This window comes from Quercus suber, unplaced genomic scaffold (assembly GCF_002906115.3).
Source record: "Quercus suber isolate HL8 unplaced genomic scaffold, Cork oak 2.0 scaffold_51, whole genome shotgun sequence".
Lineage (NCBI taxonomy): Eukaryota > Viridiplantae > Streptophyta > Magnoliopsida > Fagales > Fagaceae > Quercus > Quercus suber.
Genome location: NW_027069516.1, coordinates 566,894 through 638,336, shown reverse-complemented (window position 1 = coordinate 638,336; position 71,443 = coordinate 566,894). Strand labels below are relative to the sequence as shown.

At 37.0% G+C, this 71,443-nt stretch overlaps 7 protein-coding genes across 8 annotated transcripts in view; 3 read left to right on the top strand and 4 right to left on the bottom strand.

The window, feature by feature from the left end:
• Positions 1 to 4,918, top strand: part of LOC111999521 (probable flavin-containing monooxygenase 1) — a 5,279-nt gene extending 361 nt beyond the window's left edge. Inside the window, exons 1-5 of the mRNA XM_024031648.2 lie at positions 1 to 119; positions 654 to 894; positions 1,982 to 2,160; positions 3,407 to 3,756; positions 4,526 to 4,918. The exon at positions 1 to 119 is cut by the window's left edge and continues 361 nt beyond it. Of these exons, the coding sequence (XP_023887416.1) occupies positions 1 to 119; positions 654 to 894; positions 1,982 to 2,160; positions 3,407 to 3,756; positions 4,526 to 4,874 (1,238 nt within the window). The 3' untranslated portion in view covers positions 4,875 to 4,918. The remainder of the gene's footprint in view (positions 120 to 653; positions 895 to 1,981; positions 2,161 to 3,406; positions 3,757 to 4,525) is intronic.
• Positions 4,919 to 5,720: 802 nt separating this feature from the next.
• On the bottom strand, positions 5,721 to 9,746 carry LOC111999520 (uncharacterized). The gene is made up of 2 exons (XM_024031647.2): positions 8,264 to 9,746; positions 5,721 to 6,007 (listed from the first exon to the last, which is right to left on the bottom strand). Exons 1-2 carry the CDS (start codon positions 9,541 to 9,543, stop codon positions 5,959 to 5,961), a joined length of 1,329 nt encoding a protein of 442 aa, XP_023887415.1. The 5' UTR covers positions 9,544 to 9,746; the 3' UTR covers positions 5,721 to 5,958.
• A 26,117-nt stretch (positions 9,747 to 35,863) lies between these two features.
• Positions 35,864 to 36,433, top strand: LOC111993855 (uncharacterized). The gene has a single exon (XM_024025674.1). The coding sequence runs from the start codon at positions 35,864 to 35,866 to the stop codon at positions 36,431 to 36,433; it is 570 nt and encodes a 189-aa protein (XP_023881442.1).
• Positions 36,434 to 38,192: 1,759 nt separating this feature from the next.
• On the top strand, positions 38,193 to 39,824 carry LOC111988600 (uncharacterized). The gene has a single exon (XM_065771954.1). It carries the CDS (start codon positions 38,193 to 38,195, stop codon positions 39,822 to 39,824), a length of 1,632 nt encoding a protein of 543 aa, XP_065628026.1.
• Positions 39,825 to 49,978: 10,154 nt separating this feature from the next.
• On the bottom strand, positions 49,979 to 55,061 carry LOC111993864 (uncharacterized). The gene is made up of 9 exons (XM_024025683.2): positions 54,610 to 55,061; positions 54,309 to 54,512; positions 54,165 to 54,222; positions 53,848 to 53,910; positions 52,796 to 52,871; positions 51,766 to 51,881; positions 51,321 to 51,410; positions 51,104 to 51,235; positions 49,979 to 50,446 (listed from the first exon to the last, which is right to left on the bottom strand). The coding sequence occupies exons 1-9, from the start codon at positions 54,981 to 54,983 to the stop codon at positions 50,312 to 50,314; spliced, it is 1,248 nt and encodes a 415-aa protein (XP_023881451.1). The 5' UTR covers positions 54,984 to 55,061; the 3' UTR covers positions 49,979 to 50,311.
• A 3,369-nt stretch (positions 55,062 to 58,430) lies between these two features.
• Positions 58,431 to 60,354, bottom strand: LOC111993870 (E3 ubiquitin-protein ligase AIP2). The gene is made up of 5 exons (XM_024025695.2): positions 60,103 to 60,354; positions 59,791 to 60,004; positions 59,469 to 59,686; positions 58,931 to 59,146; positions 58,431 to 58,762 (listed from the first exon to the last, which is right to left on the bottom strand). The coding sequence occupies exons 1-5, from the start codon at positions 60,259 to 60,261 to the stop codon at positions 58,613 to 58,615; spliced, it is 957 nt and encodes a 318-aa protein (XP_023881463.1). The 5' UTR covers positions 60,262 to 60,354; the 3' UTR covers positions 58,431 to 58,612.
• A 2,132-nt stretch (positions 60,355 to 62,486) lies between these two features.
• LOC111993868 (F-box only protein 13) lies at positions 62,487 to 65,060 on the bottom strand. Of its 2 annotated transcripts, none has more exons than XM_024025691.2 (2): positions 64,804 to 65,060; positions 62,487 to 63,968 (listed from the first exon to the last, which is right to left on the bottom strand). In XM_024025691.2, exon 2 carries the CDS (start codon positions 63,942 to 63,944, stop codon positions 62,715 to 62,717), a length of 1,230 nt encoding a protein of 409 aa, XP_023881459.1. In that variant the 5' UTR covers positions 63,945 to 63,968; positions 64,804 to 65,060; the 3' UTR covers positions 62,487 to 62,714. The 2 variants fall into 2 exon arrangements, with proteins under 2 accessions (XP_023881459.1, XP_023881458.1); XM_024025690.2 differs by having other exon boundaries at positions 64,808 to 65,060.
• Between the last annotated feature and the right edge of the window lie 6,383 nt (positions 65,061 to 71,443).

Genomic DNA, 71,443 nt, shown 5'->3' with positions numbered 1-71,443 from the left:
GTACTGATAACATTCAGCACAAATTGAGTTCCAAAACATCCACAGAGTACGGGAATCTGCTGAAAGGCCATCCTGTTTGGGAGGTTGCCATAGAAAATAACCAATCCCAAACTGTTCAGGTTATTCATTTCTCTCTTATTAATTGATTTTAAGGAGTTTCTTAATTATGTCAGACTTTATCTTGTTTTTATTATTTTCACGTAAAGAGTCTTATAAGTCAGTTGTCACATTTTAGTGTTTCCAACTTAGATATGATTCAGCACCCTAATTATGGGATTATCCAAAAAAAAAACATTTGAAATAAAAGAATAAAAAATCTTAGTTCTTCTACTTTAATATCTTTTAAAAGCCAATTACCAAGAGGCAGGCATGCTTGTGTGGCTTTGTGTCACTGTTCGGTAATTGCATGCCACTGAAAGGATCTTAATTTACTCCATATAAGTTTTAAGACCTTGATAGTTTATCCAAAACAAAATAAAATAAGACCAAGAATCGCATGCACTGAAACTCCCTGAATATATCAATTATTATATTCTCTATCCTCCAAGGTTTGCTTCTAGGAAATTATATAATAAATTAATGGCGCACTTAGATTATTTTCTAATTATTTATTTTTTGCTGATTAATCGAACATTTTGGAACAAATTAAACAGTGGTATGCTTTCGAGTTTCTTGTGGTATGCATCGGAAAATATGGAGACGTACCAAAAATGCCAAGTTTTCCACCAAACAAAGGCCAAGAAGTATTTCAAGGCAAGGTCTTACATTCACTGGATTACTCTAAACTTGACAAAGAAACCTCTCGTGCACTTCTCAAAGGAAAGAAGGTGGCAATTGTTGGCTACAAAAAATCAGCTATTGATTTAGCCGTCGAGTGCGCAGAGGCAAACCAAGGTATATATAATTATATATACTACATATAATCGGACAATGATACTGTTACGCTCGTTTTTTTTTCTTGAACACTCGTTTTTTATCCTAAATGTGATCTTATAAGATCAATATAGGATCCAAGATCCATGGTGCTATCCATATTAGGTGCTACTAGATTCCTAGTGTTTTCCTTTCTTCTTTTTTCTTTCTTCTTCTTTCTTTTTATTTTTATTTTTTATTTTATTTTATTTATTTTTATTTTCCTGTTTTGGGGTCAGAGACTCCGAGTTCTACTAGGACATAGGTGGGTACAGTTAGGACGGTCAACTTAGGCCAAGGGTCTAGTTGACATAGGCAGGCCGGGGCACAGTGTGATATTTGAAGTCTTTTTTCATTCATTAATCATATATACACAACCTCTTCCTTTTTTCTTTTTTTTTTCTTTTTTTTTTTTAATTATTAAGAGATTGAGTGTTTAATTTCTATTTTATTTTTATAATTATTAAGAAATCGAGTGTGAGTGACGAAGAAAAAATGATTGGTCGATCACTAAATTATGTATTCTCAATTTTTAATCTTGCGCACTCTAAATTATGAGTCAGCAACACTAGACAATGTGAGGATAAGTTTAAGTTCAAATAAGATTAATCAAGACACTAATCAGTTTTTAGTGTAGACCATCGAATCTCTTATACAATCATTAAAAATTTTACCAGTTGAGATAATTGAAACTCATAAGTTCACGTTTTGCTAAGTAAATAAAAAATATTAAAAAAATGTAAAAAATTATTTACCACCAACTTTTGGGGCTAAATTGCTAATAAAGTTTCAAATATTTGGATTGGACATCAATACGTATATGATATATTTACACGCATTTTTAAGAAATTTCATTGAAAGTGCTATGAAGTAGAATTGCCAAGAACGTCGCAGAGAACAGAATAGTCAGATATGCTTCTTTTTTCTTTTTTCTTTTCTCTCTTATATATTACACCCCTATTATATATGTCTTTGGCTAATAAAAATTGCAAGCCAGATGAAATTATTGGTTTGCCTTTTTGTAGAAAAATGGCTTTGAAAATTGACATTTTTTGCCCTACTTTTAAAGGACCTGATGGGCAATCATGCACGATGGTGATAAGGACTTTGCACTGGACCGTTCCGTCTTACAGGATTTGGGGATTGCCATTTTTCTTGTTTTATTCAACAAGGTCCTCTCAGTTTCTACACGAAAGGCCAAATCAAAATTTGTTCAGGACCTTGTTCTTAGCTCTTTTATCTCCAATGGTAAATTCATCATATTCCTTTATTTTCTTTTGTTCAGTAGATGAATAAAAAATATAAGTTCAGGAAAAAAAATGATAAGATGAATATATGGAATATGGATATGAAAATTGCTAAAACTTCTACCAATTTTACTATTAAAATATTACAAATTGATGTGATAATAAATATGATTGGTGTCATTTCAAAAACATAATAAAAAATATCTTTTTTTTGTTGTTTTTTAAGTGATTGGGGCACAATAGTATGTAAGACACTACGCATAAAGACACTGCCCATTTTATTACAAAATTCTTTTAATTAAAAAATAGATTTTATTACAAGAGACTTACAATTTACATGACAATGAATACAATTGAAACTATTTAAAAAATATCTATATTTTATAATATATATAATATATAAACCAGAAAAAGTTGACTTTTTGTTGATCTCTTAATATTGAGCCACATAGATTCTAGAGACTTCACAAATTTTCCACATTATTATTATTATTATTATTATTATATATTAATTGACTTTAAATTCTACAAAGATTCCTTATAAAACGTTTTATATTTAGATCTTCCATAATAATACAGCCATGACATATTTTCTTTAAGCGGTAAAATAAAGAATCACTTTTTCTAAGTTCTTCTAAGTTCTGTATATGACTATTTTATACCATATGTAACAATTTTTATTACAACTTGCTGAAGTGGTCTGCTATAAATGATAAACAATCACTTGTACATGGACTTATAACTTTTTCTTTATTATTCATAGTCATCTGTATCAAAATTATGATAAAAGTTGTGTCTCTAAGCCCTCATAAATAATTATATAGAGGAACACAGTCATATAAATACATACTAATAACTAATATAATTATGAAATATTATATTTAAAAAAATAAAAGAAAGAGAAAATATTATATTTTGTAGAACTTTTCCATGCAATGCACGAGTTATTTAAACAAATGACTAGTGATTAATAACACTTAAAGTTTATAAGATTTATGTTGTAAAATTTTATAAACTTCCCCATATACTAAAATTTGTAATTCACTTCTCTATACTTATTAGTCCCAAACCCAATTAAATATAGGGAAAAAAAATATTTGCTTTCGTTGTTACTATGAACTCCTCCCAAAACCATTTGCACCATAATCATAATTATTATTATTATTAGTAGTAGTAGTAGTAGTAGACTATGTGCCATCATATTGTATAATTTGACACTCAGATAAGTGATTCTTTTCTCCAAACAGCAAAGAGCAATTTCCAAGTTCATAGAGTCGTACTTGGTGTGGAAGCTTCCCTTAGTGAAGTATGGACTGAAACCAGATCATCCATTTGTGGAGGACTATGCTTCCTGCCAGATGGCTATCTTGCCAGAGAATTTCTTTGCTGAGGCAGACAAGGGAAAGATAGAGTTTAAAAAGACATCAAAATGGTGGTTTTGGAATGGGGGAATTGAATTTGAAGACAACACAAGATTGGAGGCTGATGTTGTGCTTCTTGCTACTGGTTATGATGGGAAGAAGAAACTTCAAGCTGTACTTCCTGAGCCTTTTAGGAGTCTCATAGTGGACGACTCCGGGATCATGCCACTTTACAGGTATTTAAACTAAAATAAACATAAGTAATTATTAGTACTTTTAGAGTATGAAATTTTTTCGACTCCCGTGAATACATTAAGAAGAATGATAGAGAGTATACTACGTTAACGTTGCTCTACATTGAAAGTATTAAATAATTTTTCATTATTTATGTATTCTTTTGGCAGGGTATGAAACCAACATCATGTCCAATTATCTAACAATTAATTAAGACCGAATAAATTATAATATAGCCTTAGCCCTGTGAAAGCATGCTGTGTATTGAGTGTGGCTTCTAATGGTCCAGTCATAGATCCAAATTAAATTATAAGTGTATATAACACACACGTCCACATATATATTTAATGTGCATGATTGTGCAGACCTTGGCACGTCCATGCATATGAAGTAAAGAATAAGTTTAACCAACTTAAATTATATGTTTACTAAGGAATTAATTTCCTTTAACTAAAACATTGGCTTTAGTTAGCTTAACTCATAAAGTTTTGTTATTGAATGAAATTTTAAATTCAAATTCCGCCTACATTTAAAAAAAAAAAATTAATTGATATTTTTGAGTGATGATAAAAGAAATTATCATAAAGCGAATGATATAGAATTAAATTCTGTCATATTTATATAAATAAAATTAAAAAAAAAAAATCCTTTTATTGAAAACAAGACAAAGACATGTAACTCATTAATTTCATATTGATCAAGATTATATGTGACTTGGATTTAAATTGTAATTTCGAAGGAATGACCTAATTAAATGATTGTCATGAACAGAAGCACAATTCATCCCTTAATCCCCAACATGGCGTTTGTGGGGTATATTGAGAGTGTCTCAAATCTGCACACAGCGGAGTTACGGTGCACCTGGCTGGCTAGATTGGCTGATAATGTATTCAAGCTTCCTAGTGTTGAGAAAATGCTGACACAAGTAACAGAAGAGATGCAAGTCATGAAGAGGACAACCAGATTCTACAAGCGACACTGCATTTCCACTTTCAGTATCAACCACAGTGATGAGATTTGTGAAGAGATGGGATGGAATGCTTGGAGGAAGAAGAATTGGCTTTCGGAAGCTTTTAGCCCTTACAACAGTCAAGACTACATTGATGAAGAAGAAAATTAAATTAAACCTAGTAGTTGATTTAAATGGGGTGAGCTAGCTAGCTAGTGCATAAATTATATTTGCTCTCCCATCAAAAAAAAAAAAAAAAAAAAATTGAGATGTTTTCCTCCCCCACTTACGTATTGATAAGATAAGGTTTCCTATTATTTCGAAACATTTATATATTGTATTTTAGTTGTTATTTGATCTATAATAAATGAACTACTTATTAAAACATCCTTGTATATTCTTGAGAATTGGGTGCCCCTCAATTTGTGAGTAGTTAGGCATTCTTAATATTTTTGTGCCTAATAATTTTGCCTTTGTTATTTTAGGATCTCATGCATGATAGTCAAATATTAGCGTATAAGGTAGAATTTAAGAGAGAGAGAGAGAGAGAGAGAGATAAAATTGGTAAGAGAGTTTCTTTGGAACTGGCCGGCCTTGCCCAGGAAAGAAAGCTTGAGAAAAGATATATACTTGCATCAAACACTGTTGCAATACCCTGTGGCAGTTTTATAATAAGCGTTGGACACGTTGATACAATTCTATTTTTTTTGTTATCACTGCCGATTATAAAAGCCTTAACCAACCAACTTGTTCCTATTGACCACAGTCTTACACTCTTACTTGGACCGCAGGATTGATAGAACTTCAATGTAATGTTCTGGAATGTTTCTACTCTTCCAAGATTAAACAAAATACAGCATAATCTTTGTATGATTCAGTATATATTAAGGTACAAATTATGAAGTGGAGGATTTTGCCACTTCTCCACAAAGCTATATAAACTTCCAGTATTCCTCTAAAGCTAGTGCGAAGTGCATTAATTCACTCTCATATACTACATTAAAGAAGCACGGTCCGGAAATTCAAGATTGAGGAATAAGAATTGAGTATAAAGGAGAAAAGCATACTCCTTTCTTTCTTACATACATTATTTTCTATGGCCATCTACCATACTCTTTTAAGTCTTAACTCTTTGAGATCTTTGCAAGCCTTATTTATCAAAGATAGAAAACAAAGTTTCTAGGACTACCAAAAATTTAATGGAGCAAAAATATAGAGCCAAAAATTTGATCAACAAAAAACAATCAATCCTTTGTCATGATAACCAGTCCCCGTCCATGCATTCGATTTCTCCAATGTCCATGCTGTGTATTAAAGAATCACAAAGTGAAAATAAAATAAAAATTAGTACACCTCAAAATTTTCCGACAACTGAAAAGGGACATAGAATAAAAATTAGTTTAATTGTCCTTTCGATTACACAACAAGCAAAATAGGAATAGAATAAAAAATAAAAATAAAGTTGTATATAATTTCATGTGGCCGGTTCAAACTGAGGCAACCTTTTACAGGAGAGTCAATAATTATCTGACATGACCCTAGCAGCCTAGGGTGTGTGTGTGTGTGTGTGTATATATATATATATAAAGTCAAATACCTTACCAACTAAGGAAGTAACCCAACCTGATCTCATCAGCTCCATGATATTGGAATTTTGTTAGGAAGACAACTTTTGTAGTACAATTTTGACACGATAGATTGTGAATATTTGTCTATTACTTTTAATTATACTTGTTAACTTTTTTCTATTATTTACAATTTATTATATCATAGTTGTTATAATAGATATAACACAAAAGTTGTATCTACTTTTCTCATTGCATTCAACTGGTGCATAAGAACATTTCCATAAGCTTTTTTATAAAAAATGTCATTTTAACATACCAGAAGTCTATTTTATTATTTTAGTATATCATTTTACAATATATAATTTATCACATGTTCTAATCTTCTATCTCATATATTAAAATAATATATACATCACATTAAAATATAATTAAAAAAAACTCCAAATAGTAATATATACTACACAGCCCACCACCATCATTGCCCATAGCACACCACCACCACTACCCATAGTAGCCTACCCCTACAACCACCGCAATCCACCACCGCCGACAACCATAACCAAAACCCAAAATCAACCAACCAACCCACTACCACTAACCACCATAGCTAAAATCCAAAATCAATCAAACCATCAAAATCAGCCCACACCCACCGTCATAACCCAACAATATTAGCCCATTACAACCCATGAAACTCAACCTACATCCACCAAAAAAAAAAAAAAAAAAAAATAACCCATGAAACTCAACCTACATCCACCAAAAAAAAAAAAAAAAAAAACAGGGCGATCTGAGAGTGTGAGGTGGACGGCAATCTGCCCATCACAACCCATGAAAATCAGCCCACCCACCACCATAACCCACCAACATTAGCCCATTACAACCCATGAAACTCAACCCACATCAACCAAAAAAAAAAAAACCAAGGCGATTTGAGAGTGTGAGATGGAGCGCTGTATGGTGGACAATGATCTACCCATCCGAACCCACCCATCAAACCACAGCCAAAAAAGAAAAAAGAAAAAAAATATAGCTAGAGAGAGATTGGCGTGGAAGTGATGTGTCAGCATGGAAGTGATGCATCAGTGTTGGCATGGAATTGATGCATCGGCATTAGCGTGGAAGAGAAGTGATGGTGAGAGAAGAAAATATGAGAGGATGAGAGAGCTATGATCGGTGTTTGAGAAGAAAAGAGAGGAAGAGACTGACATAGAGATGAGAGGGAAAAGAATAAAAAAATCATTAAAATTTTACAACATCTATCCGTACGCTTCCATATTTGAGAGTGTACTGTTCATCAATGTCAAATTTTTTTACATTTAGAACATCTCGTGAGACATTTTTTGGGTATTTGGTGTGCCAAATGCCAAATAATTGATGTTTGGCACACTTGATAGTAATGCTCCAAGGGTTCAAGTCATCTCTTTTTCCAAAAAAGAAAAAGGCTCAAAGGTTCAAAATATTAATGAGGAAAAAACAACGATGAAAGGACTGATAGAAACTAAAGTACATCCCTCTTTCATTTTACAGGAACAAACATGATTTTAATAATTTTGGTGTCAGCAGATTTTTCCAAAAGAGAAAAAGACCTAACTATGGTGAAAAGAGGCATGGAACACAGCCAAAAAAAAAAAAAAAAAATTAGCACAAGGTAAGAGAAGAAGAAAAGAATTTTCCCTTTCAAGTGTTTGGTTTGCGAGGAGGAAAGATAAATGAAAAAAAAAAACATTTTCTTCTCTCTATTTCCTCCCAAATTGTGAAAAACAAAATAGTAGGCCAAACAGGAAAATTAATACCTCAAAAAAATGGTGGACTAATGAGGAAAATGAATCCCTGAAGAAAACGGTGTACCTCTTTCTTTTCCTTTCCTCCATCCTAATTCCCCTAAACCAAACAAAGGGATTCATTTCTTTTCTCTCACCTCTTCCCTTTCCCTTCTTCCTTAAACCAAACATAGTGTAAATTAAAGTCTCAAAAATATAGGATTCTTACCAAGGCAAAGCAGGATATTGTAAGTAGTCCTTTGTGCAGTCATCATTGAAATGTTGTTGCAAGCAGTTTTCATTTGCATTCAACCAAGATGGGAATTCCATGACTTCATCAAATGGATGGCACCCTTCAAAATCAGCTCCTTCAGCCTTAACTTCAGCTGGACCCTCAATTTCCATGGTCTTCAAGAACTTAAACCACCATGCTGATGTGACCAAATTCATTGTGTCATTCCATTCCATCTGATGCTGCTCACCTATCGATCTAATCTCCGCCATCTCTTCATCATCCATGGCTGCATGTAAGTCTCCTGATCCACTACTGCCACCAGCTGTGCCACTGGAAGACTCAATAACATGATCTGCTAGTGCAGGAGTAGTCACAACTGAATTGGGTACTTCCTGATCAGTAGCTAAAGAAAGAGTTGGGGATGAGGATGATGATTGAGATGGAGATGATGAGGATGAGCACAGTGAAGGGTTGTGATAAAGACTGGTGTCTAAGTTGTTAAAATCATGAAGATTGAGATTTAGGCCTAAGGGCTGGTTTGGAAGTGTGAAATTGAGATTTTCAGCAACAGGTGGAGCTGCAAATGGAGAAGGAGTGGACCAAGTGAAAGGATATGATCCTGGAGAATGAGAAAAAGATGATGAGTAGGAAAGATGGTCTACATAATTAGAAAAATTGGGGGTGCTTGATGGGTATATTCTAGGATTTCTCCTAGATTTGATCCTTTCTTGTTCAAAACATGGGTGCAAGTGGGGTGGTTGAGACTGCACTGAGAACAATTGTTGCTGTTGTTGTTGTTGATGATGTTCTTGTTGGGTTTGTTGTTGCATTTGCTGTTGTTGTTGTTGTTCACTGGCTTGTTTCATAGCTGCCCTGTGAAATTTAAGAGCAGTAACAATCTCTCTCCTAGCCTCAGCCATGTTTAGAAGCCTCTCTTGGTATGGTCTACTGGTGTGGAGTCTCCTCCTAACTTGTTTTTTGTGTTGTTGAGGTTGTGGAGGTTCTTGCTGTGCTTGTTGCTGGGATTGATCACTGAAACAAGCTTCACCGAATGATGTTAAATTTTGGCCACCAGGTAAACCTTCAGCAACAACAGCACTAGTTTCTGGGTCTTTGGAATTCATGGGGTCTTTGGTTCTTGAGGAGGTAAGTTGTTTCACTAAGCTACGGATGTAAGCACCAGAGAGACGAGGTTCCTCTTTGAGCTTACTATTAAGCTTATGATCTATTTCCATTCCTTGCCTAGTTTCTGATTTTGAAGATCGACTCCTCATGATTTTTATCTCTCTAGAAAGTGTCTCAACTTAGGTGATGAGGTGTATTGGGAGAATCATGGGTATTCATTTTTCCTTATATTCTTAAAGACAATAGTGAAAGTACACAATGCAGAGGTAGTAGAGGCTGATCCGGAGGAGCCTCATTGATGAGAAGGCGTTATAAATATCTGGGGACAGTCTTGGGTTTCAAACTCTTTTGGATTTTTCTCTGTTTTGGCAAACACATTTGTTTCCTTTTTATTACCTACTTTATAAGGGGTTGGTTAGGAGGTTTGGCCCTTTCTATTCATCTTTTTTCATTCAACCATAATTACACAGCTTTTGCTTCTCACTCTTTATCGATACTAGTCTCTTCCTCACCGCAACTACGCAGCATTACGTGTTCGGCCATTTGCAATGCAACATCACACTAATCATACACTATGAGCATGACTCTGCATATAGTGGAAACATAACACCCTCTTTCTGTCTTCATGAATGAAAAATTGAGAACAGATTCACTTAGCTAGCATTGGAATTGGGCATTTGAACTTTGTACATCATTATTGGAAACATAAAAAATGCCCATTAAAAAAAATTACAAGATACTTCGTAGTAATAAGTTGTTAATAATAGATGATACAATAAGGTCAATGATAGAATAAAATGAAAATATAACCATGTAAGAACTTAATTGTTGTAAAAATGGGTATACTCCTACAATTACACCCATTTTTCTTAGTGAGCAATCTACAGTGCCGTGTACGATTAGGACACTACTTTATAACATGGCTGTTTATCTAAAAAGACATAATTTAAGACAAAACAAATATATATTAAATTTTTTTTAAAGATAATCCAAAATATCTATATGACCTCCAAATGAGCCAGCAGACATTATTACCAATCATTGCATGCAAGCATGATAACTTGAGCAGTAGGGGTTTTTTTTTTTTTTTTTGGGAAGAAGTAACACAATTTCCTAAAAAATATATAAGATGAAAATCTTTTTCCTACACTATTCAAATTATTCAGCAAGAAGGTTCCAAGAAAAAAAACAGATTATCAATTCTAACATTTAAAGAAAATATAAGATGGTAAAATTTTAATTGAAGGGTTAAATATAGAATATAATTTAGATTAGAAATAAATGTATATATATACACACACATACATATATAAATTGTGAGATTTCAAAATTTTATGAGAAAAAATATTATGAGGTCAACTAAAAGTCAAACGTTTTTTGTTTATATATACTATAGATTTCTTGCATGATGCACAAGTACATTATAAATTTATATAATAAAAAAAATTTGTAAAAATTTATCTTAATAGTTCATGTATAATAATCATTAGGTAGTATTATATTTGAGAATAAATTATTTTGCATGTCATTAAAAAAATTTATCAAAATTATATTATGATTAACATATGTCTATACACAAACATATTGTTTTAATGAACTTACAAATATTTAATTATTTTGATTTACTTAACTACATAATTATTTTCTATATTTTTTTTTATTGCATGTAATCATTTGCTTTTTTGTGTTACTGATTTTAGTTTCAATTGTTAATAAAGCAACTAAACTTGAGCATAAATTCCATATTCCAAATTAATTGTTTTTTAAAAAATAAATCTTTAAAAAAATCATATAAATTAACAAGATCCTTGTGTAGCAATGGAATTAATTTCATGAAAAAACCCAAATTTGAATCCTCTTTTCCAACTTTTCTTGTGAGAAAAAAGAAAAAGAAAAAGAAAAAAATCATAAAATTTTCATTTTATTATATGAATAATTAGTGCACCACCTACAAAAGATAATATTTAAAAATGGATGCATGCGCCTTACTAAACATATGACAATAAATTAATATTATCATTTTTTTAAATAAAAAAGAATTAAAAAAATGAATAAAATTTTTACTAAGGTAGAAGACTAAATCAAGAGTATTTTATTTCATTCTCAAATAATGTGTCATATGGCAAAACCTTAGGCTATTGCAGCTTGGAATGAAATGTGTGAACAAAATTATTAGTTAGGTAGTTGTGAAAAACAATTGTATCTAGTATGAAATATAATATATATATATTTCTAATAGGATGTCCAAAATTTTTATTAAAATTTAAATACTAAGGAAATAAAATTATTTATTATTTAATATAAATAAATATTAAAATTAAATCATTCATTAAAATATTTGCGTAGGTGGATGGTTAAATGATGTTTTTTTTTTTAAATGCACCACATGCATGGTAGAACCTTATTTTCTCACACATGAAGTTCCTATTTTAAAATATAATATTAAAAAATAAATTTATTCATTGTTGAACAGAAATAAATAATTAAATGAATCAATTCATTAAAACATTTACTAAAGTGGAAGATTAAATGAATCAATTCATTAAAAATTTAGTTTATCAAATTTGTTCCATGATGATTTCTTTTTATTATCAAACTGAAAAATTATAGAATGCTTTGGGACTACAATAAATGCATACTCTTATCTCTCACATAAATACTTTATCCCACCATGAATTTAATCAGTAAAACTCACTATTACGTGGGAGGGGGGAGTATATGCATTTATTGTATTTTAAAAATATTTCATAACTATCCTATCAAAGCAATATATCAATTTATTTTGGTGTAAATGAGATTCAAACTTAATTGGAGTTTAGAGGACTGAAATGAAAAACTCACTATTAGTAAAAATCACTATTATGTGGGAGGGGAGAGTATATGCATTTATTGTATTTTAAAAATATTTCATAACTATCCTATCAAAGCAATATATCAATTTATTTTGGTGTAAAAGAGATCTAAACTTAATTGGAATTTAGAGGACTGAAATGAACGAAAGTAAAGTTAAAGAACTGAAATGAAATATGAAAAAAGTTATAGGATCAGTTTTGCATTTTAATTGATTTTGATTTTGGTGTAAGATTGAGTTTGCATTAAGTTAGAGGGTCAGATTTCATTTAAGTCTTTTAACTTTACTTTTGTTCATTTCAGTCTTCTAAGTTTCAAATTTATTTAATTAAGGTTTGTGGGGCCCGTGGGCCCGATAGCCTCGGCCCATCGGGTATTAGGCCCAAGGTCAACGCCGAGGAGGACTGACCAGCCAAGGCTAAGTTAGACAAAGCCTCTTTTGTGACCCACGCCGAGGACCTGTTCGTCCTCGGCATTCTAAGGATAATCTTTGGAAGGGGACAAGCTCAGAGCAAGCTGTCACATTCGCACTTAATGCATTCACCTAACCCCTCTGGCTGCATTAATGGGGATATAACCCCTTAGCAGGGCAACGTTGGTCAGAGTGAACCACTTGAGTACTGATAAGGCCTCTGATGGGACAGACAGCCAGAAGAGAGGCAAATGGATGATCAACAGATGGAATAAGGAGATAGACAGATGAAAACTATATAAGAAAAGCAAGTAAAGTAAAAGAAGGGGGGAAAAAAGAAAGAAGAAAAGGGTCTCCTCGGCCACGGGCCGAGGAGCATCCCCCCATTTTTAAAGAAACTCTTAGTATTTTTTATAAAAGAAAGTTCATGCATGGTGATCGACGGCTAGCACCTAAACCTTTAACCCACTCTCTATAAATTTATTGTTTGGGCTTGATTGGGCTGAAAACCCATTCGTACAAAGGGTCAATCCAAATTGAGTCTCTACAAGGTTTTTTTGTTAACTTTTGTTAATATTTTATCAATTGAACTACCTATAATTGGAACCCAACCTATAAAACAAAATTTTAGTAAACAAAATGTATATGAGAGAACCACCCAAGATCAAATCTATTAACTAAAATTCAAGAAAACAAAGAATTCCAACAGATTCCAAAAAGAGGATAAAGAAGTACAATCATAAAGAGACCTCACAAAAATGAAAATTTTCTTCTCCCCCAATAGTGAATTTAGTGATTCTAAAGTAGTATGAGCATCTATCTCTTTGAACATATGTTTATATGTTTATGTATACAAATTAAAGGATATATGCGTGTGTATAGTTAACAAAATGAATCCATCTACTTCATTAATTTCAAAAGAGATTCTTTTTAATAATAAGTGAGACATTGAAGATTTAAACCCAAATTCTTCTTCACAAAAGAAGTTAGTAGTGTCACTCATGACTCAACCGCAGGACTTGGACATGGGATCTCTCTCTCTCTCTCTCTATATATATATATACATTTATTTATTTATTTCAATATTTGGATTTTTTTGGTTTACTAGTTATTTATTATGGAGAATGTTAACCTCTTATTACTCATACCAGGGGCATTTTAGGTACAGTGATTGATGGGTATCCTGAAATCTTGCGGCAAGTACTATGGACCAGGCTTTGCAAAAACGTCAGCAAAAGCCTATAGTGCCTGACAAAAGAATCTCCATTACTGTTGTAAACTTCCCCCTTTTTCTTAATTATTTTTTTGAGAAAAGAGAAAACCCCAATTTCTCTGTTTGAACAAATTGTTCATCATGATTTAAGTCTGTTTATGAAACAGAGAACTTGGACTTTTTGTAAAGGAATTCCATGGCATGTTAAAGAGAGAAATGCTCCATGTCGTGCATGCCCTCGTTTTCCACCATATATCATTATAATTATTTTCTTTCTTTGTTGCCTCTTTCTCTCAACATTTTAACCTCACTTCTGTACTTAAATGGAGGTTATAGAGGCACGACTTCTGTATCATTTAGCAGAGTTTTCAGGCAGCAATAGCAGCGAAAATAAGCCAAGAAAAAAGTGTTTTATATCTTATTCTTTAGTTATAAGCGAATCAGCTTCTACATCTTATAAGTTGGGAACAGAAAATTATATATATGTTTGAAGAACTAATATTAAATTTGTTATTTCCATATTTGCATTCTGACACTGATTCAGTGATTCTTCTTAATTATGACGGTGTAGTGTACACAGGCAGCAAAGTTCAGCATTTGAATCCCAAAATAATTCAGAATCAATCTACACAAAATAATAATAATAATAATAATAATAATAATAATAATAATAATAATAATAGATATGTGTTCAAGTTACACCTTGTGTAACTCCTTAAGAGTTATACATTTTTTGTACCGTAAATTTTTAATAGATCCAACGATTGAAAAAATAGCATTAAATGATTAAAGATTTCCATCTTATTTACCTAATTAATAACTTATTTTCTCTATCCTCATTTATTACTTTCCATAGGCCTCATTGGATATTGTTTAACTATGTCCCTTTCTTCCTTAAAAAAAAAAAAAAAAACTTTTGCAAGCTTAGTAACGAAAATTATTTTTATTATAGAACACAGTTTTGACACTCTGCCACATTCTCTCATTGACTAACACTCTACAAAATCTGATACTTTCTTTACATAAACACTCTACTTGTCCTGCTCCCTTCTTTATTTTATTTTTTGTCTTAAATATATTTGAGTTTTGTCATGTGTTTTTGCTATAATGCATTGAAACTGGAAACCACAAGGCTCTTGTTCATTTTGTGAATTATTTAGGGGCAGTTCTGGCAGGCACAATGTATTTATAGAATCACAAATTATATATCTTTAAATCTTTCTCAAGGGATACACTTTTCAAGTAACAAGCCTCTCTGGGTTGCCTAAATATTTACCGCCACGTACCAGTCAGTAATTAGTCACATTGGTGTTTTGGGCTACTCAATAAAACCACACTTTTTCTTTCTTTTGTGAACCTGAGGGGAAGAGGAGTCCATTCTTCACTGAAATCAAAAGTGGAATTCATACCCACCTGAAAATCCTCCAACAAATGCACCACCACTAGGGAAGCCTCCTTCAAAAGTAAATGTAAATGGCTGTCCCCCACCAAAGTTGAAACCACCCCCACCCTGTCCTCTTCAATGTCTTCTCCTCTATCATATCTCGTTCATTTTTTTTCATTGCTGAGAACCTCATATGCGGCAGGCCGGCACCCAAGGATTTTGAGAGAAGAAAAATTTAAACTTTTTTAGTCTTTGTTTTTTGCCTAGATTCATATACATCCAGCAATTTTAGGAAGAAAGGGACACAGTTAAACAACATTCAATGAGGTCTGTACGCACCCGATACCGAAACCCGTCTGACTGGGCCTCAAGTTGGGCTCACAACTTACTTGTATAGTGGGTTTGGATTTCCAACACTGGGTCGTTCTTCTCGCTGAGACCTAAGGCCCTTTCTTTTCTTTCCTCGTGGGTCTGAGTCACCTTCTATTTTTACTCACTCTGTTCTTATACTCTCCATACTGCGCACCATTTTTTTTTCCAACCCCCTTCTTCTCCAAACTTCCTGCATTTATAGGCCATAGTTTAGTGGAGAGGTCATAATTACTTGCCAACGAGTGCGACCGGCGGTCCACTATTATCGATCGTAAGTGGGTGGGTGGTCAGGTAGGAGTGGGAAATTTTGAGGGTGGCGTTGGAACTTGGTTCCTGCCTCCACGATAGTCCTCGGGAGCGGCGGCTCTCCGGGGCGAGGCCGGGTAGGTACAGTGCAGGTCTTCCCGTGAGTCAAATATCTACTCCATGGAAAGGTGTAGCCGAGAAACGATGAAGAAGCAAGGCTCGGGCTTGCCGTACGCGTGGCCCGGGGGTGGGCTGCCGGGTATAAAGGGATTGGCCTCATGGGCCATATACCCAGGCCAGGGCCCAAGGCCCAATGTAGGATATGACGCGGGGGCCGTACAAGGTCTATGGAAAATAATAAATGGGGATAGAGAAAAAAATATTATTAATTAGGAAAATGAGGTGGAGAATAATAATTATTTAATGCTATTTTTTCAACCGTTGGATTTATTAGAAATCTACGGTACAAAAAATGTGTAACTTCTTAAGGGTTACACCAGGTGTAACTTGAACCTATTTCATAATAATAATAATAACAAACAAAAAACAAAAAACAAAAAAACAAAAAACAAAAAAACAAAACAAAAAATAAATGAAAAATAAATTCCTAAATGTTATTCAACTTTAGCAAAAATATCGGTTAAAAGTATGAAGAGGATAAGATGCGGCCACTGCTGGTTCAGGTTGATAAATTTTTTTTATTTTTTATTACTTTTAAAAAAGAGTTGATAAATTTATACTCTTTTAAGGAAAGAAAGTCTAACCTAAGAGCATAAATGTCAATGAAAAAAAAAACTATAATACTACTAATTATTACCATATATATTGTAGTTATTACATATCTTAAATACTTATAACATGAAAATAGAAAAGAACAGAGGAGAAAAAAACTATGCGAAGCTTGCTTATGATGGCAATCATCTTTAAATGTCAGTCTCTATCATCACTTGGTTATGACAATATTTTTCACGAGTACATTAAATATATTGAGTTTGATTATCACTTTATTCATCATTATCTTCAGTATAACAACCTCAATTTGTAGGTTGTCTCCTCTAAAGATCAACTTGTTGATTAGATCACTAAATCTCATTCACTTTTTCGCCTTTTTGCAATCTCATTTTCTGATTTTCAACCTCAAATTGTCTTTTTGTACGTCCCAACAAGTTTAAGGGGGATATTATCATATTTATTATATTTATTACAAGATTATTACCTGTGATGAACCTATTTCTATATCTAAATTATAGCTTAAATCAAGTCTTTTTTTTTTTCTTTTTGAGAAGAAAAATTGCAAATCAAGACTTTTTTTTTTTTGAAGAATAAAAAGAATCAAGACATATTAATTAACCTTGATTTAAGACATATATAATCAAGACTTTTAATGCTCAAAAGTTTCTATTGTAACTCTTTGGCGTATTTTGTATACGTATACCCATGTTTTATGTACACACAATTGATATTGAATATATAGAGGTTTTATATTTTGGGTCCGGATAATAGGTATCTTTAAGACATTTGTTAATGGATAAATATATATAAAAAAATTAATACAATTTTTATGAAAAATATAAAAAAATTGTCAAAATTTAAAAAAAAAAAGTATAAATATGTTCTAAACTAATGATCTTAAAGTATTTGTTAACATTTTCCTTTATTTTTTCTAATATATTCTTTCCTTTTTCATTAATAACATGTCTTATGCTGAAAATTGAGCAACTGCAAACATTTAAAGGTTTAGACTTTAGACCATCGATCAAATAACTGTCAAGTAGCTTAACTATAAAAAGAGAATGGCTTTATTAGCACAATGCTACTAGTAGCCCACCATCATTGTCGCGGTCCTATTGGAACAATTTCTTGGCCAAGCGGCAAGTTCAACTTGCCACTTAAAGTCAGAAAAAACAAATCATTATTCATATATTACAATGGGTCATATTAACGAGTGCTGTAAGGTATTGGTTAACAATTCAATTAAAAAAAAATTTATGGAAAAAGAAAAAAAAAAGTAATTAATGTTTTGACAGCTTTTTTCATTTTCAATAAAAATGATATCAAATTTTTTTTTAAATGGATTCTTAACTAATGTCCCAACGGCACTTGTTAACATTTCTCTATTACAATTTACAAATGCATAAAGCATCAACCATACAATTATTATTTGTTTCTTTTTTTGAGAAGTTGTTGATAAGAAAACTTGATTTTGAAAAAAGAAAAGGATTATAAACATGGTTTAGATTCCCTTAAAAAAATAAACATATTTTAGTGATATAGTTACATGTGTAATTTATTCGTCGAGAAATGTTACATCTATAATATTTTCATAACACTTTCAAATCAAATCCTAGGTAGTAAATAATTACTGGTTTTAATTTAAATTTACTACTAAAATTATTTTTTTACCTATTAATAACTACTAATAACAACTTATCATCTAAGACTTATTGTAAAAGTGTTGCAAAAATGTTGTCATCATAATATATCTCATTCATAAAACACTCAAATTATCTACCAAACTCAAACCCGTTAAATACTTTGTCATAAATTCTATCCTAAACTCATTCCATTTTAATTTGATAAACCCACCCATTTATCTTATCACGAGTCAAATTGTACAAATCGGTTGGATTGCAGTAATTCAAAATTGAACATCTAAAATATTATTTAGCTTTTTTTTTTTTTAAGAAACAAAATATTATTTAGCTAAATTCAAGCATTATTGAGCATCTTTACATTAAATTTAAAACATTCTTCAAAACAATCCAAACATAATCAAGCACTATATATAACTACACAACTATTATCAGAATACACATAAAATTATATACTCAATTACAACAACAACAGCAACAACAAAAAATCAGAAAATTAAATATTACATCCAATTTTTTTACATCACAAAGCTCTAAGTTCAAACTACTCTCAATCAAACCTCACAACTGCTTACAAACAATACTTACAAACATAAATAAAACCTCTCACAAACACAAACTCAAAAATCTCAAACATAGAAACACACAATCTCAAAACTCCAATACACACAATTAATGCTTTCACACTCAAAACTCCAACAATAAACAAAGTCACTAACTCATGCAAGGGTATTTTTCAATCCAAAACCTCTACCACACCACTCTTCAGTTTTTACTCAAGATGACTACTTGAATAAAGTGTCGATTATATTCATTATCATATTAATTTATAACATTTTTATAACAAAATTGATAGTAGTTTCAACTTTTAAAAAAATTTCTCTACTGCCGCCCCAAAAAAAAAAAAATTTACAATGCGCAGTTTCACGCAACTATTTGGTTAATTAGTTACACAAAGAACATTAATAATAAGGAAGAAGAAGAAAGTACCAGAGAGAAAATTCACCACAAATATAAAAACATATTAATGGGTCATGGTTGTAACTTGCAAGTAGAATAAATAAAATAATAAAGGAAATATATATATAGAGAGAGAGAGAGAGAGAGAGTTAGGGCTGTTTGTGTAGCAGTTGTGTGTGGATAGCGTGAAAGAGTTGAGTTGGATGGAAATAAGTATGGATGGATGGATTGGATGCACATAGACTTATTGTTTTCTGAAAAAAAAAAAAACCAAAACGAAGCAGCCAGCTTCCACCAATCCCGTGGAGTGGTACAGGTATCTCGACCCTTTACTAATCTTTCAGATAAATTTTCCTTTTGACGAATCACATTCATCCATACACAGTACCCACCACCTCTGCTTTCTTTCTCGCTCCTCCTTTGGATTCCATTCACACCATACCATTGCATTTTGCGTGTGAACTGTGAAATAAATCCTTTGTTTTTTTATATTAAATAACTCTACATGTCGCATTCGCACGATTTATTCGACTCAATTGAATTTTCTCTGCATGCACCTCAGACCTTGCAGACCTGCCTCCTCCTCGTGTGCGCTCTCTCTCTTTATAAATTAGGGCAGTTATACAATAAATTAACTTCGTTTCTCTTTTTGGTAGAAACTAGGAACAGGCTTTAGCTTCACCATTAAATGTTTCTACATACTGGTATTACTAATGCTGCCTAGAATAATTAATGTCTTACTATTCGGTTTACTCGTCATTTCATGAAAATTTAGTCAACCTGGTACCAAGTAACAACCTGCATAAATATTACACTTCAGTAGTTCAGTCCGCCAACACTACTTTTATAAATGTATAAATCACATGGTTATGCAAAATGTTGTATTCGTAGTTATATAAATAGCTTTTTTATTATTATTTTTTTTATATATATACCGTGTAACAATATTTAAATATACAAAAAAATGTTCATGCTTAAGAGAAGGTATTTTATGTATTTGCTATATCCAAATCCAATGGGTGTCTCACAAGTTGTGGGTGTGTAAGATAGCTATTGCATATTTAGATTTTAGAGCACTTATTTGTTCATAAACCAATTTATAAATCGCAATATGGCAATAAGCTCTAACACACTTCTTTTATTTTGCTGTGCCTACATAGGATGCTACTTGCTTCAACATGAGAATTATAAATAGGAAAAAACTTAGGTTACCTTAGATACTGTTACTTAGATTCTACTCTTAAGATTTAGCTATATAATTAACTTAAAAATACATTTTCATCTCATAAAAAAAAATTCACATAGTAGAATTTTAAAATGAGAACCTAAGAAACAACACATAAATACTGTACCTAAGTCTTGTTCTTATAAATATGTATGACGCTAGTGGATTGCAATGATTATCTCATGTATTTGTTTTTTTTTTTTTTTTTCATCCTTTTATAGTATATGTACTTCACAACTATAATATGCTATAAGATGCGGGATATACATATTTGATGCATAAGATATTCTCTCCATAACTTAAGCCTTTTACTTCTCCAATTACTCCTGCCTCACCCCAAAAAAAAAAAAAAAAAAAGATTTTACGAATGTTGCCTTATTCACACGGAGTTGAACTATGGTTTTTTTTTTTTTTTTTTCATCCTTTTATAGTATATGTACTTCACAACTATAATATGCTATAAGATGCGGGATATACATATTTGATGCATAAGATATTCTCTCCATAACTTAAGCCTTTTACTTCTCCAATTACTCCTGCCTCACCCCAAAAAAAAAAAAAAAAAAAAGATTTTACGAATGTTGCCTTATTCACACGGAGTTGAACTATGGTGTCACCTTTCATTTAATTATTATAGATAAGATGTTATTGAAATAGATATTGTTGATGATAATGAGTAATTAACTTTGTATTAAAATAAGTTAACAGATAAGATGATTGGTTGAAGTTTATTAATAAAAATAATATTGTTTATTCTTTTAGTTAATGCAACTATATATTTAAAATTTATTAGGAGATTGAATGTATTGTATCTAAATTTTATGCTTTAATAGAAAAGAAATGCTAACATATGCCCTTATAGTAATGATTAATAATCCATTTAAAGAAAGTTTTAATGGGGAAAAAAAAAACAATTAATGTTTTAACAGCTTTTTTCATTTTTCATGAAATTATTATCAAAAATTTCTTAAAATGAATTGTTAATTATTTCCCTAAAGTCACTTATTAGTATGACCCTTAATAAAATCCCAATAACTAAACTGTCATTGACCACCATTATAGCAATTTCATCTTTGCAAATTCTTCTTGATAATTCAATTAATTATTAAAACTAGCAGGAGAAAGGGGATATAAATTGTGGTTTTCTTCACGTAAAAGACAAGTGATGCCATTGAATTACAACAATACTAGTTTTGCCACTTCAATTTTTACAAATAAGCGTTCATCAAGAATAACTTAATTTATTGATTTATTTATTTATTTAAAATAAATTGAATAAAAGTAAAATTCGTAAATTACACAAAATATTAAAAAAAAAAACTATTAATAATTAACCAACTCATAAAATTAACCAAAGTTAACCTAAATAAATGACTGGTGGCACTTTGTTTGGCACATAGATGAGTTCAAAATTAAAGACCTTCTGTCAATTATTGCACACAGGTAAATCCCGTGCAACGTACCTATCCTACTGCACTGCCGACTGCTATTCTTTTGTGCAAGTGTAAAAGTGAAAGTGGCTTTCAATTTCTTTATCTTTAAAAATTTCCTGCTAAAATGAAAAGGGTGGGACCGCCTGCAGAGACCGACGGACATGATGTGACCTGTCAAAATCAGACGGCTATTTTCCACTGAAGATGTTGATGTTGATAATTCCACGTGGCCCGTGGGCAGAGTAGGAGGTCCAATCAAAAGTTAGTTGCCACGTGGGAAACGATGATAGGTAACAAAAGTAGGCGGGCACTCGTACTCGTACTTGACCTGCCCTAGCCCAAAAACTCGGTTACGCTGTGGCCGTTCTTGTCCGTCTTGCTATGAGCTTTCTTTAGTATTAAAAAAAAGAAAAAAAAAACACTTAACTTTTAGCCACATAAGATATCCATGGACCACATCTTGTGTGGTGATAGAGTGCAAACTCGTCAGTCGAAGTCGAAGTAAATGTGTCCAGAAGCAAACCCTCGTCCCTGATAATATTGAAATGATGAAATAACCCTTTTTGAATGATCACCGGTGTGGTGCCTGCCACAGAGCCTCCGATGCCAAAGTCAGTGCAAGAAATTTTCTAAAAATGGGTCAATGTAGTTGGAAAGAAAGAAGATCTTAGTAGTATATTTTTTCAGTACCTGGTTCTTGGCAATGTGGGAGACTTTTATAGGATCTCCTGGCTTCTAGCCGTTGGTGTAGTTATGGAGGTCTTAATGCTCCTTTTGGTAACGTCGGGGCCCTTTACTGTGCCATCACTGCCTCTCAACGGTGTGTACAGTTGTCCCAGTAACCGTCTCGGGCTTGATTGCTTGCATTGAATGGCTCGGGTATCTTCGTCAGTAGACAATTGACTCTTCTTGCCAGAGCTTTTATTTCGTCAGTATAGGTGGGGTCGTCCAAGCGTACGCGAATTCGTCATACTCGTCAGTTGCCCCCTGATTCTGTGACCGTCACTTTAAATGACGGTTATGGAATGTAAAGAGTTTTTTTTTTTTTTTTTTTATGAGTGTCGTTTGGGATTTCAGTACGCATTAACTATAATGCGGCGGCGTTTCACAAATCGTGGCATACGTGTCACGAACTGGTGGGTGGAGTTAATGCCTTGATTTGGTGGGACTCTTGGGCTTCCCGCTGGTTTTTTTGCAGTTTCCCAAAGCTTTTAATTTAAAACTTCTCCTTACTCACATTTTCCAAAAATCCCTCAATCATTTGCTTCGATTATCTTCTCCGGTGATCTCTTTCTACACCTTTTCTGCAAACCAACAAGTGGTGGTGTTCTCTTTTGCAACTGCTTCCTTGAGGTACGTTTTTCCTTTTCCTTTTGAGCTTTGCCTTCTTTTCTGCTATGTGTGGTCTCTGATTTATTCCTTTTTCCCCCCTTCCTTTTTTATGTGCTTGGTTTCTTATATTTTTAGCAAGTGTTGCTTTCCTTGTGTTTTCATGGTCCGTAGCTCCGAAGTTAGAATAGACTGCCCCTCAATTTCCTTTTTGTTTGCGCGATTAGGGGGATCTTTGGGAAATTTTCCCCATTTAGAAAATTTCGTTTTTGAGGGTAACTGTTTAGGCGTTGCGTTGGGCGAGTTGTTGCCCTTGCTTCGTCAGTCGGTCGATTGGTTCGAGGGTTTAGTGAGAGAGGAAGGAACCATGTCTGAGGTTAGGTCGAGCGACCTCGATACTGGATTATCGTCAAACGGTGATCCAGTGGAGGGAGGTTCGGTCGTTTCTTCCCCTCGAGGGGTTAGGGCTTTTCACGCCCTCGGGGAAACGTGTGGTTTGGATGCGGACAGTCTGGGTAGGTTCAAGGACAGGTTTCAGTTTCCAGAGAGGGTTCGCGTTCGTCTACCTAGTGACGAGGATAGGGCCAGCCACTTTTTTCCGGGTGAAGTGTGTTTTTACGAGTCGGCCTTTATTTGCGGGCTTAGATTTCCCGTCCACCCGTTCCTGATGGAACTTTTGCATCATTTCGGCATTGCTCCCGGGCAGCTCATGCCCAATTCGTGGAGAATAGTGATTAGTTGTATGGAAATATGGCTGGCTGCTAACGGAGATATGATCAGGATAAGTGAACTCACTTACCTGTATCGCTTGAAGGAGTCCAAAGAGTATGGTTACTATGAGTTAGTTCCCTGGACGAGGGATACTAGGATCGTGAGGGGTTTGCCTTCGTCCTTCAGGTATTGGAAATCCAGGTTTTTCTTTGTGTCGGGGGATGATTTTGAGACTCAATCCAGCGCGGATTGGGGTGATATACCAAGGTTGCATCGTCGGTGGGGGACCCCGGCCTTAGGTGCGTCAGTATTTCTATTCGTCGTTCTTGGTTTTGATTTTTCTGCTAATCTATGTTGCTGATCCTCATGCCCCTTTGTTGTGCAGTTAAGAGATGGCCCAAGCTCAAAAGCAGGCATAAAGAGCGCGTCGAGACCGCCATTGGTTACGCCCAGACGGTTGAGAGTTGGGAGGACCTGGTAGACCCGCGAACTTTGGCTTTTTACAACCTCGGGCCAGATCCATCTCCTTACGTTCTACGCTCCATCGATATCGAAGGCAAGAAAAGTAAGTGCTGACCTCGTCAAGGTTTGACTTTTACTGACACCTATGTGAACTTTTTCCTGACTGTTTCCTTTTTGCAGAAATGACGACTAAATTTAAGAAGGATATGTACGCGAAGATGAGGGAAAAGAAAGACGAGCCGCTGTCCAATATCGGGAAGAAGGCGGTGCGAGTCAAGGGAGTTGCTCCTACTGCCAGTCAAAATGTTTCCATCAATCCCATTGTCTCCGTCACTGAGCAGACGAGGACGGTTTCTCCGGCTACGTCAATCGAGGAGATCCCCACTCCGGCTTCGAAGAAGCAGCGGACATCGGGAAAGGAGAAAGCTGACTCGCGCTCGTCAACGATATGGGATGACGAGAGGTTGGCTGTTGACCGGGCTCACGAAGTGGTGACGACGAACGACCTCAAGGTCTTCAAAGATGTGCCTTTCACCGAGGTTGCGTCTCGCCATATTCAGAGGCTTGTACAGGTAGAGTATTCTTCGTTCTTGTCACACCAAAAAAAAAAAATTTTTTTTTTTTTTTTTTTTTTTTTTTAAAACTCAACTCCTTTTCTAGGTGCTGGGAGAAAGTGTTCATATTACTTCCGAACATCTCACGCAAGAGGCTAGAGTGGCGTCACTGACATCCAGGATGGAGATGCTAGAGAAGGAGAATTCAGAGCTGAAGAGGAACCTTGTCGAGTCCATGGACGCGGCCAATACTTCGAAGGAGAAGGTCAAAACTTTATCTGCCGACCTGAGGACTGAGCGCCAGTTGAACTTGGAGAAGGATGAGCAACTCTTGAATGCTAAGGAGAGTCTGAAGACCATTGCTGCGAGGTCTGTTGAGGCCTTTCAGACTACAGACGAGTACCAGACTGTCCTCTTCAGCTGGTACTTCAAAGGCTTCGAGCTCCTTAGACGGTACCTCGTCAAGCATCCTTCCGGAGTGGATATGGAAAAACTGGCCTTGGAAGAGGTGGACCAGGAGATGGCTGCCGACGAGATTGTCTCATCTTCTGCCATTCAACCTGATGTTTCTGTAGATGTTCCTGCCGGGAGTGGCGCCAACGAGGATGCTCCTGCTGACGATGAAGCCGCTTGAACTAGATATCTGAAAATTCTCTTTTTTTTTTTTTTTTTGGATGCCCTTCATGTTTTGGGCCATCATGTAATTCTAATTTCTGAACAATCTTTCCGTTTGTTTTGGGTTTTTGTTTGTAAAAACAATGATGATCTGTTCTAGGACTTAATTTAATATAGCTTTTCTGTTCTTGAGGCCATTACTTGCTTTAATTTAATGGCTTACCTCTTTCGGTATGAACTTTGCTTGTCCGTGACGCTATAGCTTTACTCGTCAAGGCGGAATTTGGCCGCCTTGGCCTTAAGTGACTAAATGCTCGCTTTAGGAAATTTTCCTTCGTCAGTACCTTATGTACGTCAAGGCGTAATTTCGTTACTTAGCGTAGGTTCTTGTCGTCAGTAGTTTACATCCATCGAAGCGGAATCTTACTACTTAGCCAATTTTTTGGCTTTTCAGTGACGTTGAACTTTGTTGTCAGTAGCTTACATCCGTCAATGCGGAATCTTACTACTTAGCCATTTTTTGGCTTTTTAATGATATTGAACTTTGTCGTCAGTAGTTTACATCCGTCAATGCGGAATCTTACTACTTAGCCAATTTTTTGGCTTTTGTTAGGTTCTTTGAACGAGCCTGTTGCAACACAAACATTAGCTGAATAATAATTTTTTTTTTTATTGAGAGTTATTGGCGAATATGTTTCTGAATTACATCTACTGATGATATTTCTTCAAATGTTCAATGTTCCATGGTCTGGGGAGCTTTTGCCCGTCTAAGGTTTCCAGATGGTAGCTTCCTCGTCTGGAGTAATGAATGACTTTGTATGGTCCCTCCCAGGTGGGGCCGAGCTTTCCTTGAGTTGGGTCTTTGGTGGCCTGTGTTACTTTGCGCAGGACGAGGTCTCCTATGTCGAGTCGTCTAAGCTTCACCCTTCTGTTGTAGTATTCTGTCATTTTCTTCTGGTATTCCGTCATTCTGCTGAAGGCTTTGTCCCGTACTTCGTCAAGGCAGTCCAGGTCAAATCGTAATGAATCGTCATTTTCATCTTCGTTGAACATTTCCCGTCGAGTGCTGGTTACTCCGACTTCAACAGGGATCACTGCTTCTGTGCCGTATGTGAGCCTGAAGGGGGTTTCTCCCGTTGGAGTTCGGGCAGTGGTTCTATAAGCCCACAAGACGTTGGGCAATTCTTCTGGCCAGGCGCCCTTCGCATCGTCCAGCTTGGCTTTTATGATCTTGAGCAGTGTGCGGTTCGTTACTTCCGTTTGTCCGTTCGCTTGTGGATGGCCTGGTGACGAAAACTGATTCTTAATACCCAGGCCTGAGCAGAAGTCTCTGAAACCTCGGCAATCGAACTGTCGTCCGTTATCTGATATGATCGTCCTTGGAATCCCGAATCTGCAGACTATATTCTTCCAGACGAAACCCTGGATTCGGGTTTCGGTGACGGTCGCCAATACTTCTGCTTCAACCCATTTTGTAAAATAATCAATAGCAACTAGTAAGAATCTTACCTGACCTTTGCCTCGGGGCAAGGGGCCAACGATGTCGATTCCCCACTGTGCAAACGGCCATGGAGACGTTATTGTCGTCAGCTTTTCTGATGGAAGGTTTTGAACATTCCCGAACCTTTGACATTTGTCACATTTTCTGACGAACTTCGCTGCGTCATCTTGCATGGTTGGCCAGAAGTACCCTGTTTGCATAATCTTTCTCGTCAAGGATCTTGGTCCTGCATGATTCCCGCAAACTCCTTCATGCACCTCCCTCAGGATGTATTCTGCCTCTCCTTCGTCCACGCACCTCAAGTAAGGCATGGAGAAGCCTCTCTTGTATAATGCGTCATTGAGAATCGTGAATCTGGTGGCTCTCTTCTTGATCTTCCTAGCTTCATCTGCGTCTTGGGGCAAGTGTCCATCCTGGAGAAAGGATATGATTGGCGTCATCCAGCTACTTTCGCTCCGGACTGCGAATGTCAAGATTTCTTCTATGCTGGGGTTTCTTTGCTTCTCTATCATCAGGTCTGTACTCAACTCTGCTCCGTCCGACGAGGCTATTTTTGAAACTTCATCCGCGGGCCTATTCTGGCTTCTTGGAATTTGGACGAACTCCACCTTTTCAAATTCTTTTACCAAGTGGTTCGTCAATTTGAGGTATTTCTGCATTCGTTCTTCTTTTGCTTCGTACTCCCCTTTGACTTGCCCGATTACTAGCTTCGAGTCGTTCTGGACCAGTAGGTTCCTGGCCCCAAGCTCTTTCCCCAGCCTCAGGCCTGTCAGGATTCCTTCGTATTCAGCCTCGTTATTGGTGGCAGGGAATTCCAGCTGAACTCCATACTTCAATATTTCTCCGTTGGGGGTAACTATAACTACTCCTACTCCCCCTCTCTTTCGAGCTGACGAACCGTCAGTTTGTATCGTCCATACGTCACCTTCGTTGGTCTGGTCAGAATCGTCTGGATAAGTAAACTCCGCGATGAAGTCTGCCAGCGCTTGTGCTTTGATGGCCGTCCTGGGATGATATTCCACGTCGAACTGGCTGAGTTTAATCGCCCATTGGATCATCCTCCCTGCCGCTTCGGGCTTGCTCATAGCCTTCCGGATGGGTTGGTCCGTCATTACCAAAATTGGATTTGCCTGGAAATACTGTCTGAGTTTGCGTGAGGCCACTATCAAGGCGAATGTGATTTTCTCGATCTTTGGGTACCTGAACTCAGCCCCCTGGAACGCTTGGCTGACGTAGTAAACTGAGAGCTATTTCCTATTCTCTTCTCGGATCAAGGCTGCACTGACTGCTGTAGATGATACTGCTAAATACAAATATAAATTTTCACCTTCCTTTGACGGGCTTAGGAGTGGCGGGTTGCTGAGGTAAAGCTTAAGCTCCTGGAATGCTGCTTCGCATTCGTCAGTCCACTCGAAAGCCTGCTTCAAGGTTTTAAAGAAAGGCAAGCATTTGTCTGTTGCCCTAGAGACGAACCTGTTGAGTGCAGCAATTCGGCCTGTGAGCTTCTGGACCTCCTTGACGGTCTTAGGTGATGCCATGTTGATTATTGCCTGTACCTTCTCGGGGTTTGCTTCTATTCCTCTTTGGGACACCATGAATCCCAGGAATTTTCCTGAGGCAACACCAAAAACGCATTTACCAGGGTTTAGCTTCATCTGGTATTGTTTGAGTGTTTTGAACGTTTCTCTCAGATCGTCCAGATGTGCAAGCTCTTCTTTGCTTTTGACGAGCATATCGTCGACATACACCTCCATGTTCCTGCCTATCTGCTTGACGAACATTTTGTTCACCAATCTCTGGTAAGTTGCTCCAGCGTTCTTCAGTCCAAACGGCATTACATTGTAACAGTAGAGCCCTTGGCTCGTAATGAAGGCGGTTTTCTCCTGGTCCTCGTCAGCCATTTTTATCTGGTTATACCCCGAGAACGCGTCCATGAACGTCAATAACTTGTGTCCGGCTGTAGAGTCTACTAGCTGGTCTATCCTTGGAAGAGGGAAGCTGTCCTTCGGGCAGGCCTTGTTTAGGTCCGTGAAGTCCACACACATTCTCCATTTCCCATTGGCTTTTTTTACTAGGACAACATTTGCAAGCCAATCTGGATAATATACCTCTCTGATGAAGCCTGCGGCCAAAAGTTTACTTACTTCGTCGGCGATAGCTTGGTCTCTCTCGGGTGCAAAGGTTCTTCGTCTCTGCTTAATGGGCTTCCTTCCTGGGTCCACATTCAGCCTGTGTTGGATGATTCCGGGAGATATGCCTGGCATGTCGTCATGGCTCCAGGCGAAGACGTCCATGTTCTCCTGAAGAAACTGTATGAGCTTTGTTCTCACTTCTGGATTGAGGGTCGTCCCTATTCTGGTTGTCTTTGTTGCTTCCCCTTCAATCAGCTCTACTGTCTCCAGGGCTTCTGTCTTTGGTTCCTCTTTTTCTTCTATCGTCAACGTTTGGTTTTCCCTGGCCGCAAACATAGCCTGGTAACACTCCCGGGCTAATATTTGGTCTCCTCTAACTTCCCCGACGCCATTTTCTGTTGGGAATTTTACCTTCAGGCAGTAGGTAGATGTGGACGCTTTCCACTTATTGAGTGCTGGCCTCCCAATAATGACGTTATACGACGAAGGACAATCTACCACCAGGAAGTCTATATGACGGGTCAATTGCTTCGGGTATGTCCCTACCGTGACGGCCAATGTTACTATGCCTTTTGGGTACACTCTGTCGCCGCTGAAGCTGATGAGGGGGGAGTCAAATGGACGCAGTCTTCTTGGGTCCAGTTTCAATTGTTGAAATGCAGGAAAGTAAATGATGTCAGCAGAGCTGCCGTTGTCCACGAGGACCCTTCTCGTGTTAAACCCTTCTATAGTTAGCATGACGACCAAAGGGTCATTGTGAGGCTGTTTCACTCCCCGAGCATCGTTCTCGTTAAAGGTCATGTCTTGATCACTTCGTCTGTGCTTAGGTGAGGGCTCCGTGTGGACGCTATTCACTTGTCGCTGGTGCGCTTTCTTGAGTGATTTGAACGAACACCCTGAGATAGGTCCGCCTGAAATCGTCTGTATCTCCCCGATCACATTTTGGGGAGGTTGGGACTGACGACTCCCGCTTTTTGATGAGGACTCATGTTGGCCCTTGTTTTCACCTCGGATTTTGTTGTATTCTCCCTTCTTTATGAACTTCTGCAACTTTCCTTTCCGTATCAACTCCTCTATTTGTTCTTTGAGATCCCTACAGTCCTCAGTGTAATGGCCATGATCTTTGTGGAATCGACAATACTTACTCCTGTCACGGACGCTAGGTGACGAATGCAATGGTCGTGGCCATTTGAGGTAATGTTCATCTTGTATCTGTGCCAAAATTTTGTCGACAGGCATAACAAGGGGGGTAAATTTTACCGTCCGTGAACTTTTATCATCTTTCCTTCTGACTCCGTCATTATTTCGACGATCTGAACGATCTCGTTTTTGTCCCCTGCGGTCGTCTTCCTTTTTGTCCTCTGTTCTACCTTCGTCCCTGATAGCGGCCAATGCATCCTCGGCGTTCATGTATTTCTGCGCTTTAAGAAGCATTTCAGCCATCGTCTTTGGGGGATTCTTCGCGAGTGAGCTGACGAGTTCCCTAGATTTCAGTCCTGCCTTGAAGGTTGTCAACTGTACCATATCGTCAACCTCGTCCACCTCCAGAGTCTCCCTGGTAAAGCGCTTCACATACGACCTCAGTGTCTCCTTCTCTCCCTGCCTGATGGTGAGCAGGTGATCCGCGGTTCTCTTCGGTCGCTGTCCTCCAATAAAATGTCGCAGGAAAGCATTGCTCAGTTGCTCAAACGTGTCGATGGACGACCTTGGTAGTTTAGTGAACCATTCCCGGGCAGCCCCCTTGAGTGTTGTTGGGAATGAACGACACAGGATTTCGTCTGGGGGCTGCTGGAGCCCCAGGGTTGTTTTGAAAGTATTCAGGTGATCTTGGGGGTCCTTCAGCCCATCAAAGGGCTCGAGCTGAGGTAGTCGGAACTTTGAGGGGACTGGACAATCGAGGACTGCCGTCGTAAATGGTGAGTCCGTCGCCCGAACCAGCCGATCCACGCTCCGCTCTGTCTTTTCTTTGATGGCATTCCTTAGTTCGTCCATCTCCCTCCTCATTTCCCTAAGAATGTCCGAATTTGGTTCGGCGGGAGCATTTGGCTCTCGATGGTCACTTCTTCTGCAACTATCCCCTTCACCTTCCTGATTTCCTCTCGACCGATTTTCCTCCTGCTGAAGTCGTTGCCTCATTTCCTGGTTTTGCTTAGTCAGTTCTTCAACTGTGGCTGCAAGGGCCTGGACTTGTTGAGCGAGGGCTACAGAATCTTGGTTGGACTCCATCCTGAAATGATCAAGAATACGAAACTACTGTTTCGAATCTCAACACGAAAAAGTGAACGTTCCCCACAGACGGTGCCAAACTGATAGAGTGCAAACTCGTCAGTCGAAGTCGAAGTAAATGTGTCCAGAAGCAAACCCTCGTCCCTGATAATATTGAAATGATGAAATAACCCTTTTTGAATGATCACCGGTGTGGTGCCTGCCACAGAGCCTCCGATGCCAAAGTCAGTGCAAGAAATTTTCTAAAAATGGGTCAATGTAGTTGGAAAGAAAGAAGATCTTAGTAGTATATTTTTTCAGTACCTGGTTCTTGGCAATGTGGGAGACTTTTATAGGATCTCCTGGCTTCTAGCCGTTGGTGTAGTTATGGAGGTCTTAATGCTCCTTTTGGTAACGTCGGGGCCCTTTACTGTGCCATCACTGCCTCTCAACGGTGTGTACAGTTGTCCCAGTAACCGTCTCGGGCTTGATTGCTTGCATTGAATGGCTCGGGTATCTTCGTCAGTAGACAATTGACTCTTCTTGCCAGAGCTTTTATTTCGTCAGTATAGGTGGGGTCGTCCAAGCGTACGCGAATTCGTCATACTCGTCATGTGGAATTTCAAATTTTTTAATTTTTATCACAAACCGTAAGGGTAATTTTTGTGAATAATAGAGGTGTGGATTTACTAGACCTCCTAAATTATGGTTAAAATTGTGTAAAATTATGTGAACCTTTAATAGTAATCAACTAATTAACTCTTAATATCACTTTATTATCTACAAATATTAATAACTTAGCACATCAATAATTATTAAATATTTTTGTGAAAACTTTTGTGGCAATAGCCTATAGAGATTGGCAAACTAAAATAATAGTACTAGCATCAAATTTATTATACAATGGCAACTTCTTGTAACCTTAATAATTATGGTTTATGAAAGATATTTCATGGAATTAGACTTATTGATCTAAAAAAAACTTCAATATATACAACATGCTTTAAATAATCAGTCAGTTTGTGTCTTTATTTTTTTGGTCTCTCTTTTTTTTTTTTTAATTGTTAATATATATATATATATATCATCCTTCTAACAAATTTAATCTCATATTTCCAAATGTTCTATTTTAAATGCCACACTTATAATATTATGACAAACAAAACTTTATCTTTATGATAGAATCTAAGCACAAAATAAACTTGAACAACAACATGATTTTCGATTGTTAATATGTGCCCTTAGGACAATTATTAATAAACCATATTAGGAAAGTTTTGACATCACTTTTATAAGAAATATAAAAAATTGTCAACAAAATTAATTGTTTTATCATTTTTTCATAAAATATTTCTAAAAATAGTTTATAAACCAATGGCCTTAAGTCATTCTTTAACATTTCCCTTAATCTAATAAGGAGAAACATGACAGCCACCTTTTTTTTAAAGATACTTATAGGAGGGAGAGAGAGAGAGAGATCACCATTTTTCTGAATATTTTCATTTTAGAGAGAGAGAGAACACAGCAAGCATCATTTTGATAGAAACGGTTAAGACTTAATAAAAGTATGGGACTTGCAGTGATATATCTAAAAGTATATAATTTAATTTGTCACAACAATAAAATTATAAACTTTTTTGTTTTGTTCTCTTTTATTTTACTTTTTTTTAGGCTTAATAATTTTCGGCAACTTACAAGGACCTAGATCCAAAATTGAGAGAGCTCTTGAATTAAAAGATTTATATATATATATATATATTTTGATATGCTCTTGAATTAAAAGATGAGATTTAGATCTTTCTCTATTCAAATTAAGAAAATTTTTAAAGATTGCTGGGGAAAAATTATTTTTGTGCAGCCTGTAATAATTGTTGTTCCCATCAGATTTTCACTTCAACCGGGGGGAGAACTCCAACAAAGTTGATCGAAATAGTCAACGGACAACCATTGGCGGTCATTTATTTGGACCAACATGCAATTAACCCTTTTTACTAGGAACATTTTTTTTTTTTTTTTTTTGAGAATAAGGAACATTATTAATAGTGCCTCGTAGTCTCTCTTTCTATTTAATGTAGTCAAATTAAATTGTCATTTATTGAATTAGGGTCCTCTCTCATAATAATGCAGCCCCGCACGCTCATTTTCTCTGCCATTAACCCCCAAATTGTATGGTCACTTTCCGCTATAAGTTGGGGTAGTCGGCGGGACCATGTCGTTCTTAACCTGCAAGCAACACTACAAGTATATGAGAGAGACAGAGAGAGAGAGAGAGAGAGAAGACAAATTCTAGAGACTGAGAGAAGCATCAAAGTACCCTTAACTTTGCTTATGGTTTTGAATGACAATTTGCAACCAATAAAAACCAATCAACCATGTGAGCGAAAGAGATTTTGTCTACTAGCTACTTGCTTTCGTACCCCACTCTATGTATGTAAGGCTCAAGGAATGAACCCAAGGAAGTAGATGCAGTTCACTGGTTCAATTTCATTTATGTGACATTATTTCCTGAAAACAAGAAGAATGGTAGATAGGGATGACAAAAATGACCTCCTAGGTAGGGACAAGTTTTGATTGTCCTGCCCTATTTTACCTTGCTCTGTCTCGAATGTATATATGTCTATTATATATAACTTATTCATACATATGATGTAATATTTTTTACACATATCATAGTGATAATAATGAGTTTGGTTCAAGTTAAATATGGCGTAATTCTAAGAAATATTACATTACCCAATAACTTATTGTTGAATTCATATTTTGAAAATTTTATTATTGGATTACATGTTCTATATATTCTTCATATGCATACTATTTTTCATGCTATTGAATGTTATTTACGATTCGATCTATAAACTCATTTTTTATGCATTATTTAAACTACAAAAAATTAAATTTAAAAAATTGATTCATGCTATTACTATTGATCTTTGATCATCTTAAAATTTTACAAGCATGAAAAATATATTAAAATAATGTAATTTAACAATAAATTTGTCAAAATTCACATCCAATTAAAAATATTAGGTGTTGTAACATTGCTTAAAGTTACTCAGGTGTAACTTGAACCCAACACTCTATGTGTGTGTGTGTTCTAGCACTATCTTTATTTCTCTTTTAGTACTCTCACAATCACCCTTTCCCCTTTATATTTCATTTTTATCTCATCAATATCAAAGTAATCTCATTAATAATAGAAAAACATCTTCAATTTGTCTTGAATCCAATCTACCCCACTATTATCCCACACATGTTTTTTCCGCACCAAAAAAGAGACAAGAGGACACCTATGATTCGACCTCGCCCCACTCTACCTCAGTGCCATCCCGAATTATTGCTGATGGATAACAAAAAATCACATCTATGGTTCGTCTAGATGGGTCGTCCATGAGGAACGGTTAGCCAAACAACTAGGCCATCTCCTATTCGTCCAGATATCTCGTCCTTGGGATGTTGGGCAATTGATCAAACTTCAGGGAATCAAGTCGAAAGAATTGTCCATGTGCAAGGTGCATGGACGACCACACAATGGCACGACAAAGAGTCGTCTATGCGCAGAGCGCATGGACGACTACGCAAACACTTAGCAAATTTTGGAGCGGTTCATCAACCCGTGTTCATCGCCGCCAATCCCTCCCGCATATGTAACTTCCAACGGCGGTTATGATTTTTATAGCCGTTAAGGAGGTTATGTCCGGATTCCAAGATTCTGGGGGAAGTTATTGAACTAGTAACCGCCCTAGAATACCCTATATAAGGACCGGTCTTAACCATGCAAAGGTATGAATTTCCTGAGATTTTACATTGAATAAAGTTGGAACTCCGTTAGAAGAAAAAACTAACTTTATCATCGGAGGGTGTTTGGCCGGTTCACCCCGGTCACCCTTTGACTGTTTTCTCTCTTTATAGGCCTTCGCTAACGCCGTAGTCCACCGAAGCCGAAGTGTTCAACTAACTGATTTCATACATCATCAGTTGGCGTTGTCTGTGGGAAGACGTGAATCGATTTGCGATTTGCTTTTTCTGGGACAAAAAGTCGAATGGTTCGGACCAGATCGAGGGCTACTAGCCCAGGCCACCAAGAGAGTAGGGATGCTTCTAGCCATCCCCACCGAAATCACCAATCAGCGCCTGTCACGCAGTCGCCTTCCATCCAACACATACAATCCATGGCGGCCGCGATGGCGGAATTAACCCACCAGAATCAAGAGTTAACTAGGGAGATAGAAAGGCAGCGCCGAGAAGGGCATGCTGAGAGACAATCCTAGAGTCAAGAAGATGGAGGAGGAAATGCTGAGCCCAAGATTCGATCAAGAGGCACCACTTCGCGAAGGGTGCCACATCTGGAGAAGGAAATGGATCAGATGAGGAAGGTTATGGACGAGATGAAGGAGAACATGAGAAGGGCAAATCCCGTAGAGGATTTGGTTCACTAAACAGACTCCCCTTTCACTGCTTCCATCAATGGGCATCCCTTGCCGCCTAAATTCAAAATGCCTTCCCTGGACTCATACGACGGAGCACGTGATCCCTTTGATCATATCGCTACTTTCAAGACTACAATGCATCTCCAAGGGGTCCCGGATGAGATCATGTGCAGAGCCTTCCCTACCACCCTTAAGGGACTAGCGCGAGCATGGTTCAGCAAAATACCCCCGAATTCTGTAAATTCTTTCGAGGAGTTAAGCAAACTATTTGTCAATAATTTCATTGGGGGACAAAGACACAAACGTTCCTCGTCCAGTTTGCTGACCATAGAGCAAGGAGAAAATAAGAGTCTGCGTTCCTTCATCACGCGCTTCAATAGGGAAGCCTTGACAGTAGACGAGGTGGACGACAAGCTCCTATTGCCAGCCTTCCACAATGGGGTTAACTCTGACTTATTTATTCACAAGTTGTATGAAAAAGAACCCCAATCCATGGCTGAACTTGTCCATTTAACCCAAAACTTTATGATTGCAGAAGACGCCATCATAGCTAAGAAGAGGAAGAGGGCTGAGAGGATGGAGGTCAACCCCCCATGTCACTCTGATCAAGGAGCTCGTCCGAAGAAGGGAAGATAAGAAGGATCGAGACAGGGATAACAGGAAGGCAGGTCCGTCAGTAAGGAGTCAAAATTATACACCCTTGAATGCCCTACTCGATCAAGTGCTCATGCAAATCAAGGATGATCCTTCCTTGAAGTGGCCAGAGAAGATGAAAGGAGATCCTAACAAGCGCAATAAGAATAAATATTGTCGCTTCCATAGGGATCATGGGCATGACACGGACGAGTGTTATGACTTGAAGCAGCAGATTGAGAATCTCATTAGACAAGGAAAGTTGAGGCATTTCGTTGGAAGAGATCATAAAGATGAAAAATTGAAAGCAAAGATGGAAGAGTCATCACGGCCCCCACTCGGAGAAATAAGAGTTATCATTGGTGGGACGTCGACAGGGCAATCCTCCAAGGCGAAGAAAACGTATCTCAAAGCGGTGCAGAACGTCCAACTCTCTAGACGACCCCCAAGGACGAAGGAAATAGACGAGCCAACCATCTCTTTTACGAACGAAGAAGCTGAGAGGATCCATCATCCACACGACGATGCAATCGTCATTACCCTACTCATAGCAGATTACAGAACCAGAAGGGTGTTGGTGGATAATGGAAGCTCAGCAGATATATTGTATTATCCCGCCTTCCAGCAGATGAGGATTGGACGAGATCAACTTCATCCAGCATGTTCGCCACTAATAGGATTTGGAGGAATGAAAGTGCAGCCCGTAGGTACCATTACCTTGCCTGTAGTAGTAGGGTCATACCCGCAGCAGATAACTAAGGAAGTAAATTTCCTTGTGGTGGATTGTTTATCCTCTTACAATGCCATCATTGGAAGACCAACCTTGAACAGTTGGAAGGCGGTAACATCTACCTATCATCTGTCAGTTAAATTCCCTACGGAGTGCGGGGTTGGGCAAGCACAAAGAGATCAGTTGGTAGCCAGAGAGTGTTACCTAGCCATGTTGGCTGTGGACGAGCAAATGCAGGCTATGATTATAGAAGAAAGAAAAATTGTTGCAGAACCGACTGAAGTATCGGAAGATGTTTTATTGCAAGAAAATGATAGTGAGAAATTTACTAGAATTGGAACAAGTATGAAGGAGAAGGCGAAAGAAGACCTCGTTCAGTTTCTAAATAAGAATGCCGATGTTTTTGCATGAAGTCATGACGACATGCCTGGCATTGATCCAAGTGTAATTACTCATAGACTAAACGTATCCCCCTCATCGAAGCCTATTCGTCAAAAGAAGAGGGTGTTTGCCCCTGAACGAGAGAAGGCTATCAAGGAAGAGGTTCAGAAACTAACCATAACACAGTTTATCCGGGAAGTCTATTACCCGGATTGGTTAGCAAATGTAGTGATGGTAAAGAAGGCAAACGGCAAGTGGAGGATGTGCGTCGACTTTACTGACTTAAACAAGGCTTGCCCTAAGGATAGTTATCCTTTGCCCCGTATTGATCAATTGGTTGACTCTACAGCTGGCCATCAACTGTTGAGTTTCATGGATGCCTTCTCAGGATATAATCAGATAAAGATGGACGAGGCAGATCAGGAAAAGACATCTTTTATTACCAGTCAAGGTTTGTTTTGTTACAAGGTGATGCCCTTCGGTTTGAAGAATGCAGGGGCAACTTATCAAAGGTTGGTGAATCATATGTTTCGTCCATAGATAGGATGGAATGTAGAAGTGTACGTGGATGACATGCTTGTGAAGAGCTTAGACGAAGGTAGCCACTTGGACGACCTTCAGGAAATCTTTGAAACACTTAGGTGATACAAGATGAAGTTGAACCCAAGTAAATGTGCATTCGGAGTATCGTCAGGAAAGTTTCTAGGATTTATGGTTTCAGAGAGAGGAATTGAGGCAAATCCAGACAAGATCCAAGCCATATTGGATATGGAACCACCGAAGAACATCAAGGAAGTCCAATCCTTAACTGGACGAGTTGCAGCTCTGAACAGGTTTGTCTCAAAAGCCACTGACAAGTGTCTACCCTTTTTCAAAATTCTCACGAAGGCATTTGAATGGACGGACGACTGTCAAAGGGCCTTCCAGGACCTAAAGCACTATCTTACCACAGCCCCGTTGCTAAGTCCGTTCGTGCTAGGAGAAGAACTATATTTATACTTAGCAGTGTCCCCACATGCCGTAAGTTCAACGTTGATCAGGGAGGAAGAAAAGGTACAGAAGCTTGTGTATTATACTAGTCGGGCACTGAGAGGAGTAGAAGGAAGGTACCCATTGATAGAGAAGTTAGCCTTTGCGCTAATAACAGCCTCTAGGAAGTTAAGACACTACTTCCAAGGTCATGTCATTAATGTCATGACTGATCATCCACTCAAGAAGGCAATGAACAAACTTGAAACTGCAGGACGACTAATTCAATGGGCAGTTAAGCTCAGTGAGTTTGATGTTCGGTACCAACCGAGGAATGCAATAAAAGCTCAAGCCCTGCCAGATTTCATTGTAGAATTCACTCCAAGTTATGAGGACTTGGATGGGAAAGAAGATAGTAAAAGATGGGTTGTCCACGTAGATGGATCGTCTATGCTGCATACAGGAGGTATAGGAGTTGTTTTGCAGTCACCAGAAGGAGACAAGCTGAAGTACAAAGTTTGCTTGCAATACCAGACAACTAATAATGAAGTAGAATATAAAGCCCTTCTTAAAGGATTGGAGTTGGCCAAATCTGTAGAAGCGGACTCGGTACTCGTCTTGGGAGACTCACAGTTGGTCATAGGCCAAGTAAATGGGACGTGTGAAGCCAAGGAAGATAGAATGAAAAAATATTTGAAGAAAGTGTTACGCTTTGTAAAGAAATTCAGGGAAGCTAACTTTGTGCAAATCCCAAGGGAAGAGAACATGGAAGCGGACACTCTAGCGAAGGAAGCCTCTGCCAATGAAGCAATGGACAAGTTTGATGAAATACGATACATGCCCAGCATAGACCTCCCAGAAATGCTGCAAATAGAAGGTGAGGAGAATTGGATGACCCCGATAGTATCATACTTGAGAGACGGAAGGCTTCTAGAAGGGAAGGACGAAGCCAGAAAGCTCAGAGTTAGATCGGCCAGGTACATCCTCATGGACGAGGTGCTCTACAAAAGAGGTTTTTCACAACCATACCTAAGGTGTTTGGCCCCAGATAAGGCGAATTATATACTAAGAGAAGTTCATGAAGGAGCGTGTGGTAACCACTCCGGGGCCAGATCACTCGTCCACAAGGTCATCCGTGCAGGGTACTATTGGCCAACCATCCAAGCTGACATTAAGGCGTATGTTAAGGTGTGTGATCAATGCCAACGTTTCAACAATATTCCTAGGCAACCATCAGAATACCTTACCCCCAATGATGGCCCCTTGGCCTTTTGCACAATGGGGTTTGGATATTTTGGGCCCCTTCCTAACTAGAACCAGACAAATGAAGTTTTTGATGGTGGGGATAGATTATTTCACTAAATGGGTGGAAGCTGAACCCTTAGTGAAAATCACACAGCAAAATGTCAAAAACTTTGTTTGGAAGAGCATTGTATGCAGATTTGGAGTACCAAGGGTGTTAGTGTCCGACAACGGACGACAGTTTGATAATACACCATTCAGAGAATTTTGTGAACAACTCGGAATCAAGAATCACTACTCCTCACCCTCCCACCCACAGGCCAACGAGCAAGCAGAAGTAGCAAACCGATCCTTGTTAAAAATTATCAAGACTCGACTTGAAGGGGCAAAGGCAGTATGGCCAGACGAATTACCAGGTGTTTTGTGGGCCTATAGAACAACAGTGAGAACTCCCACAGGAGAGACTCCTTTCAAATTGGCTTATGGGAGCGAAGCAGTTATGCCCGCAGAAGTGCATATGGCCAGCCATAGGGTGATGAAATATCAAGATGAAGAAAACAATGAACAGATTCGTCTTAATCTCGACCTCATAGACAAGGTAAGGATGGACGTAGAGCAGAGAGTAGCAAGGTACAAAAACCTCATGGCAAGGCAGCATGACGCTATGGTGAAACCCAGGCGCTTCAACATTGGGGATCTCGTCCTGAAGAAGGTTTCTTTGGGCACCAAAAATCCGGCCCACGGAAAATTGGGACCAAATTGGGAAGGACCTTACAGGGTAATCAACTGCAAGAGGCAAGGGTCCTACTATTTGGAAGCCTTGGACGGAAGGAAGTTGGAGCACCCATGGAACGTTGAACACCTAAGGAGGTACTATCAATAAAGGGTGATCAGGGACGAGCTATGAGGTGGATGAGATCCTTGGACGATTAAAGTAATATGTTTAATGTTGTTTAATGTTTTCCAGTACCTACTTATTATTATTGTGTCTTAAGTAAATAAGTATTTTATGCTGCTCATGGACGAAGTTATGTTGTATTATGTATTTTTAATTTCCTAAAAACACAAGCTCTTAAGCATGTGCCATGATTGTGGACGAATGATTACATAGTATGGATTTCTGAATATATATATATATATGTATGATTGTATGGGAATCCTCCATTTTCTATGATCCAAAATGATCCACGGAAGGCGAAAAGTCAAAGACGAGTAAAATCCTTGGACGCAAGGAAGTATCATCTAAGAGCTTTCCTTTAGATAAGGATAAAGCAAGAATAAAGGTATGTCCGTCTAAGCTCAAAGGTGAGACAAACCTGAAGTGCAATCGTCTACACCATGGACGAACAATGTGCTTGTGGAAACACCACAGACCCACAGACGAATCTAACCAACTTAACAGTCCAACCCATGGACGAGCATCGTGGGAAAATTTCATTAAGGACGAGTAAATAGTCGTCTTAAACTTGAGCAACAATTAAATCTGCTAAAAAGACGTCATTCATGGACGAACTTTACTTGAAAATGAACATCTCATGATGTTACAGGAAGGAATTCGTCCATATGATCAAGACGAGATAAAACCTCAATAAAAGGAAAAATCCCACAACCACAAAAATGGTATGGATGATATAAATGGAACTCATTCACAAAGCACAAGGAATAATTGAACACAATGAACAAAGATAAAGAAGGAACATTCATACATTCATAAAATTCAAAAGGTAGACGACCACCGTCCAAAAACCCTTAGAAGAGTAATGAATACTTATCCATAATACTCGTCCATAAACTTGGACGAAGAAATTGTACTTGAATAAATTTAAATTAAAAAAAAAAAAAAAAAAACAAGTAAAAGCCCAAAACACTAGGGCACTTTTAAACAAAAAAAGAAAAACATTAAAAACTTTCTGAAAGATGAATTCAATTTCCTGGGTTTGTCTTCGGATCGTCCTGGTTCACCTCATTAGTGGCATCGTCCTCCACATTCACGTCCTCAGAACCCGTCATAAGCAAGGAACTCTCTGTGGCAAGGGGGATCTTAAATACATCGAAGTTCAAGTCAGGGAATGCGTCCTTGGCATTAGCACGGAAATCCTCATACCCAGCAGCGTAATGGCTGTCTAGACGATGCTTGTATTTGTCAGACTTCTTGAAGGCTGATATGGCTTCTTCACGTGCTTTCTCCAAGGACGAATTAAACTCTGAAACTTGTCCCTCCAAGTATGCGATGCGAGTATCTTTTTCAATAGCATCTGCTTTAAGTTCCTCAACCTCGTCCTTCAGTTTGGTCTCAATTCCAAGCAAACAGTTGACTTCATCTGTCAGCCTGATCACCTCCCTCTTTTTTAGCAAAACTTCATTGCTCAGCTCCTTAGCCTTCTCTTTTGCCGTCTTGGCCTCCTTAGCAAGTTTCTTGGCCTGGCACGTCGCTGTATGAAAGTTTGACATAGCCTGTGCATGGACGAATGAGAGTTAGCAAGATATGTATTAAAAAAAAAAAAAAAAAAAAAAAAAGCAACACTAGGACGAGTTAAGGTCCTACCTTAAAGAGGTCGTGGACGCCAGAATGTTCAAATTCCTTCACTGACATGTTGTAACATTGGTTAACTTTGTTGTCAGTGACGATTCCTTTGAACGTCCTCCACGCATACCCCTCGTCCAACACCAAGTTAGAGGGACGATTTGATTGCTCTGACGGATGAGGCTTCCGAGAGGTCTTAGTTGAAGGTGCAGGATCAGTCTGAACAGGATGAATTGTCTGGACGGGCTCCACATTGGTAGGAGACTCGTCCAGATTCACCGTTGGAGGAGTGAATTTGGGGACCTTGGGAAGAGAAGTCTGAGTGGTTTTTAGTTTTTTAGGACCTCGACGACTAGGAAGGTCGTCCAGGTCCACGGCACTTTAAATCTTCTTGGACTTCCTCTTCCCAGGCTGGACGGTAGCCTTCTGGACGACTGGAGGCACAGGAGCATCCTCATCCCCACTGGTTATTGTTTTTTCCCTATTTTCTCTCATTGTAAATATTCCTACAATGAAGGAAATCAGTTAAAATGATAATAAAAAAAATATATATATATATATATATATATATAATGTTAACAATAGAGATGGAAATGGAAAGAGCTGGACGATACTTACTCCTACGAGTAGTTTCTTCGTGACTTAGATTCTCAGCAGTTGGTTCTGGACCGAGACCCCACGTAGCTAAAATGCTGAGAGTTACTAAATCATGGAAAGTCCTTCTAGAGAAGGCGCGTACTTGGTCAATTCGATCCAAGTAAGATCTGTCCAAACGTGGACGAGTAATAGCTGCACCAACAAAAGAAAGGTAGTTAGACGAATGAAAGTTAGAAAGTGTAAGGAATAAAATAAATAACATGAAAAGAAAACATACCCTCAGGACGAAGGCGACCTATGGGGCTGTTAAAAGGAGGGAAGGGGGCATTACTAACATCTATTGGGTCCCCAGCCCAGTTTCCAGAAATGATAAAAAAACTCGTTTCCAGAGCCTATCAGACGAGCTATAGCCCTTTATTAAGCTATAGTGAGAGCCTCTGGACGAGAACTAGTAAAAACCAGCTGACTGCTTTATTTCTGAAGGCTTATAACAGTAGAGGAACTCGTCCACTGTTATAGGACGTTCCCCTTCCAGTGCCTCACGCCATAACACTTGCATGGCGACTATTGTCCTCCAACCATTGGGATTGAGTTGATTGGGACCAATACCTAACCTATGAAGAAGACCTCTACAAAAGGAATTTAGGGGAAACCTAAGACCAGCTAAGAGATAAGACGAGTATACTCCCAAACCAGAAGAAGGTGAACAACACCACTCTCCTTCCCTGGGTAGACGAGGTTCAAACTCGATAGGAATTTGGTATCTATCTACTAATGTTTTTAACTTAGGAGCGTCCAAAGTGGATGCTACCTTAGGTGCACAGCTATATATGATGTTTTCCTCTTCCTCCTCCTCGTCCTGAGAAGGGCTGGGTGGCGCTTTGGACGAGCTAGCCCTAGCTCCAGAGGCCATCCTACGTTGCATTTCCTGAAATTCTTCTAAGGAAATGCCAGGAACCCCGGACGAATACTGCTCGTCCAAGGAACTGCTACTTAAACTAGTGCTACCCTTACCACTCTCATAACTTCCAGACGAGACGTCCTGATACTCATCTATTTCTCTCTCTATACTACTAGACGAAGACATAACTAAAGTAAAGGTCAAGACGAAAACCTAAAAAGAAGAGGAAGTACCTGAGAACTAGGACGAACGCTAGACGAGAATCTTGGACGAGATAGCAGAAGGAAGTTTATGAGAAAGGTGGAGGGCAAGAAAGAGAATGTGCCTATTTATAGGGCCCAGGAGTAGGGTCAGCGAAGCGATACCATCCACTAAGAAAATGACACGTGGCAATCGCGTGGGGAAATGTAATCGATTTAATCGCTTAACGAATTAAACCATGACACGTGGCTATATAAATGGGATAAAATCCCTATAATATCCCTGGACGACACCCTGGACAAGGGGGCAACTGATGGATAACAAAAAATCACATCTATGGTTCGTCTAGATGGGTCGTCCATGAGGAACGGTTAGCCAAACAACTAGGCCATCTCCTATTCGTCCAGATATCTCGTCCTTGGGATGTTGGGCAATTGATCAAACTTCAGGGAATCAAGTCGAAAGAATCGTCCATGTGCAAGGTGCATGGACGACCACACAACGGCACGACAAAGAGTCGTCCATGCGCAGAGCGCATGGACGACTACGCAAACACTTAGCAAATTTTGGAGCGGTTCATCAACCCGTGTTCATCGCCGCCAATCCCTCCCACGTATGTAACTTCTAACGGCGGTTATGATTTTTATAGCTGTTGAGGAGGTTATGTCCGGATTCCAAGATTCGGGGGGAAGTTATTGAACTAGTAACCGCCCTAGAATACCCTATATAAGGACCGGTCTTAACCATGCAAAGGTATGAATTTCCTGAGATTTTACATTGAATAAAGTTGGAACTCCGTTGGAAGAAAAAACTAATTTTATCATCGAAAGGTGTTTGGCCGGTTCGTCCCGGTCACCCTTTGACTGTTTTCTCTCTTTATAGGCCTTTGCTAACGTCGTAGTCCACCGAAGCCGAAGTGTTTAACTAACTGATTCCATACATCATCAATTGCTATACATTGATTGTTCCCTATGGATAAAGAGTGGAGTGTTAACCAAACATTGATAATATATTTTCGTTTTTTCTTTCTTTCTTTCTAAAAGCTTATAAAGATATGAGTGAAATTATTCCATTTGTCTAGCGTATTACACTAATATGGATGTCGCCTTTAAATTTAATACATGTGGATCTCACATGTAAGTCAAACGCATGAAACTCGTATTTATGAAGGATATAAATGATAAGAAGGGGAAAGAAAAGGAAATGATGAATTATATAATTAAGACTAAGTAGCTCTTTCAATTTAGATTATTTACAAACTTAGGTTGAATCGTTCACATCCTTTAAGAGTCAAGTACTATCTAAGAGCATTTACAACCGGAAATCTCATCCCATCTTATTTTACCATTTCAAAAAGCTACTTTATCAATTATAACATATCATTTTCCAATACACCCAACATCTCAAAACTCTATTTTTTTCCCAGTTTATTTAAATATTCTTTTTTACTATTTCTCTCTCTCTCTCTCTCTCTCTCTCTCTCTTCCTTTTCGTCTCTCTCCCTCAAACTCTAGCACAAGAAATAGCACAAGAAAAAAAAAAAAAAAGACAAAAAAGACAAAAAAAACAAAACTCCACAACCAGCAAGGTCTCTCTAGGTCTAAAACATCACCACCATCGTAAAACCACTGTCACTCACATCCCAGCAAACCCACCATGCCACTAGCTAGCAACCACCACCACGCCACCGCCCTGCCAACCACCAAAACCCATTAAAAAACCCACCAAACGCACCACCAACAACAAACACTGCAAGAAACAGCCACCACAAAAACCATTAAGAGAAAAAAAAATCACAACCAACAACCATGAGAAACAGCCACTACAAGAACCACCAAAGAGGGAAAAAAAAAACACACACACACACACACACAAAGCCGAGCCCAGAAACCCATGGCAAAACCATAACCCCCACAGCAAAACCACACCATAACCCCCATGGCAAAACCACCACATCAGCCACCTGTTGATCTAAACAAACCCAATCAGCACCCACAACACACCACAGAGAGATTGGCTCCATTGCGAAGGCTTTGCACACCACTGAGAGAAAGGCTCGTGTCCCTCCAAGCATCCGCGATCTGCACGAACTCAATAGCGATGACGGACCGAAATCCACGTTTGGTTTTTAGACCTTGCATCGGAGACTCGACATCGGAGATTTCTACATAGATGCTACACTCACCATCCCGATTGTATCGGCTGAGTTCGTATATGAGAAAGTGTGAGCTCCGATCTGGTGCATGATGCTCAATGCCATGTAGTATATGAGAAAGTGTGATAGAGAAAAGGGAGAAAGAGAGGAAAGGGAGTGAGAGACAGAGAAAGACAGAGAGATATGAGAGATGAGAGAGAAAAGTATGAATAAAATATTAATATTATTTTTGGCATAGTGCTACAGTGCCATCTTACATGTAAGATCGCACTGTAGCACTATGCCAAAAAAATTTGCACTTTCCCACTTTTAGCCTTTCGGCTGCTGAGCATATTTTGGGCCTAAATACTAAATGTTGCTTACATTTGACATTTCCAAGGCTGGTTAGGGATGTTCTAAGAGGTTGATTGGCATGGATAGGACCTAGATCCCTCTTGAAATAGATTATGTATCGATGCCTTTAAGGCAGATGCTGAAAATCAAGCTGCGTACAAATTAACTTATAAAGTCAAAATTATACACAATTAAAAAAAAATGGACCAAGTACATTAGCTTTACGTATGCACATTACGACTAACAAATGAATCATACGTACATATATATTGTTTCTTTTTAAAAGACGAATTACATTCAATAATATTAGTCCTCTTAACAAGTATCGATAGAACTTATAACATTACATCCGTTGTCCAAAAAAAAAAAAGTTGACTTAAAGAAGAGCAACGATAATAAATAGAGTTAAATACATTCAGATTGTGAACGCCGAAATAGATTAATGTCACTTCAATGCGAGCACATGATAATAGGTGTTGTCGGTGGCATGCATGCAATGGGTAACAGTAACACAGTACACAGAGAGAGAGAGAGTGCATGCATTCCAATAAACAATGGCCCGTCCACGAGTGTGCACCTGCATTTCAACTCTCAACATCGATAATCTGTTGTATATCTAAAATGATTTGAGCCAAATAAAAAAAAAAATCTTCTTGTATTGTTTCAGTATGATAAAGTATAAGAAAAAGGTACCCAAAACCAAAACCATACGTAGAAGTAGAACCCTTTCCATCCAAATTGTATAAGATCTCTTGTTTTCATGATCTTTCATGTTCCTTCGCAACCACACATATAATGGACAATATATAGGTGCCTTGTTGCAGCATTTCCAGCCCCAAATTAATTAAAAGAGGTTAGTTAGGTCCACTGACCCTCACAATCATCAAGCAAAGTTTTTAATTCAAAATGAGAATTTTTTATTCAATTCAATAGTTGAGAAATTAATAGAGGATTTAAACTTGGACGTCTCTGTTAGAACACCAAAAATTGCCTTTAAACCACAAGACTCTTAACCTAGAATAAGAAGTAATAATACCTTGTAAAAAGAATTTTCAAAGAAAGAATTTGTACTCATTTGTTGCATACTTGCATGCATTTTGACCTTGTCACATGGTTCATGAGAACACATCAAAATTTAAGAGATATATACCACCGAGTCTCTTGCTTGATAGGTAGCTCCACCTCTCTCCAGATTGTTCGAATCCTAGGGACTCTAATCCCCTTATAAAAAATTTTATGAGGAAAAGATGTATAGCATGATTTGATACTAGATATACTTCTTATCTTCCATACAATATTGTTAGGATTTTTAGCATTGGCTAATTCTGTGACAAATTTTTATGTACTTGGGTTATTCTTTCGTTGTAATTTTGGGCAATGAAGACCATGTTTGAAGTTGGAAAAATTTTGTGCTAATCAAACCAAGATCATTCAAGCAAAGTCAAAACTCGGTTGAGCTAGATTCAAGAACTTGGTTGAATGAGCCTACTTTTGGTCAAATGAAAGCGTATTATGAAATTATTCCTATTTTGCTTCCAAAGTCGGATTTGTGCCAATTTTCAGCCCAAACTCAATATGTGTTTAAACCTTACTAACCTTACTTTTTTTTTTTTTTTAATAAAAATAAACACATACACAAGGAAGAGAGAAAGAACTTCTAACATAAAGACATTACTAACCCTACTAAGATCAAAGGAAAACAGCTGCTATATTAGAACCAAAAGAAAAACCTTGTGTTCCCTATGTGTCTTCCAACCCTCTCCTGCTCTCCACATTGTAATATTCGTTGAGAGGAGATTCAAACCACCCAAAAAAACAAGATTGTCATTCATGCTGTTCGACTGTGAAATTGAAGTACGTGAGAGACTTCTACAAAAAATGTACCTCTACTGTCCTCTTCCACTTCCACTTTCACAAAGGAAAAATGTTGAGTAAGTGGGAGTTAAAACAATGGGATAACAGTCCTTAAAGAAAGAAAGGAATGAAAATTTACTTTGGCACATGTCCTACAGGATCGAGACAAATGCAACACATGATTTATAACACTTGTTAATAATCACCAAGCCTGAGTATAAATTATGTTTAAGTGAAAGAACACAACTAATACTCATATTTTACTTGCAATTAATCAAACCTGACTGAAATTCTCTAAACCATTTGAGAAAAAATATTGTTATAAGTGTGCTGAATAATCATTTGCAATTAATTTTCCTAAAAACTTGTTGGAGATGCTCTTAGGGGTGGCAATTTTTATTTTCTCTTTGCTTTACTTGGGTTTTCTTCTCATTTTCCTAGCTGCCAAACATGTCCTAAGCTTTGATTCTCTTGCATCTGTCAATTCAGGACACACGCGTAGCTCAAGGCCCATGTTGTTTCGGCATTTGTACGAGATCAGAACAAGAACTTCGTCGCAAATTCTCATAGATCTTTGGTGAATCGAAGTTCTTGTTAGACCGCCATAGATGAACTCATCAGAGCTCTCCAATTCTCGATTTCCTTTTCCATAGAGTTAGTATCGATTCAACTGGGTTTTTTCTCTATTTTTTATTTGAGTTTCTTTTGTTTATTTTTGAAATGAGTGATTGAAGTGTGGTGTTTATTAACTCTGTTTGGTTGCTGAAAAAATGTAAAGAAAAGTGAAAGAAAATGAATTTTTAAGTGTAATTGGTTCAGTTTGGTTGCTGAGAAAATTTAAAGGAAAGTAAAAGAAAATGAGCTATTTGAACTTTTTTTTTTTTTTTTTTTTTTTTTAGTGAAATTGCCAGTCTTTATTACTCAAACCATCCGACTCCAACAATATATGATATCAGCCACAGTGAACCCCGACATATTGAGATTTTCCAACTGAACGGTCGACAAGCCATTAATCTCGCAAAGAACTTGACAACCACCTTTTATCCAAAAAAATAAATTTTGACAATCAACTCTAGATCAATTGGCACAACCTGCTCCTTCCAGGTGGTATAATTCCCAATCTAATCAGAGGAAAAAAAACATTTTTAACTATAATTTGCTTATGAGTTTAAAATAAAATACATTGTCCGTGAACAACCCCAAACAAGTCCATTGTCGCAAAAAAACTCAAACATATGTCAATCTTCGTTACCTCTAACATAAGTGATAATTCTGAAGCAGAAAGCTCCTCCACTTTTTTGGCTTCAATGCAGAAAAATTGACCGTATACACTGTCTAGATGCTTCAAGATGGTATTCTGATTTCTGAAAGAAATTAGGTTCTAAAATCTAAACCTCTGCCGATCTCCAAGTTGTTCATGTGTGTGTGAGCATTTTAGGTTGTTCGTGTGTGTGTGGGCTTTTTTTTTTTTTTTTTTTTAATTTGTTCTCCCATCTTCTAGCAAGAAGCTTAACGTCTTAACCATTAGAATAAGATGACAAACTCGAGCTGAAACCGTGCAAATCATCCAACATGCTATTGCAAAGCAAATGTTAATCAGCGTATGCACTTACTATTGCAGCATGTAAAACCCAAAAGAAAGAGAAAAGGAGGGAAAAAAATAACAAAAAAAAGAGAGAGCAATACCAATATATGGCCAACTGAACCTGTTTAATAAAAGTAAGAAAAGATACTTAAAAATAAAAACAAAAGTAAGAAAAGATAATAAAAAATAAAAACTATACACAGCATTTTGAAACACTCATCTTTAGGTTCAAACTTTATACTCTATGTAGTGCAATAAGCCAAAGAGAAATTTTTTTTGAAACTCTATGCGCTGCAATGCTGCTCCTGGACTAGAATTTTGATATGAAGCTGCCCACACTAATTGTGTGAATACAAACTCAACACCGGTACAACATAACCTTTTCTCTTCTAGTAGAACTGCTGGCATTTCAATCTTCAAAACGCCTGAACCAGTTGCTTATGGTTCTGGAAAGCTCTCTGGTCTCATTCAATGAAAGAGTTTTAAGCCCCTGAGCAATAGCATCAGCTGGAGTATACACATAACCAACTTGCCACTTTGGTTCCTGATCAGGACAACAATAAAATAAAAAATAGAAAATGAAAAAGTAAAAAGACAAGGATGTATGATCATAGAAAAGTCATGCAAGTTTTCATCAAAGGAAAAAATAGCGCAAAATGTAAGTAAAATGTTTCCTGTCACAGGGAACAAGGACCAACTGTGAACTTTCCTGTTCCATCTAGATGTTCTAACAGTCTAGCTATTGCCATTGTAGATTTCTCACTGTACACTACATGAAGCGGATAAAGGAATTTTGAGAAAGGAAAACCTCAGCCTAGATCTATGTATGCTAGTATGAGAGATTATTTATCACAGCTACCACTAGTGGAGAAATATAGACCAACGTCGACCTTAATTGAGCAGCATGTGTTGAAACTTAATTATGATTATGAAATGTTTCACTTGAAATAGCTTTCTCTGTGGCATGGTACTTGACAAAAAAAATATTTTCACATCAGTATATAAAAGTAACCATAAGGTTTGATAAAATAGATTTTGCATCTTTGTCATGTTCATTTAGCTTACATATGGATTTTTTTTATTTTTTTTATTATTTTGGGAAAGATTTTGCAAATAAACAATGCATCACTTGACCATATAAATTCTTTAAAAAAAATGCCCACACTTATAAAAGCAAGAACATTATAAAAAATACATATACCTGTATACATGGTGTGATATGGTTACCACTCAATTGGACCTTTTCTAGTGTCCCACCATTGAACTCCACACGAGGCTTTAATGTCTCTTCAAGAAGGTCTGTCTCGTCAATTGTGTCAGAGTTGAACTTCACCTAAAACACAATAAATAAATAAACCATCCAGAACATATCCCATCAATTTTAACAAAATTCTAGAATAAAGGGGCACTTTACATACCAATAGGGTGTGTTGGACATTGTATGAGCTCCTAAAACAATCACGATTCTCAGATGGTGTTGGCCTGAACTCTGAAATCCCTTCAGTAACCTAACAGAACCTTCATAAATTATCAAAACTGTACTTAACAGAACTACACTACCATTTAAAAAGCTGTAAACAGAAAAGAAGCATCAGGACAGAAAACTATGAAGCCAAAAAAAGACTCACTGCATGATCATTAAATGCATTCCAAACTCATTAATTGCCTATGATTACTGATAAAATCTTGTGTGGACCTTATTTACTCCAAGAAACAGTTTAAGTGCATCTAGAAGGAGCCTCATCAACTATAACGGTTTAGTTCAAAACATGGTTACCTCTGCAAGTAGTGAAGGCCAAACCAATGATCCATAAAGACCAAGGATTTGACTGCTTAGGTAGTATCAAACATATATCCATGTACCTGATTTAGTACTGATGGCAACTGATCAACAAATTTGGTCAGTGAAATGAGGGATTCCTGCTCACTATCTGGTATCATTGATCCAGCTGCATCAAGTAGCACTTTCCATGCATCTCCTAGACAGGCAGCAGTAGCATGTAAGCATTTGATATAGATAAACATCACACAACATATGATGAGACACCAGTTATGTGCAGTATTCAATTTAGATTATAGGCATCTAAGGGATTGAAGGTAGCAAAAAAAATAAAAATAACACTTCATGGAGCTTCAGGCCATTAGCCTCTGATTTAACAGAGAATTTGCACAATATATGCTAAATATAGAAGAATGATCAGTGGAATTGACCAAAAGTAGTTGATATTTTAGCCTTTGAATGGTGTATATAAATGTCCATTAATGATGTGTACTTTGTCAATCGTATCTTATTTTCAAAAAGTTCAAATGATTGTTTGTCCATTTTGTGTCAAAGTTCAGTCCAAAGTCATTGCCCATGCAACCTATAAGAAAATTCTCAGGACACTAGTTAGGAAAAAAGGCATGAAGTTTCGATAATATTTAATGAGCAGTAAACACCACCAAAATCAGGCTAAAATCATGAGCATAACTAGGAGTCATTAGAACAAGTACAGTGGTATCAAGGTTTCCCATTTCATGAGGTTTTGTATTTTATCTTGTTGCAGAAATTACTGCAAAATTTGGAATTGGCAGACATACAGTAGATTAAAATTTATTTTAAAACTTTCCATATCTTGTCTTCTGTACAACCCAATGAATCAGATTGATAACAAGTCCAATGAATCAGATTGATAACAAGTAGCAATTAGTAAATATTTTTGTTGAAAATCAATCGTAATTAGTAAATATATATCCAAGAAATGAATCAAGCTTCATGCATCACTAAAGAACACACTAAGAACTGAAGCAAGACTATTGCAAAGGGGAAAGCAAGATGTCAAGTGACCAAATGTAGAATCTAAATAGTAAAATTATCAAAAAGTCACCAACTTAGCATAAGTTACAATGGTACCTGATGCACTCCTAGCCATTGAATAAACTGGAGATGCTTCTACAACTGGCTTCATCTGACGAACTAAAGGACCCAACTGCACAATTGCACCACAAATTTTTAATGCACAACATTAATTAGACAATAGTTTGGTGCAAGTGGTTTTTTCCAAGTGATAAAAATACCCAATCCATACAGTTACTTCCATTCCAAACACATACAAAAAACCCTTATCGGTGTAGATATATGGACTTCTTATGATTTAAAAAAGCTTTCATTTTCTACTCTGGATTCAGGCTTGCTCATTGGCAATCATGCTTATATCTTCCCACAATACCTTTATATCCATCGTGACTTGATCCCAGGACCCCTTACATGAGTGTAATATCTCTCAGACATGAAAATCTAAAGACATCCATGGATATTAGAGGCTTTCATGAGCCATTGCTCATATGTAGTGACTCTAGTGAGATTTAAGGACTAGCATATAAGCAGGGAAACACCCTTTCCAGTTGAAGATATTAAGATTAAAAAAAAAAAAAAAAAAAAGCCTTGATTATACCATTAACTCAAGGGTATGTCAACAATAAATGCAGCGTTATCTTTCCTTAATTTAAGTCCAATTAGACATGAACCCAACCATATTTTCCAAATGGGAAATCTAAAATCAACATTTCATGAAACCTTAAAAAAAGAGAGAGTCTTGTAGAACTTCTTGCCTAAAGACTAAAACAGGGTTAAGGGGCCCCCCCTTTGTTCTTGTACCAAAATGCATTTATCTTTGGCAGGTTGATACGCAAAACACTATTTCAAGAACAAGTGTACTATCAATTTATGCATTTATTTGATCAATTCATAACTGTCCATCATATGTTTAAACTTACTCCTACCATGACTTGTCTTTTGGTGCAGGAAAGTTCTTTTTTAAGGACAGATTGCTCAAGCTTATTCTACCAGCAAGCAGGTTTGCAATATATTTTTGAGTTTGTGAAAGAAAATGGCAAGACAACCATAAAAGCTCTAGTAAAATGAAGCACTATATATATCATGAAAGAAACGCGACTATAAGTTACCTGCTCGAAATAAGGCACTGCCTCTGTTGCCGACCTGTTGTTGTACGAGATTATGGCATTAGCCTTCCACAAGAGATAACATCCTTTTGTTACACTCCACAACCGCAAAATTGCTTTACTTATAATATAATATCAAACTAAACAAAACTTCAATTATAAAATAAAAATAGAATTTTACTCTAAACTGATTTGGAGAAAACTTCCTTTAACCCACTTCACGGCGGCTCAAACACATGAGCCATTTAATAGTCATACGACTTATTTAAATAATTCAATTACAGCTATAAATCCGCATACAAGGTCAAGGAAAACCAAACCTTTGGTATGTTTTCAGAGAAATAGCTTCCGGTGAGTACTTGGAGAAGCGCGCCATTGCTAGAAAGAAGAGGTGTTGTTAGCATATGAGTATTGAGTTGTTAAAAACGTAATGTTATAGAAAAACTATGATGAAATAAACGAACCTATGGCCAACAGAAAAGAGAGGAAGGTTAACAAGTTGTTGGGGTGTTAAATTGGCATGGGGCAATCCAGAGATTAGGATTGAATCCAAACAGGAATTGAATCTCTCGTAAACTTGTTTGGCAGCGTGGGCATGGTCGAATGTTACATTATAAGGCACAGATATTATAACAAACCCTTCCTTCGCTAACTGCTCAATTAAGTAGCTACAAATTGCAACAAAAACTATTATAACATCAGATAAATATATATAAACCAAATTGGAAAAAAAAAACAAAAAAATGAAGAAATGACTATTATTACCTGTAAGTGACTTCAGGAACAGCTCCAATGAAAGCACCGCCCAAGAATTTGATGATGGCACGTGGCGTCTTGCCATTGGGTGGAGCAATTACAAGACAAGAATCTTGCCTCCTATAAATCTTAGAACTACTACTGCTATTATTGTTAGGAATTTTGAAGCTGCTGTTGTTGATGTCTCTCCCTACATACCCATTGGAAAGCATTGTTGTATTGAGACAGAGACAGAGACAGAGAGAGGAAGAGGTTCCATTTGTAGGTGAGTATTTGTGTGAAGAAGAGTATGTATGATATGGAATTGGAGAAATGGTTCTATGGTGTTTATGTTTGATACCCAAAACAGAAGAGGAGGATGAGAAGGATAGAGCCAATTCCATTTCTGTATCTCTCCACTCAGTCTCAGTGCTCAGCTGCTATTTGCTGAAGTAGTAAAGTCCACAAATATTTTTAAATTCGGGTTGGTGAAATTATTTATATAAAAGGGAATTGTGAAAATTAAAGTTATGTAGATGCTTCAGCCACGATTGCCAGATCATTCAGAACTCGAGTCGACGTGACACAGAAAATTTTTATTTATTTATTTATTTTTCACTGTTTGGGTTCCCTTTCTTATTTCTTACCAACTTAATGTTGCGGCCCAATTAAGGGTCCATTAGAGCCCATTTGATCTTCGGTTATGCAACACCAGATAAATATTACAAGAGACTTTTGTAACAGATTTAAACTTTATGATGATACACCAGGCATATTCATTCTTTTATTATCCTCTTTTTTTTTTTTTAATGGCAAATGTTAACAAGCACCATGCGGTGGTTGTTAAGGATGAATTAAAGTGGAGACCTAATAAAAAAATTGTGATAAATGAATGAGGCAGAGAAATTTGACTGACATGAATAAATGTTACTCTTTGAACAAAATTGCCCTCTTAACACATTTCCCTCTATTTCACTCTTTATTTCCCACCAAATCTTATTTTTCTATCCTCTTTCTTTTACTTTACCAATATCAAACTCACTTTCTTTCACTTACCAATATCAAAAAGAAGAAGAGATGAAGAAATGTCAATAAAGGTTGAGGAATTATTAAACAGGGTACCATTATAGTACTTTATTTGATTCATATTTATTTTAAAAAAATTATGTTAAAATTAATATGATGTTAATTTTTATTCATAATACATGTATATTATAGCACCAATGGATGTGAATGTAGTTGCAAGTAAGACTCGCTACTTTGCTCCAAAAGATTGTTTTAACTTAAATGAACCACTTCAAGAAGGTATTATAATTTTATTTTATTTGTGATTTACATTTTATATATCATAGAATATGATGTTGCTTTTTTAAATTCTTGTTTCACCAATCGATGACAATGTAGTTGCAAGTGGATAGGTAACTAACGCTAGTAGCCAATCTGTTTAGTAGCCAGAGTGCAAGATGGGATGAGGGAAAACTCTCCAGTCTATTTGATGAAAAATCCTGTGATGCAATTAGGCGAAATTTCCTAGAAGAATAATTTTGAGGCTAATAAACTCCATTTGGGTTGGATAGAGAAAAGGAGACTTCACTGTTATCAACATATAACATACAAAAGAGCTCAGCAATCAAGATTCAACCAGGATGGCATGGAACTATGGAACAAAATATGGAAAAACCGGCTCCATGAAATATTAAAAATGAATCTTTGGGGATTGCTGCCAAAGTTCTACTCTCAAAATTAGGCTTGTGTAATAACCCGCTTAATTCGCCTAAATCGTCCAACCCACTCCACTCTGCACCGCCTTGCATGGATATAATATAGATTTTCAAGCGGGTTGCGCAGATTCAACTATTAAAGTGGCGGGTTGGGTTGGGTGACAGGTTGAGTTTTATAAAACTGACAAAACCTGACCCAACTCACCTTTGTGTGTGTGTGTTTTCATCTTTTTAAGTCTTTATCTCATATCAAATATAAGTTTATATTTTATTTTTTGTTAACTCCATAATTTACATACAACATGAAAAATGAATGATTTTCCTGACACATTCATAAGCATATATAATGGCATGGATACGGTACTTTCTATATATATAGAAAAATTTAGAAAATATACATAGATTAAGACGTGTACTTTGATTATGGCTTAATTTATGGGGAAGTTGATCGCTTCCTATGATTTCCTTCAATGATTTATAGGATTTAGAGAAAATACAATGTAAATTTATCAGTAAATGGTAAAAAAATAAAAATAAAAATAAGTGTAGTGCACAACACAACTACAACTAACTAGCCCAACCCGCCAAGTTGAAACCACCCAAATTTTCAACCAACTTGCCTTTTTTGAAGCTTGGTGAGTCAGCAGCAGTTCAGAATTTTTCCAACCCAACAATGGTGGATTGGTTAAATTTTTTTCACTCAATCCGTCCAATCCAACCCGCACACAGTCCTACTCAAAATGCAGTCTAGCCTGATTTATTGATTCCGAGCAAGTAGCTTGCTCACTTTGTAAAGCAGTGGATGAATTCAACCTCCAGTTCTTGCTACATTTGCTAAGGCAGTGTGGTTGAGCAAAAAAAAAAAAAATGGAGTTTCCAAACTAAACACTGAAGGCTAATTCCCCCATTCCAATTGATCAAAATGCTAGAGAACACCGAAAATGAGCTATTCAAGCCAGAGCTGACCAGAGAGTTGTTTACAATGTTTACAACAGTGGTTATGGAATATATTTCAAAGCTTTGCAACTGAGATGCTTTCTTAGGTCATAGAATTCATTAAATAATAGCCAAGGTTGAATTCCTTAAAGGATAGCCACCTGGAGGCATAAGACGATTCACAGAATGGAGTACAGAAAAAGGTTCAACATATAATGAGGAGACCTAACAATGGCGCTATCAAAAGTAATCCAGCAATAGCTGAAGTGAAGAGACTTCAATGGGCAACACAACTGGTAAATTAAGAAAGTATCCGCAAGGTCACGTTTCCATGGAAAGCAGTTTGGAAGGTCAAAATTCCTTCAAAGGTAGCTTTTAGCGTGGATAGCAATCTAGGAGAAAATTCTTACATTGGATAATCTTATAATAAGGGGAATCATAATGGGAAATAGCTGTGTTACATGCAAATGTAGCTATGAATCTTTGTACGATTTGTTATTGCATTGTTCAGTAACTATGGAGTTAAGAAATTTTATTTTTGTTGCTTTTGGAGTGAAATGGATGATACCTAAGTCAGTGATAAGGTTGTTTCAATGAGGTGTAGAAGTTCTAAATTTTTAAGGAACACAGATTGGGTAGCTATAACTTGTACAGAAGGAGAGGAATAGGGAGACAATTAAAGATCAAGAGCTATCTATAGAGAATCTCAAAGCTTGGTTTATTGGATACTTTTCTAATTAACTCTTCTTGGATCCCTTGAGACCTTCTCTGGAAGAGTTTATTGATTAAATATATTTGTAATTCTTTTGAACCTTTGGATATACAACCAGCATAGCTCATTAGTCATTTCTGTTTGATTTCATTAGCTTAAGGAAATTTTATTATCTATATTTTTAAAAAAAAAAAAAAAAAAGTTGTAACAGATAAATAACCTAATTCGGCTCTCCTCTGGGATTTGTGAAAGAAAATGCAAGAGATGTGCTTCATTGGAGCTGTCTCAATCGACTCAACATTTCCCAATAAAAACAAAATGAAGAACCATACGTGGTCTATTCTATGTCTGAACTCCAATTAGCATCAACAGGACAAGAAGCACCACCACAGCCACTTACCTCCAGAAAGGACACTACACCTTAGAATGTAAGTGCAAATCAAAAGTAAACAAACATACAAGCAAGTTTTCAAATGCACATCTTGGTAAGTCAATTCAATTGGTACTGAAATGGAAGTAAATCCAGCACAAAAACAGAAGTACAAAACAAGAAGCTAAAATTTCTTTCTGTAACCTCAACTGTTCCAACAATCAATAAATCATGTCTATAAGTGCAGTAATCACACTTATTGACAAGTCTTTTATGGTGAAAAGTGAAGCTACTTTAAACGTACATGTATTCACCACCACGAATGGCATTTGCAGCACCTTTCCTCTCTTCTTCAGCCTCCTTTTCCCGCTCTTTCCGGCTCTCATAGGCATGATCATCAGTTAGCAACTCATGGCGACAAATTGGACAAGAATTGTGCTCATCCTGCCATAAGTAGTATTAAGTTGAATGGAAATCCTATATCATTTAATTAATAATTTGTTCGTAATCCTAATTATTACTCACTAACCAAACAAATTATATCAGATCCATAATAATTGAAAGAATAAACAACCCCCCAAAATCCCAAGCAATCTGGTAAAGGTAAATTACCAGCCACGGCTTTAGACAAGGAGGGTGGAAGGTGTGCTTGCAAGGCAACTCTTGCATCTTGTCACCCACAACCAAGTTCTCCCTGCAAATCGCACACTCTGCATCTGTTCCAAGCTTCGCAAGAATTTCCTCTGTAAGAATAACGACCGGAAGCTTTGCAACTACTTCTTTACTGGCAGGTGGGGCTCTTGAGGGTATAACATCATCATCCGGGATCTTAAAAACATAGACATGATAACCATGTTAACTCCTTGAAAGTGGGAACAAAAAAAAGAATTTATTTGTTTTTTAACAAAACTAATATATCAACCAAGCACCATTTAAATAAGATCAAACATAGGCATGATAATCATGTTAACTTGTGTTTTTTTTATCAATAAACATTTTCCCTGCCTACTAATCATCTCTCCTAAACCCCGCAAAAGTGAAAGCTAAACTAATTGTATAACATATTTTTCTACAAATGGGATTCATCAAATTGTTTTCTTTTTCTATCCTAACATATGAAACTTAAAGAGCCGGGTAACTAGAGAATTACCACCAGCGGCAAAACATCATCCAGCCTGCTCATGAGATCCTGAAGTAGCCCAGCAGCATTCTCCGACGTGTTGTTGTTATCATCATTTTCCGCGCGGCCTTGAGAAGAGGATTCGGCTGCAATGAGCGTAGCAGCAGTCGTCAAGAGATTCGTATGCACCAGCCAATTAGGCTGCGGTGGCTCTGGATCCACAGTAAGATGCCCCTCAAATAGATACCCTGAAAATCAACCCACAACAACAACAAAAAATCAATCAATCCTAAACTTCTCAAACATACAATTCAATTTAATAAAAAGCAAAAGGATTGTGACTTGTTTAGACCTCGATTGGACGATTGTGGAGGCTCATTAGGATTGTCTAGTTGATGCAAATGCTCCTTAGCTTGCAAAATGCAAGTCTTCAAATATTCTTTCTCGGAAGTATCAGAAATTAAACATACAGCCTTTTCAAAAAGCCCCAATCCGGCGAGCCAAAACCCGGGTGCCGTGTACCGAGTCTTTAACACGGTTGCAACTCGGCATATAACAGTATAAAACTGCCATTGGATAATAATAATGATAAGGGTTAGAATTGAAAACAAAGAGAGAGGGAGAGAGGATTAGAGAATTGTAAAGAAAGAAATTGGGGTCAAACCAATCTGTGGAGAGAGGGAGAGGCAGAGGGATAGCGATCTTGGAGGAGAGAGTTGAGGGAGGAGACAGCTTCCTCGAACTTTAGCTTCTTTCCGAGTTGTTTTTGCAATTCCTCTAATTCTTGTTTCAAACATTCCTCTTCGCGTTCCATTCTCTTCATCTTTTGATTTTTGAGTTCTTGTGTTTTTTTGTTTTGCAAATCTTCTGTTCGGTTTTTGGATATAAATATATAAAAATTGATATTTTCTTGTCGAGGAGGTCACCGAAACCGGTTTAAAAGGGAATACGATATTGATTGCACTCGAAAGGACGAGTCGACTCCGCTCAGCTCCAAAGTCTTTCTGTCAATTCTTGTCCACGTTACCCAATTATGCCTTGCCACGTCAGTTACTTTTACATTACAAAATTTTTAATTGCTGTTTTTTTTTTTTTTTTTTTTTAACCTGAGAACCAAAAAGTATATGATTAATGGTGGGAAAAAAAAAGACTTAAATACATTAATCTTACGTTCCGATTTGTTTCAACTTAAAATATTTTTAGATGTAAAATATTCAAGTATTGAGGAAGGAATTTTACATACATATACACTTAAATTATGTTAAAGTAAAATTTTTGTCTTGTATAAAAATAATAATAAAACAAATAAAACGCAAGAGATATTATCATTTTTAACCACAATTAAATTCAATATACCTATATGTTTGGATTTAATTGAAGAATCTTAACTGTAATGTCTACACTCTATTATAAAATTTTCATTCACAACATTATTAATACCAAAACTATCAAATTAATGAATTAATTGGATGGTAGGGTGAAATAATATGTTAAACTAACATGCTAATTACCATAATTTATAACTTCCCTTTCAAATTATAATTTTAAATTTTAGGTTAAGTTACATTTTAAATCCAGTAATTTAAGGGCCAAATTAAGCCTCAATCAAAAGTTTCAAATTTGCATTTGACTTCTTTGATTGGTTTTGAGCATTGGAGGGGACTTGATACTGAAACGTGTCTTAAAATATGTACGTATCTCTTGTATCCCGTCCTGTACTCCTATCCATATAAGAGAAGCCTTACCCTCAAATTAGACTCTACATTTTAAACATCGTTTAAATTTAAACCAAAAACTTATTACGTATTATGCCATTAATGGAAAATACTTAAACAAAACAACGGTGTGTAACTTAATATGAAATTTAATACATATATAATACACTCATGTTTTGAATTATGAAATAATGTACATATATAATACACTCGTGTATTGAATTACCCACATGACTAGTCCTAAACCTTTCAAATTAATCAACTTTTGGTTTAAGCATAAAGATTTTCTTGAACAGGTCATGAAAATTTCACTCCAAAGTTAAAGCTATAAGGGGAGCGCTATATATATATAAGTCAATAAAGAGAGATTTATGCTGTGTTTGGCTGAAAGACATGATAATGAATCCAAGTCAAATTGAGTTCATTTACAAACAGAAATAGTGCCTCTATGAGTCTATTTTTTGTTTCTTTGCTTTAAATCTTTGAGAAATGCTGATTAATCTCTTCTCTGAAGCTGATGTCAAAGGTAAAGTGGTTGAACATATAGGGGATCCAAAGATAGCTTTACTTACATAAAGACATGGAAGTTAGTTTTTAGTTACGAACATCTTTTAGCACACCAGCTAACGCATTTACTGAAGAAGATGCTGCAATGATTAACCAGCAACAGACAGATCTCAAGTCAGCAAAAGGAGCTACATACAAGCTAAGGTAAATGTAGAAGAGATTCCGCAAGCCATTATCACTATGAATGGATAAAAAGCTCCTAGACCATATGGATTCACTCACGGCTCAATTTTTTAAGAAGGGCTGGCAGAAGGTGAATAATGATGCTGTAGAGGTTGAGGTTGTGCAATCATTTCTCAGATTTGATAGGCTTTTGGGGGAGTTTAATGCAACTATTATAACTTTTGTACGTAAGGTATCCGATTCTTCAAGGATGCATGGGGTTGTTTAGATCACTCTCATGCTGCAATATATTAGTAAAATTTTGGCCAATAGATTCAAGCCTAGCTTGAGAAAGTTGATTAGCCAAAATCAAACCACCTTTATTCTAGGTAGAACTGTAGAAGTACAGCTGAAAAAAAATTAGCTTAAGAGATTGTGAAAAACTATCACAATGACAAGGGTTTTGCCAAATGCACTCTAAAAATTGATCTCATTAAGGCATATGATTTTGTTAACTTTCTATCAATTATGTGGCTTTCATCAGGGGAATTTCTTACTTAGAAATTTGGTAATTTTCACTCAAAGAAAGTTAATTTGCACATTACTGTCAGGTGTCAACTTTCTACTAATTACAAGCTAATTATTAAAAGGTAGTACAAGTATAAGACACTGATAAAGGAAACCATATCTCACAATATGTCATCTACAATCTGGATGATTTCCATTGGCTGGTTTGGTTAAACAATTCCAATAAATTAAAATAAATAAATAAATACAAAATGCTAAAAGAATATGAAACAGAAAAAGAAATAAGATAAAAAGGAAAAAAGGAAATTAAAAGATGGCACTCGTCAATCCTCAATTCAACTCTCCCACACCAAACATTCTGCTCTCATACGGTAGCCTCAATCCTGGGCTCAAATGAAAAGGCAGACATGAATTCTAAGGCTTTACCTTTCACACAACATTTGGGCAATTCAACCCATTCATTGGTCACCACATCACAAAGAACATAGCTAAATAGTTCGCCAGAGTTTAAGCAGACCAATATTTGGTGACCTGTTCCAACACAGTTTATATCCACCTTCTTGCCAAACCACTCCTGTGACATTGCTGGAGGCATTGCTGCGATCTGGTGCCAAGTCCGAATATCCTCATCATACCTCCACACCCTAAGGCTTGCACTTTCAAGGAATTCTGACAACAAAACAACCAGCATTTCACCTCCACATTCCACGATATCAATGGAGTACTCAGAATATACAGGCAGCAACCTGGGGTACTCCGAGAAGCACTTGTGGGTCAGATTGCAAGTGACAACCTTCCCTGAGGAGCTAAGGAAATATAAAATCTCCTCACCATCTTTACTAGTAATAACCGACGAGTATTGTTTAGATGGGCTTCTCTGCATGTTGGTTGCCACTAAATTTCCAGCCTTGCTAAGAAAATACACAGCATTGTCATCATCAGAATCAAATTCTAGAGAATTTTCAACCTTCCTACTTAATGCAGCCTCCCACTCCCAACAACCAATGCTTGAGTCATAGACTATACATGAGAGCTTTGGAAGTTCACCATAGACTAACACAAGCTTGTAGGAGCCACCGTATTCAGAAGATGTATTCATCACAATAGCATGAATAGTTTGATTTCGTTGGGCTGCATCCAATGGAGGGAGTTCTCTGCAGGATCCTGTCACGAGATTGCATATAATAAAGTTGCCTGTTAAATTGCGGAAACAGATCAAGCCACCAGAAGCTGCGACAGGCATGGAATTTTGGTTAGAGTCTTTCTGGAGGAGAGGTGGATGATCAAGTTTCTTCCAACTTCTCTCAGCAGAGTCAAAGACAATTGATTGATTGAGATGGGGATCAACCATGAAAAACCATGGATCCCGAGAAGGAACTTGAGAGCAGGCAAGCTTGAAACTCACAGAAGCTGCAACTGATTTCCATCTCTTGCACACTGAATTTAGGCGGAAAAATGTGGATGTTGGAAGCCATGAGAGGACCCTTTCAAGAAGGTCTTGATTGAGATTGTCCATGGAGAAGCTCAAGATACCATCTTCTTGAAACTTTCTCTTCCGAGTAGTTCTCGATGACTCACAATGATCATGCTCCATTGAATAGAAATTGTTGTAAAAGAACTACAATAATAAAGGGGTAATGGTGTTAATAGTGACTACTGACTGAAATCCAGTTTGAGAATTTTACATTTATGCACTCAGCTAAATAAATAATAATAATAAAAATTTACATTTATGGATATCATATACAATCACAGAGAGTCAAAAAGGCTAAGGAATCAGTCTCAAAAGAATGTGACAATACACAGATTAACACGCGTATAAGAGTCACATAACCATCCAAGAAGCTAGCTTTGGAATTAATTTGTCAATAACATCCTGATTCTTTAGTTTGCAATAACAATCTAAGCCATAGATGGAGCTTAATAGGAAATAGGGCATAACAACACATCATGGGAAGTTTCTAATTCTAATAATCGAGAATTCAGACTGCAGATGCAAACAAACATCAGAAGAAAGGTAAATTCTTCAAGACAGAAATAAAAGAGGCGCTAGCTAGTGATTTGGAGGGGATACAAAAATGACTAAAGAAAAGCACTAGAAGAGAGTGAAAAGTAACGAACTTTTTTTTATATCTTAGACAAGATGAAATTAATGGTTTGAGTACCACTGAAAAGAACCCTTTTATCTTAAATGGATCTTGACATTCTAGCCCAAATCTAGTTTCCAAAAAAGAACATATATCTATTTTCTCAGGAAATAAAGCATATCTTCAAGTATTATAGCTAAAAGAACAAGGGGGACTCAAAAAAAACATACTGATGAATCAATCCAAAAGACCACATTCACACAAACACACACTAATTCAAGCAAAAGTAAGCTGTGCCCATAAAAGAAACAAAAACACCAAGCTAAGATAAACAAAATATGAGATGAATGGAGATGGAAGATGTACCAACCAGTCCACTGCAACTGCAACTTCTAGTGCTAAGTGATGAGTGGAACAAAGGGTGAGAGTGAAAACGGATAGAGAGCTTTGGTGGGTCTTTTGGCCTTTTTAAAGATGGGATTTTTGAGGAGGCACAGGTATCCAACCAAATTTACCAAAGCAAATGGAAAAAAGGGAAAGCGAGCTGAGGAGGAAGTGAGGTAGGAAGCTTCCTAGGAGACACTTTTTTGTGGTTGGCCTTAGATATTAGAGTCCTTTCGTTGACACCACAAAGATTTCACGGAAGAACACACGGGTGGGTTTTTTTTGTATTTTAAAAAAAAAAAAATCAATAATAGTATATATAATATTGAATGGTAGTTGACTCTGAGTACTTCTACTTGGCTTTGGATTCGAGGTTAAAGTGCAACCCCAAAACAGAACTTGTGCTGTGTGTTGTTACTTTAACAGTTTCAAAACATGAAAGCAAGAGAAAGTGCATGCTATCTTTTATTTTTTATTTTTTATTTTTTGGGTATATGGTATTGGATTTGGACCATTGATAATGGTATCGTTTACAAGTATTCAACTAGAAGCACATTTTTGTACATTCACATTACGTTTACAATTGTTTGATGTCAAAGGGTATTTGTCGTTTGCTGTAGGTTGCTGACTTTTCAAAGCAAAAGCTATGGTTCCCGAGCTCTTTTTGCCTCTCCTCGTTGAGGAATCTCTTTCTTTCTCTATCACACTGGCCACACACCCTATGTCTATGTGGCTCGCTTTTTGTGCTGCATTGTTTAGGTCAGATGCTCAGATTCCTGACTCATTAAGTCAAGACCCAAAAAACAAAGGCCAAGGTATTTGAATAAAAATTTAAAGAAATTAATAAACAAAGGGAAAAGCCGTTAATTACGATCTTTCTCTGTCTCTTTCCCTGTTCTTTTGGCAGATGCTTCAGTCGCCCAAGGCCCCAATGCAGAGATCTCGATGGCACACACGATATGATAGAACCCCATTGTCAAATTAAAGCGTCTTTTGGCCGTAGGGGTGACTCTGGGCTGCCTCTTCTTACCCACAAATCAATCTAACTGCAACGTATAAGCGTCATGGCCATGAAGTAATGAACCCATGCCCGCATAATAACCCAAAAAAAACAAAGGCCATTGGAGAATGTTGGTTGTTGGACAAAGTTTGTGGCTCAGTCCTGTTTGAAAATATCTTTTACAAAGCACTATATGACAAATTATAAAATTATTTATGTGTATTGTTGGCGGAAAAAAACCAAGCCCCTTCCTCGAGGTCCTCCGCAGATTACTTGGACAAGCTCACAAAATTTAATTACAAAGAAATAAATGAGAATAAAACTCCTCAATGGGAAGTTCAAACAATTGATTTTATTCATCATCAGTCTTATAAGAGTATTTACCTTACTTTTTTCATACAATTCCCCTTTTTCCATCCCCAAAAGAAAAAGAAAAAAAAAAAAAAGTCTCATTTTCTCAACTTGGCTTTCCTCTTATTTATAGGCCTCCCCATTGTTCCTACTTTTACTGCTATTACACTACCGACCTAGTCTCTAGAGATATTTTTTTTTACTTTTGGTTTCCTCCCCTTTCTTATTCCTGAATTCTGCCTTTTGTGAGATATTTTTTCTGTTCAGGCTGTCTCGTACGCTTTTAATGCGACAGAAGTTAGGTAAGGGCTCCCAAATTGAGGCAGAGATAAAAATCTGCAATCCTCTTGCGTGTTCTGGAAGTTTCCCACAGTTCTTAGCGCCACCTGGTTGCTACGTTTGGATCATCCATGCACCTAACTAGAAACATGGTTAACTCTCCTTCCTCTTCACGGTAATCACTTTACCGTGGCATTTCCCTTCTCAGGCGTGGGGTTTAACTAAACTTCCTTTTTCCTACAGCCTATCCCTTTCTTGGACTTCCCTCATGCAGCCAGGCCTGGCCCAATCTCGTTCTCGCGGCACATTTATTGGGCTTTAATTTGGATGGGGATCTTTCTACTCCCTACAATACCCCCCCCCCCCACGATCTCCAAGTCATTATTACTAAAGTGGAGATCGTGATTCAAGAAGAAGAAAAATAGACTGATCATTAGCTGGCATTTATGAATAGTGGCAGTCTCAGGTAATTAATGCCACGAACACGCCCAAGTTTCCCGCCCCACAATCTTTGGCACATGTCATTAAATGGACGATTAGACAGGGACTTTGGCAAACGAAAAAATGAGTGGGAAAGGAAGGGCTTTTTGCCCGTCCTTTCCCCTCCCCTCTCCCTCTATATAAGGAGCTCAAACTCCTTTTTTTTTTTTGGCTTCTTCTTTACAAATCCACTGCCAGAAATTCTCAAAAAAGTGAAAATATCTCTTCACAGTGTTTCTTTTCAACGAACCTCAAGCGACCTTCACTGCACTCCTGCTCCTGTTTGTAAGTCCATCTCCTTTTCTTTCTTAAAAACTTTGATTCGTCTCACCTATTCTCTTCCCAGTTTTCTTTTTGTTCCTTCCTTTTCTTTTCATTTCTATCTTTGTTGTAGAATTTTTTTTTTTTTTTTTAAATGAGGAAATTCAAGCCTATGGTTGATACTCCTGAGAGTCTTAGAGAGTTTAGAAGGAAGTATAACTTCCTCGAGGACGTGGAGGTTAGGTATTGCTAGGAATCTGAGGCAATACTTTCAAGGGGAGAAGGCAGAGTGATGATTCCACTCGTTGCCATTGTAGAGGGGAGAGTGAGGATTCCTATGAGTGATTTACTTACCAACTTTCTTCATCACTTTAAGGTTTTCCCCGACCAATGTACCCTGAACGTGTTTAGGATAGTCAGTAGTATAGATACCTTGAACAAAAAGCTCAAACTGAAGCTTACCGAGCACAACATCAACTACATTTATAGCTTTCAAGACAGTACACCTCTGGGTACTATTTTAAAATTCGACACAGGGAGGTAAGACTTATCTCAGGCCCACCAGACTCCGACAAAGAGACCAAGGGAGACTACTTAATCATCTTGAGGAATTGGTACCCCGGCGGAATCCACTGCCCCACTAGCACAGGTAAAGCAGGTGGGTTGGCCTAATAGGATTTCCCCCTCCCCCTTTCTCTCTCTCTCTCAACTAGCGTTTTCCCAAGTACTCATACTTATTTCATATGACTAACCTTTACTTGTTTCTTTTTCAGAGGATCATACTTTTAAGAAAAAGAGGCAGCTAATCAACTCCATAGATCTGAATAGGTTGTTGAGATCTCCAATTTACCCTTACACAGACGGTCAATTGTGCATGGCCTACCTCATTCTCGAATACACCACCGTGTATCGAAGCTTCCAAGTTGCAGGAAAAGCTATCACTCTAAGGCATCTGCTCCTTCCATACATAAACGTTCGCTACAAGGGGTATACTATATCTCATTCTAAACGTGCTCGTCGAGAAGAGGGGAGGTATCATAGTAACTCTCCTCCAAACTTCACTCCCGAAGACCTAGGAGTGACCATTGCCTTTCCTACCCCTGTTGAACGTCCTCGTTGCCAACGGAAGAAAAAGATGAGCAACGCTTCAACTCGTAGCCCCTCACCACCCCGAGAAGAGATTGACATTTAAACTGCCATTCTGTTGGACGAGTCTCCTACCAAGATGTCGATTCAAAGGAGTGGGGTTACACTTGCATAGCTCCTGGCCACTCTAGCTGTACCAAGGACTCAGGCTCCTTCAGTCTCTATCCCAACTACCAATGCTCCCGAAACTACCCAAGTTGCTTCCACTATTGCAGCAGTAGCAACTCCCACCTGTGAAACTAGGGTTGGAAGGAAGCACCCTAGGGGAGCGGGCTAAACTTTTGCTGCTCTCACCTCAGAAAACTCCACCCTTAACCTTGGGGATGCCCGTGTCAATGTTGCGAAGCCTCTTCCTACACGCACTCCTTCATGGTAGGACGGAGTTCCCCTTTCCATGACTGACAGGGTTAGGCCATGGAGGAAAGGTCGAAGGGGCTAGGTTGCTAAAAGTGTTGGTAAGGCTCTTTTGTTGCTAGAAGACATGAAGTACTAGGCCAACTGGGATGATGACTCTCTCCTACTTAACATGAAGAGAGAAGCCATCATGATAATGAACCTTTGCCCCTCTTTTTACTGCCCTCCTCACTTTTCTATCTCTTTCTCTAAATAGATATATCTTCATTGTGTGCTAAGGCCTAAGGGTACTAATGCTTCATGGTAATTAAGGAGAGGTAGGAGTTGAGGAAAACCATAAGGAAATGTGTAAATGATTGTGGGTATAACAATCTCTAACTCTTAGGTGTATTTGCTAGGGATTTCTCTCTGAAAATGACTCTATACAATTTGTGGGTAATGAGGGTATTTATAGTGTGAGTAAAGAATTTGGTAAAGCAACACAACTTTTTGCCAAACAAAAAGTTTTGTGGGTACTTCGCGGGTTGGCCCTACTCGCAAAACACTTGCGAACTTGACAGCCTAGCATGACTCTTTAGTTTCTAATCAGGTGCTCCACATGTGGCCTTTTCGTGGGTTACTTCTTGCAAGATACTCGTGAGTTAGTTGCGAATTCCACTGATTCATCTTTTGAAGCATGATTCCTAATAATATTAAAAAATGTATGGATTTTAACTTAGTACTAATGAAAAATTATTTCACCTGCAAATGCATAATACTCATCACACTCCTATGATTATTTTTGGTGATTGGAAAATGTAGTAATCACAAATTATAATGAATGCCAATTATTAATTTTTATCCAATAAAATAGAAGAGCCTCTGAGTACGCATATAACGCTTATGCTCATAGTCTAGTATTTTCTTGTGTTTATGGTTTATGGACACTATCCAAAAGTTAAACCAACTAACCATTATGAATTTATAAATTTTCAATGTATAAGAATTGTGCGTTTTTAGTTTAAAAATAAACAAAAAACTACAATTCATTAAGTGAACTTTAAATAATAGATGCACCAAAATACACATAGAATCCATGTGGCTTCGTATTAAACGTTGAGAATGGTTGGACTTTTCAAACGGCATTCACGATGTTAAAAATAATGAATTATGCATAAGTTATAGATTAGTTTGGTGTTTGAACTTTTAATCCTTAGAGTACTGCCTTGCATTTCTTTCCTTTGGAAACAAATTGTAATTAATTTGTTATAAAAAAAAATTTAATTAATTTGACATAACTTCAATATGTTGATAACAACCCACTATTTTGACATTGCTAAAAAAACTTAGGTTAAAATGCAAAACACACCTTCTAAGTTTCACTTTTTTTTCATTTCATTCCTCTAAGTTTGGGTTTTATTCTTTCAATCTTTTAAGTTTCATTTATTCTCAATTAAGTCTTTCTTTAACAATCTATTAGCTATTGTCGTTATCTATAGCAAAATGATACCATTTTGTCCTTTTTTTAATTTTTAATTTTATTTTACTATTTATTTATTTTTTTGATAAAAGGTTAATTTTAAAAACCTAGAAACTAGATTAAGAAACATCATCGTATTTGGAGATTGCCCTAATGGCACAAGAGAAAAAAAAAAAAAAAAATACTCGCAAGGAGAATGTGGGTTCTACAAATGGGCAAGTGGCAGCAAAGTTGTTTGTGAAGTCCACGGGTAATAAGTTTCTTGAGGCTGATGGGTTAGAACAAAAATTTTTCTCTCCAAACTAGTTTGAATCAAGGAAGTGAATTCCGTACCGTACCAGCCGGTATATACCGTATCGGCTAGTAATCCAGTACAGAATACCCCTTTATTTCGTACCGGAAAAAATATCAGCCATACCAGCCTCGTACCGGCCAATTTCAGACAATACCAACCGGTACCGGGCGTACCGGCCGGTACAGAAAAAAAGTTTTTTTTTTTTTTTTTGTTTTTTTTGTTTTTTGTTTTTTTTTTTTTAAGTTTTGTAATTTTTGAATTTTTGTTAGGACAAAATGGTAACTTATTTGCATTAACTTATTAGTATTATTTGTTTTCTTAGTATGCAATGATAACTTTTAACCTTTCTATTTTTTTATATTGTGTGTGTGTTTTTTTTTTTTCTTTTAATTGATACTAAAGTCTAAAACCATGAATAATTAGTTCTAAATTAAGGAAATGTTTTATGATAAACTTTTATATTTATTATAATATATACACACACGCGCGCGCGCACGCGCACACACACACACACACACACATATATATATATATATATTTATAAATATAAAAAATAGCGGTAAACCCGAAACGGTACACCGGTATTGACCGGTATCCGAAATATATCGTACCGCTGACCAAACCGGTACAGCCTCCGGTACGGTATTGACTTCCTTGGTTTGGAGAGAAAATTTTCATACTTTTTCTATATCTTTTGATTGCATATGAATTTTGAAAATATAACTATTGGATTGAATTTTTTTTATTATATGCCTCATGTTTACAAAATTTCAAGAATATTAAAGATAAATAGCTATGTCATCAATGACATATTTAAATTATAAGTTTTTGTGGTTACAAATTATGCATAAAAAATAAATTTGTTGATCAAATAGTAAATAACACCTGATTTAAACGAAATTTGACATGTTTATTAAGAAAATAAAGTACATGCAACTCAACGATAAATTTTCAAAATTCACGTTCAATAAAAAGATATAGAAAAAGTTTGAAAGAT

Bases quoted from the DNA above. Each gene is read 5' to 3' on its own strand.
- LOC111999520 (XM_024031647.2), bottom strand. From the start codon at position 9,543: ATGAGGAGTCGATCTTCAAAATCAGAAACTAGGCAAGGAATGGAAATA. The intron at 6,008-8,263 runs GTAAGAATCCTA...TTTAATACACAG, and splicing joins CAATATCCTGCTTTGCCTTG to CATGGACATTGGAGAAATCG.
- LOC111993855 (XM_024025674.1), top strand. From the start codon at position 35,864: ATGCCTTCCCTGGACTCATACGACGGAGCACGTGATCCCTTTGATCAT.
- LOC111988600 (XM_065771954.1), top strand. From the start codon at position 38,193: ATGAAGTTGAACCCAAGTAAATGTGCATTCGGAGTATCGTCAGGAAAG.
- LOC111993864 (XM_024025683.2), bottom strand. From the start codon at position 54,983: ATGGAATTGGCTCTATCCTTCTCATCCTCCTCTTCTGTTTTGGGTATC. The intron at 53,911-54,164 runs GTTTGGTTTTCC...CTCTTGTGGAAG, and splicing joins TCTCTGAAAACATACCAAAG to GCTAATGCCATAATCTCGTA. The intron at 52,872-53,847 runs GTAACTTATAGT...GCAATTGTGCAG, and splicing joins CAGTGCCTTATTTCGAGCAG to TTGGGTCCTTTAGTTCGTCA.
- LOC111993870 (XM_024025695.2), bottom strand. From the start codon at position 60,261: ATGAAGAGAATGGAACGCGAAGAGGAATGTTTGAAACAAGAATTAGAG. The intron at 59,147-59,468 runs GTAATTCTCTAG...TATGTTTTTAAG, and splicing joins ATGATGTTTTGCCGCTGGTG to ATCCCGGATGATGATGTTAT. The intron at 58,763-58,930 runs GTAATTTACCTT...TACTTATGGCAG, and splicing joins CTTGTCTAAAGCCGTGGCTG to GATGAGCACAATTCTTGTCC.
- LOC111993868 (XM_024025691.2), bottom strand. From the start codon at position 63,944: ATGGAGCATGATCATTGTGAGTCATCGAGAACTACTCGGAAGAGAAAG.